Source organism: Poromitra crassiceps (assembly GCF_964638095.1).
Source record: "Poromitra crassiceps genome assembly, chromosome: 11".
NCBI lineage: Eukaryota > Metazoa > Chordata > Actinopteri > Beryciformes > Melamphaidae > Poromitra > Poromitra crassiceps.
The window spans coordinates 25,100,742-25,166,996 of NC_139643.1; the positions used below are offsets into that span (position 1 = coordinate 25,100,742).

General features: G+C 44.3%; 3 protein-coding genes and 1 pseudogene across 4 annotated transcripts; 3 read left to right on the forward strand and 1 right to left on the reverse strand.

Moving 5' to 3' along the window:
* Positions 1–1,755: 1,755 nt before the first annotated feature.
* On the forward strand, positions 1,756–5,134 carry LOC310785430 (zinc finger protein 629-like). The gene is made up of 4 exons (XM_083646495.1): positions 1,756–1,980; positions 2,507–2,619; positions 3,271–3,417; positions 3,943–5,134. Exons 1-4 carry the CDS (start codon positions 1,785–1,787, stop codon positions 4,576–4,578), a joined length of 1,092 nt encoding a protein of 363 aa, XP_083502621.1. The 5' UTR covers positions 1,756–1,784; the 3' UTR covers positions 4,579–5,134.
* A 1,534-nt stretch (positions 5,135–6,668) lies between these two features.
* Positions 6,669–53,597, forward strand: LOC310784917 (histone-lysine N-methyltransferase 2B-like; the record flags this gene model as incomplete). Its single annotated transcript, XM_083645945.1, has 37 exons — positions 6,669–6,971; positions 16,826–18,425; positions 18,945–19,111; positions 19,597–19,677; positions 21,441–21,597; positions 22,409–22,727; positions 25,328–25,392; positions 25,593–25,763; positions 27,572–27,684; positions 32,200–32,304; positions 33,252–33,365; positions 33,804–33,950; positions 34,663–34,755; positions 35,143–35,260; positions 35,582–35,698; positions 36,187–36,377; positions 36,989–37,093; positions 38,600–39,271; positions 39,516–39,589; positions 39,819–39,988; positions 40,255–40,340; positions 40,443–40,577; positions 40,827–40,985; positions 41,368–41,485; positions 42,211–42,289; positions 43,064–43,224; positions 43,534–43,692; positions 43,957–46,444; positions 47,107–47,298; positions 47,878–47,952; positions 48,425–48,561; positions 48,800–48,922; positions 49,161–49,413; positions 50,683–50,793; positions 50,956–51,039; positions 51,156–51,285; positions 51,484–53,597. The coding sequence occupies 37 exons, from the start codon at positions 6,669–6,671 to the stop codon at positions 51,757–51,759; spliced, it is 9,648 nt and encodes a 3,215-aa protein (XP_083502071.1). The 3' UTR covers positions 51,760–53,597.
* A 3,414-nt stretch (positions 53,598–57,011) lies between these two features.
* Positions 57,012–59,563, forward strand: LOC310784918 (trypsin-3-like; annotated as a pseudogene). Its single transcript has 4 exons — positions 57,012–57,015; positions 57,212–57,330; positions 58,592–58,742; positions 59,433–59,563. The product of its transcript is annotated as a trypsin-3-like (transcript).
* A 458-nt stretch (positions 59,564–60,021) lies between these two features.
* Positions 60,022–63,172, reverse strand: LOC310785240 (small ribosomal subunit protein eS19). The gene is made up of 6 exons (XM_083646249.1): positions 63,156–63,172; positions 62,842–62,912; positions 61,265–61,365; positions 60,549–60,732; positions 60,385–60,439; positions 60,022–60,156 (listed from the first exon to the last, which is right to left on the reverse strand). Exons 2-6 carry the CDS (start codon positions 62,910–62,912, stop codon positions 60,130–60,132), a joined length of 438 nt encoding a protein of 145 aa, XP_083502375.1. The 5' UTR covers positions 63,156–63,172; the 3' UTR covers positions 60,022–60,129.
* Positions 63,173–66,255: the final 3,083 nt, after the last annotated feature.

Below are 66,255 nucleotides of genomic sequence, written 5' to 3' on the forward strand. Positions count from 1 at the left end.
ATTTGATGAAAAATGTTGGGCCCATGAATGAATTGAGATGTGATTCTTGTGTAGAACATTAATATTCATCTGACGTGCAAAATATGTATTTATCTAGGCAGCTATATTTTCTGCAGCTCTGCAGTTCAGATTCTTTGTGATAATGGGCTTGAGTTTGAGGTCCAAATCATCTCAGATGCTTGTGTAATATATCAATCACTGACAAAAGAAAGTACTGCATGTATTGTATCAGCTTGTACCAGCATGCCTGCCCACAGTGATGAATTATAGTTTGAAATGTATTCACCATCTGTTGGTGCAGAATAACAAAGGGTTCATTTCATATACCACATGGGAAAGTTTTCTCTTACTGTGACCCAGTTTAGGCCTCAGTAGGAAAGGGGCATTTTTGGACTTGACATTTTCATTCCATGCTTGTCTCTGACACTTGCTGGATGGCACTTGCAGCAACCCATGCTAGGGGCTTGCCCACGGGTGGAGCGGGAATCGAACTGCCTACCTCCTACTTGCTACCACTCGGGACTCATGAATGAGGACTCATTCAGTCATTTGGTTACACTACTAGCATACAGGAATAGGCATTCACTATCTCGCCAGGCTTCCTTGAATGGGTTGATATACGGTAAGCCAAAATATTTTCATTCTTGAAATATTTAGTAACAGCATGAATAGAGGTTATGAAGACAGTGTTCTGTAATGGGTAGTCTGTTATGATCAACGTATACTATGCAAAGTTGATTGTTGATTGCTCAGTGCACAATGTTAAAAACTAATTAGGATGGTTAGTATGACTTGCAGATTCCTCTATAACTCAAATACAATATCATGTTAGTGTTTAAGAGTGCTTAAAAACAATCCAAATGTAAATAATCAATATATCTTAGAAAATCAAAGCCTGCCTCCTGTCAAATCAATGGACTTTTCATGTCAATGTTTTTGTAAGGATTTACAGATTAGAATTTGTGTCATCTATGATTAACTACTTTAAACTATTAGGTCTATAGTTCATGTTAAATTTAAAGTTTCACAAACAGATTGGGTTTTTTCAGCTTCGAAAACGGCGTATTCTGATCTGAACTGTGTTTTCTATTGTTTATACAGTACAAATTCAAAATATAGAATACTTTATATAAAAATAACAGTTATGGAAAAAAGTACCATAATCTCGCGTTAGTTGGACGATCGTGACACCCACGTCACGTGATGTGGGCAAAACACTCACCACCACCACGGCTTCATTTTAGTGGATGCCTCAAAAGGTAAGAAACGGTTGTGTTTTTGGATTGTTTATAAAGAATTCGGTTACAATTGCAGTTATTTTCCTGCACACGTCGTTATGCAGTAATAAATCTACATAGCTACAACACGGAAACAATCGCCACGTCACATAGCTTGTCTCTTTTTTTGCTGTTGATGTTGGAGCACAATGAAATCACGTTTGCGGTCCATCCTTGTGAACTGTTTTGTCTGTATTTCCTACTAGCTACTCAAAACTTTATTTTCCCCTTTAATAGGCGTTTATTTATTTTCTGCATGCATCAATGAATACAAGCCTAAATAACGTTAATTATGAGATGATTTATTCCCTGCGAAATATAATGACCCTGCCCTCGTACGCGTTAGTTACGTCTGACGTCAGTCACTGCAGTTTCTTCCAGCTTTGTATACGTTAATGCATGTACGTCATGTTGTAAACCTAGGCTATAACGTTACTCATCACCTGTATTATTTTCCAACGTTACAGCCCTGCTTGGTTGAGTGGTTTCTGATACAAACACAACAATATGGAACTGCTGAAGATAGAGCAAGTCATTGTTGGGAGTCATGTTGGGAGTGAAAAGATGTCCACCCCAGCAGAGATCAAGATTGAACCACCTGAACCTGTGGCTGTGAAGTCTGAAGCAGTCATACGTGAAGCAGTGAGGTCTAAACCAGTCATATGTGAACCAGTGACTGGGACTACCTCTTCTCTGCAGCCCTGTAAGCACTGACGTTAGATTCACAGTCAGAGATGTCATGCACTTGTTGTGTGTCTGTCAGGGATAGAACTTTGTCATTGTAGCTGACAAAGATTCACTGCACATCACACTAGTCGCTAGCAGACCTGGGGATCATGCGGCCCGGGGGGCCAGAACCGGCCCTCATGATGGTTCTGCCTGGCCCGGGAGGTCTAAGACAAACCACGCCATTTTACTTATGAAGCTAAAAAAAATTAGATGACCTAAATTGTCTGTTTGGAGTGATTTCCAATGTAATAAATGCTGAAGGAGTGGACAGTATGTTTTCTCTCATTTAATCTAGTGATAAAATTAGAGGTTACGGCATGACAATATTTTTTTGGCACCGGCAACAATCTGGCTTTCGTAATTATTTTTCCTGGCGAACCAGCTCTGCCCTAGAGTGATGTGCAGTGAGTCTAGGGAGACTGAGCTAGGTGCAGTGAAATTCTTTCGTATTTTAATCCAAATTAACTACGGTATGTCACCTTCTTCTCCTTGTGATGTAGATCAGCATAACCTGCAGTGTTTCCAGTGCTTCATCACCTTCACCGACCCCAAGGCCAAGGAGAGGCACATGAAGAAGAGCCATCGGGAGGAGTACAAGCAGCAGCTGCAGCTGGTATGGATGGACAACTAGACTGAGGGGGGAAAAAGACTTTGAGTTCACAATTGTGAGAAGTTTAATCTTATCTAAAGTCTCTCTCTTTACTCTCAGAATTCTGACTTTATTCTCTTCATTCTTAGAATTTATTGACAGGATAGCCCCTTGAGATGTTGCATCTCATTTTCGAGGGGGAAGAAGTCTGAGATTAATCTCAGAACTACATTTTTTCAAGTTGCCCTAATCCCCTCCCCCCAAACGCGCGCGCGTGTGTGTGTGCACACACACACACACACACACTGCAACAGATATGAAATCTATAATAATAATATTGTGTGTGTATTGCAACTGCAATATGGATTGTGATGCAATGTGGACAAAACCTTTTCTGCTTATTTTTTTAGCACATGAAAAAATCAAATTTGGGGGGTGACAAATTAAGATCCATGTGGTTAGGAGTTGATTGGTTTGAATATAACCAAGGGGATTCTTCAGTTGGTCAGTTAAAATACCTTTCACAATGGTAAAAAATAAGAAGAAATGCAGTTAAGCAAATCCTGTGATCACTATTAAGATTTTATAATTATGTTTAGTTAATTGTGCACCCAGGTCTGAAACCATTGTTATGCTGACCCCCCCCCCCCCCCCCCTTTCCATTCCCCCATTCAGCAAACTGATACAGTGTTCACTTGCTACGTGTGCCCCCGGAGCTTCTGGTCGTCTGAGGCGCTGACCCAGCACCAGCTGTCCCACAGCACAGAGGACAAGCCCTTCCGCTGCACCTACTGCCAGGAGTGCTTCCGCACGTTCGGAGAGGTGAGCATGCTACAACACCGCCTGCCTGTCATTTTATGCCGTACATGTACTATATTATTTCCGTATACAGTACATGTACTACATTATTTCCGTATACAGTACATGTGCTACATTATTTCCGTATACAGTACATGTACTATATTATTTCCGTATACAGTACATGTACTATATTTGGGGCGGCTGTGGCTCAGGAGGCAGAGCGTGTCGTCCACCAACCAGAAGGTCAGTGGTTCGATCCCCGGCTCCTCCAGTCCGCATGTCGAAGTGTCCTTGGGCAAGACACTGAACCCCGAATTGCTCCCGATGGCTGTGCCAGCACCCTGCGTGGCAGCTGGCCGGCCCTCGGTGTGTGAATGGGTGAATGTAGGCACATTGTAAAGCGCTTTGGATAAAAGCGCTGTATAAATGCACTCCATTTACCATTTCCATTGTATATGTTAAATGATGAAAAATAATTAAAACCCTCTTGTCTCCTGTTTTCTTTCTTTCTTCCTCATGATTGTTTTTTTGTTTGTCTTGACACAGCTGACGAGCCACCGGCGGGAGGAGTGCTCGGAACGCCAGTATCTCTGCAAAGATTGCCGCATCACGTTTCGCAGTGCCACGCGACTCCGCGCCCATCGCTACACCGTCCACCCGCTCGAGGAAGGCTTAATGACCTACCGCTGCGACAAGTGCAGGGGCAGGTTCCTAGCAGAGGAAGATCTCCTGCGCCACCAGGAGAGCTACCAGAACTGTGACGCTAAGCCCAAACGTGGCCGCCCACCCAAGAAAGCAGCCGGGGAGGATGACGACGACGACGACGACAAGGAATCGCCGGCAAACGGCCCGAAGCGAGGACGAGGACGTCCCCCCAAGGAGCCGGAACCGGAGCTCCAGATCCCTTGTCCCGAAGCAAACTGTGACCTCGTATTCCCTTCTGTCGCCGCCCTCCGCGTCCACAAGAAGGACCGCCACGGGCCTCGCCAGGCTCATTGCACAGAATGCGACGAGAGCTACGCGCGGCCCGAGCAGCTGAGAGCCCACGTGGCCAGAGCTCACAGCTCCGTACGACACAAGTGTCCCACCTGCGGGAAGAGCTTTGGTCGAGAGAGCAACCTAAAGGCCCACCAGAAGACCCACGACGAGGCAGAAGAGGCGGCTGACGATGACGAAAGATAATATGTGGCGAAAGGACTGCTGTTTTCTCATAGATCACTCAGTTAAGTAATTGTCAGAGTATTGATTCGAAGTATTGATGACTGTATTCTGCACAATGTACGTGGGCTTTTTTTAATGTAGGTTTACTGTTTTCTGGGCCGAAAGTTTTTGAAAAAAGGATAATAATGGATAATAGAGTTTGTTTGTCAAAGGCTATTTTTAAATTGTTTTCATTTAGAAAGACGTCAATAAGACTGTACTGATCTGTACATAATTATCATTTGAACTTCACATGACATGGCACTCTGCTTTCCATATTACCTCTATTATACCTTAAACAATTGTTTTTATATTCATTGTAGAGTTACTCGTTAATGTTCCCTCAAGTGTGGGAATATGTTTTACCTGTACTATCTGATTTTCAAAAATTAGGAAAATGGTCTAATAAATTTGACTGTCTTTGAGCATGGATTTGTTATGGTGATGGTCGTCAATCCAAAATAACTGGGCCAATGCATAGGATTCTGTACTATATTACTTCAATGCTGTAATCTGGAGATCTTCTCTCTCTTCAAAAGTAAACAACCCTTGCATTAAGCCTAACTTGTCATTTTACTGTGTCTTTGCAGTCAATCTGGGGAACAGTGTGACCCCGTAACCTAAAGGTCCCGGGTTAAGTTTATGTAACAGCCAATGTTGTGGTTCTCAATGTCAGTGCCTAGAGAGTTTCTGCTGGTTTCTGTACTACCAGGTTGAGGTGCAAATGTATGAATGAATAATCCCTGATTAGATAGCTAGAATGAAAGCCAGGATTGATAACCACTGAATAGAGGTTTAGATTCTCGGTGCGACCAGGCCCGCGGGCCACGGCTGGAATTTTCCTTCTATTCCTCGGGCCCGGGCCGGGCTCGTGGTCAGATATTTATATAATTGGGGTAATATTTGGTGTGATAATCAGAAGTGTTATAACATTGTTTTGTAACCTTAAAACCTTATGTATTCGTAAGACTGAACAGACAACAGGGTTAAAATGTCGGGCTCGGGCCCATAAATCTAGCCAATGGGTTGGGTCCAGACAGAAGTTAAGTTGCGACTACCTAAGTTAAGTTAAATAAAGTTATCCTTTATTTATCCTCATGGGGAAATTCATCCTCTGCAGAACGGGCTCGGGTCGGGCTTGTTTTGTGCGCACGATCGATCTACGATCTACCGCTGAACTACTGCCATGTGTCCTGTGGCAGTCACTCTGAATAGTAGACCAACAGCTAAATGCTGTATTGGAATTTGTGAGGAATCCTAATTTGACTAACTGTGAAGTGAACAGTAAAACCGAGCTGAGCACTGTGCAAGAAATCCAAATATAACATGCCTACATGTTATTATCAATTGTGTTTCTGGACAAAATCTTTATAGACTGACAGCTGTTTGATGAATATGCCTTGAAAAACGGAAAGAAGGCGAACAGATACTCTTGTCCGGTGGTTCTCAATGTGGGGTCCGGAGACCACCAGGGGTCCTTGAGGGCATCCCAGGCGGTCTCTAGCAAATTGATGAATCGTTAAACTTCATTATTTCATTCACAAGGACAATGATAGAATGTAGAAGAATGGCTATTTTGATCAAAGTTTGTTATCTCTCTATAGCCTTTGAGTTCTGGACAAAATCATATCTGACCATAGACTGTATGTCTGGGGGGGAATAATAATAATCTCAGATCCAAGAGAGACAACGTCATCAAAAGGGGGGGTGTGTCTCATGGTGTCTGTCTGTGGTCATAATCATGGATGTGGTCATAATGTGTCCATATGAAAAAGTAGAGAAACACTGCTCTGGTTGATGGTAGAATGGATCGGCCGGAGAGACCCAACCCCGCCTCTGACCATAACCTTAACCAATCTTCACTCCCCATACCTAAACCCAACCAATCATCACTCCTCGTGTCCCTCCGGCCGACCCCGCTTTTCGCTTTACTACCTCGATCTCCCATGATGCAATGGGGTTTCCTTCCCATCTCGCGCCTTTCCGTCAGAGCAGCATTCCATCTTGCCTCACAGCGCGAGCGCTACAGTCGGGGCTCAGCCAACGCACAGTCGTTGTTGTTGTAGTCAATAATGGCGGCATCGGGAGGAGGATTATCATCTCCCGCTAATGTCGCGGGCTCCTGCCACACGCACCCGGCCCGGTCTCGCTTCCCGGGCCGGCCAGGGGTTGCTCGTAACCGGTTGCGATCGGAGAAACGTCCTCAACGCGGAAGGTTGTGCTTAGACGTCGGAGAGGTGGCCACCGCAGGGCCGAGGCCCGTCAACATCGGCCTGGCGTTGAGCGAGGACCCGACTCTGCTGCGCCTCCTCGGGCTGACTGAGAAGCACAAGCACCAGAGACTTGCTGGATTCGACTCAAGCGGGAGTGAGGAGGTGAATTAAGCTAACCTTACCCTGTCAGCCAACAAGTCAACAATAACGTTACACCAACTGGGACGCAACAACCCAGCATATTTATATTCTTGCTCAAGGCAGTTGAGCTAAGTTATAACGTTAGCTCGCAAACATTCACCCAAAATAGGCATTGTAACATTACTACGTTAGCCTAAACTTGGTTTGCTCCACATAGCTTAGTCGATTAATAACCTTCCAGTCTATACATAACTGAGCTATAGTTAACTTATTAATGCCAGCCAGCCAGCCACACCAATGCTAACGTTACACCTTGCAGCAGCCATGCACAGTTAAAGTGACTGACTATCCAGCAGTCTGTTTGCATGAAAATAGGCGGAAACTTTGGTGGTAGTTCAACTATCATGGATGCAGCTTTGTTATCTACGCTGGTTTAATTGAACAGTTAGATAACTTTACACCATACTACTGTTTTGAAGGGTTCTTCTTGTGCTGGCCCCAAAGCGCTGCCTGCTTATCTTATATCGTATTAAAACGTCGCCATAACGTTACTACCCACGTTGCACCTGTCAGCTGACGTGAGCCAGTGTTTTGAACGTCAGATGGGATGTGGATGGGAAACAGAAACGTTATCCAGACGGAAAGATTAATTTGTATTGTACACTGAACAGTGTTGTTCGTTCCTTACATTGGGTACAATCCCTGTTTTAAACCTTTGTCCTCCTATTCATCATCTACAACTCCCTTTGGTGACCGAAGTGGATTTGAAGGTGACATTTACTTGGTCAGTCTTCAAAGAATAAGTGTTTGTATTATCCTAGTTAAAGCTCAATGTATGTTGTCAGGGATACGCTAGGCCCTTTTTTATATGGAATATGCTCCCATGGAAATGGCCTTTTGCATGTGCATAATACTTTTCTTACTGCGGTCACGACTCACAACAGTAGTTCTGTAAATGTTTGAATATGTGAGGCCTGCCCGGTGCATATCATTGCATCAGCAGCTACCATAGACATTACCAATCTGCAGTAAAGTCATTACGGCTTTTGTTGATTGGCATGTATGAGTGAGTCTGGATTGAAGTATGGAAAAATATTGTTCAGTAGTGAAATACACAACAACATAATTTACAACTTTCTGTAGACCCTTGTAGTGCCTTGGGATTTTGTGACAACCATACATGATTGCAATTGCAAATGTCGCCTAAAACTATGCAAAAAGTTGGTGTGTTGCTGCTTTGATGTAGTAATTTTGCAAAGTTTCAAATTAATTCCTAGAGTAATATAATTTGTCAAATTTTATTTGACATTAGTAAATAAAAAAACATTTAGAGTGATAAGAGTAATAGAGGCTATTTTGCACCTATAGTCTTAGGCTAGTGTGCCTTGAGATTTTTTTTTTTTTTTTTTTTAGATTTTGTCATGCCATTTGGTGTGCCTTGGGCACAACAATTTTGGAAACCACTGATGTAGGCTATCTCTATGTATCTCTTAATACAATATTTCTCTTTACACTCTTTACAAATTATATAGCCATGTACATTGCACTCTTCACAACATCCTGTGATATATCAGTCAATGTTTAAAACAGGAACTGCAGCACTGGCACAGCACACTATAGGCCATGTAAGATGGCTCAGAGTGAAAAGTTAGTAATTTGTCTGTCCAGTAACACACGATAACATAGTAAGTGTAACCCAGGTTATTACTTTTGTTGTGACACGTTACAGATGTCACTCAAAGGCCACACTTGCGTGCTTTACCGACGGCTCCTGAACGCGTCATGTGCAGGAGGCAGACTGGAGAGGATGCAACTGGGATAGTGTTTGTCTGCTCTCAACTCCGTTACTCGCTTTAATCTTCATCACAGCGGCCCATTACCCACTGTACACAACGCGCACTAGTTCTGCACAAGCACTCGCGGGTCTCTCCTCCTTTGACCGACTCATTAATCTCACCGCTGTTTAAATGCTTTTCAGATCGGCTAGCTAGTTACTTAGCTTAGCTGTTAGCTACTTAGCATAGCTCTCTCCCTCTCGGTAAGATGTTAATGTTTATGTTCGTTACGCAGTGTTTGTTTATTTGTTGTGTCGCGTGTAACGTTAATTAGACGAGGAATCCTGCAACTTCCTTTTAAAAGCACAACGGCTAGTTAAAGTGATGGTATCGAACTTTGGGAACTTCCAATACTGAACCGTTTTTAATAAAAAGTATCGAAATAGTATTGACATTTTAGTATGCCGTGCAACCCTACTTACTAGGGATGCACGATAATTATCGGACCGATAAATTGTCGGCCGATAGGGCCATTTTGATTATTTATTATTCCGATAATGACATTTTTGCCGATAATATGAGGCCCTGAGGCTTTGTTTTTGCCTCAGAAACAGAGCTTATTGTTGTCGCACGCTCATGACGTCACACCTGTGTTTAAACATGGCTGCCGCTAGTGGCTGTTTTTCATAGTTCCAGATTATCACAACACTATTGCAATTTGCAATCCATGTGCCGCACGGGTTCCGAGAGAAGGGGGGACGTCTGAGCGGGCATTACGTTAAACCAAATCGGGCGGATTTGTTTAGTGTTTATGTTAGCTGCTGTGGCCACTGGCTAGCGAGTGTTAGCTCAGCTAGCTGCACTCAGACTAGTCTCGCAGTGCCAGCTGTAGATGATATCTACGTCTGGAGCACAACTCTCAAAAGTGGTTAACGCCCACCCCCCATGACAAAAAAAAACATGCGTGACAGACACATGAATTGACCAACTACGTACCTCATCATGGGCGTTGCATTCAGAATGTGTGCATCAGCTAAATAGACTCTGGGTGAAAACATCAACTTCACCAGCGCGCCGACTAAAACTGCAAACTTTGGCTGCCTTCTTTGCTCCAAATCATTCCGTTCGGATAAACTACGATCCTGCAAGACAGCCTATCTACTGTTTGGTCGCTCCTTTTATCGCTTCTCTCTTCACCGCGCTTCACGGTGTTCCACTGAACGGACTGTAATATGGGAGGCACGCTGTATGAAGCGCTGTATGACGCGGTGTGTATAACGTAACTTCCGTCACAGCCCAGCCAACCAGATTACGCCGGAGGCATCTGCCTGGCGCCGGTGGAAGTCTCGTGTGATTCAGACCCTCCGTCACTGGAAGCTTGATGATGTCGACGGTGGGTCTGACTACGTGAGACTACACTCAAACTTACTCAGACAAACCGCTTGTTGTGATCAAAGAGGGCCCGCATTAAAGCACTTCATACTCACAGTCACAGAGCTGGCATAAACCATATAGAAACTAATAGAAACCCCTTTACCTGAAAGGAAACGTCCAGGGATTGTGTCTTTAAATCCAAAAACGTCCCGCTAACATTATTAACACATTGACTGCCAGCCGTTTTTTTCTTGCTGTAGGTAGCTTCTGCCAAGCCGTTTTTTTGAGGATTGTGGCTCATTTTACAAGCGCCGAGGATTATTTTCTGCTTGGAGTTTGTGAACATACAATATCTCAAAAGTACTAATAGAATGTGTACTTTCTCTGTCTAAAAGAGTTAGTTTGTAGAGTTAGTAGTTATGTAAGCATTATCAGTTGAATACAGCATGGTTTTAGCATCAGAACAAATATTCAGAGATAAACGGCTTTTTGTGAAATTCGATAGAGCTGTCACTTTAACCATTCATTTTTGGCTCTCTCTCTCTCTCTCTCTCCCTCCCCCTCTCGCTCTCTCTCTCTCTCTCTCTCTCCCTTCCCCTCGCTCTCCCTCCCTCTCTCTCTCTCTCTCTCTCTCTCTCTCCCTCCCTCTCGCTCTCCCTCCCTCTCTCTCTCTCTCCCTCCCTCTCGGGAGGGAGACGCACTAGGTTTAATCCTAGTGAGAGGGGGAGAGGGAGAGAGAGAGAGAGAGAGAGAGAGGGAGGGAGGGAGAGAGAGAGAGCGAGAGAGAGAGAGAGAGAGAGAGGGAGAGAGCGAGAGGCAGAGTTCAACTCCTCCCTCTTCTTGGGTGCAGCGGCCGTCACAGTCTCAGTGCTTTTGCTGCTCTCCTGTGCCTGTCTGCAGGCTGCTGTTTGAGGAAGTCGGCATGGACTCGCTCGCTTCTTGGGAGTTTTGGTTGAGAGAAGCTTTTGCGATTCTGGTCATATTTATGCTGCGTGTTTCAAAGTGTGTTCCACCTGTAATGTATTATGTAAATTTGCAATCCCGCATCGCCAGCAATCAGCGTGAAAACGAGAGCGTTTTCCCCCAACCATTTTCATGAGAATGTAATACTGTAAAATCGCCTCGCCATTTCCTTGGAATGGCTTGCTCCCTTTTTCTTTGATTTCGCTCGTCTGGGGGAGCACTGTCAACACTTAGTGGGTCGGTAAAATAGATTATACACATTCAATACCTCCAATAATTGTACAGGAGACGTAAAAGGGATTGATCAACGCCCCACCGTCAAAAAAAAAAAAACGATTTTTTTGACGTATCCATACGTCCTTGGCAGTGAAGCGCTGGATTTTTTTTGACGTATGCATACGTCGCTGGCAGTTAACGTGTTAAGCTAACCCGGACCTAGAGACCTAAACCCACTATTGAACTAATGTTAGCTATATGCAGCTGGACAGAGCTAACAGCATCAGTCAACATCACTGTCTTTTCTTTAATCTGGTGGCAGCATTTTTTAATAAAAAGTGGAGAACGACACAAATGATGGTTTTATAGTGGAACTTGCCACTGGAACTTGCCTGCTCCATTCACTGAGAAGTGAGAACTGGCCCCAAAGATCAGTAACATGACAATAGAGTCTAAATTACTATGCCTTTTGTCATTGTGTTTTATCTGCAGACTAGACGAAGCAGTCTTAGGCTTTCGGGTTCTATAAAAGCCTTTATTTTTTTATTATAATTGAGTGATACGCTTTACTTAGTTTGTTTTAGTAACTAAAACAATCCTTATATCAGAAGTGTTCTTTATTTTGTGTTCACAGGCTAGTGATGTCAGTTAGATTTGGTTAGGTCAGAGCTATGCTCACTGCATCTGCCTTTTGTTGTTTTGTTTTGCCTTTTATTTTTTAAAGTTACATACATACATACTTCAGCATGCGCTGGCACGCGTCATCAGTGATGTTGACTGGGGTCGTAAGGTGTTTCGCGTCTGTCACACATCATACTGTACACCCTCGCCCACTAGACCCAGCCGAGGCCGATTAAGACCCCGACCCGCATCCCAGAAGCAGCCGCACACGGATCAGCCCTCCTACTCTGTCTGCAACGTTGCTCGCGGAAGGGCCGATCACGCCCAATCCGCTGCAATAGAGCTAGTGCTGCGCCGCAGCATTGCGAGACCCTTCGGTGCATGGAGGCTCTAAGGCATTATGGGTTGTCTCCCAGCCGCTCACCTCCTTCGTCTCACCAGGCCCTCCCGGGGCACAGGCATCCAGTGGCAGAGTGGATGCCTCGAGAAGGCATGTGCATTGCACGTCATCCGGCTGCGCCGAGCACCTCGCTCTAGCCTGGAGGACCCCAGGCCGCGCCGATATTTACACAGATTTTCGGGAGGCTAATCCGTAGCGTTTGTGGATTTCTCCCTCACGAGAGAGCCAGTCTGGGGTGCTAAACCCATCCCGTACCGGATTGCCGTCTCTCCGACCGTCAACTGTCTCTCCAGCTTGTCACCAATCTATGGTTGTCACCTAGTCTATTCCTAAGTGTCACTGGTCAGAGAACCCAGGACTCTAAATAATTATATATACTGTATATATATATTTTTTATTATAATAATTATCAGAATATCGTATCGGTTATCAGCCAGGACAAGCAGATATTTATCGGTTATCGTATCGGTTGAAAAAATTCATATCGTGCATCCCTGCTACTTACCACTTCTCATTATGAGTGGTCAGCTTCTAGAGGACTTGTAGATGCCCTGTTCATTTGCTGAATGATTAGAGCAGGAATTATTATACGTAAAGCAACAATTCTACCACAACAAGAGATCTGTCCCATTCCATTCATATTTGTAATGTTTAATATGCATAGCAGCCAGTAGGCTGGGGATCATCATTCACAATTTGAGGCCCCTATTTACCCTCACAGGGATGATGATGATGATAATCATGATGACCTCAGTTTAATGCAGTTCAATCTATACACAGCAGGGGGCTTTGACATCAGTCCGATTGCACTGATGCAATCCTTTATAGTGGACTGTAACGGAGTCACAAGACTCATGCCTGGACGTGATCAGTACTGCACACTCATCTAGGCTGCGCTGGGATGCTGTGACACGGCTTTCGTGTGGGGAGTTTCATCATTCTTAATGTAGTCAGTCGAAGATGAATGTGAGTAATAAGAAAACCTGCTGAAGTGTACTTTTGAACTGTTGTAGTGTGCAATGTCTTTTGCATGTGGTGTAGGAGGCTGTGCTGCCTTAGGGAGCATTGGAGACTGTTGATTGTCATGCAGTGTTTCTCCAGTAACTTCATGTAGCAGTTGAGCTTATATATATATATAAGCTCGGAGGCATATATATATATATATATATATATATATATATATATATATATATATATATATATATATATATATATATATATATATATATAATATATTTTATTTCTGTGGTACATAGAGTGCTGGAATTTTCTACTCAAGTAGTATTATTATTTTGCTGTTCCTTTACCTCTTTACCATTGATTGATTGATTGATTGATTGATTGGGGACAGATACATAAACATAGATAGAGCATTTGCAGGAAACAGTCTTATGTGGAAGTGGAAGTACTTGGTGTAAAATGTACTTTAAAAGTCAAAAGCACCTTATTTAAAATGGAAAGTTGAATGTTGTGTTGTGATTTTAAAAATGAGATTTAAATCATCATCTTCGTCATCATAATTAAAATTGCCGAAATGGGTGGGCGGTGGTTAGTCACGATTTTGCGGGTTGTGTCTGTATGTGACATCATCACTGATGTCATAAATCGGGATTGTGATGTCATTAGTGATGTCACTTGAGCAATTGTGACGTCATCAGTGATGTCACTCCAGCAATTACAATTATGATGTCATCCGTGATGTCACTTGAGGAATTGTGATGTCATCAGTGATATCATAAATCCTTCCTGGCTGAGGCTATGGTGGAAGACGCAAGGCATCTGCCAGAAAGCCATAAGAAGAAGCCGCTGCTCGCGTACGATAATTTCCTTCCAAAAACGATAATTTTGACCCTCAAGTACGATATTTCGATATGTCGAGCTCGGGCTGAAACTGAGAAAACTAGTTGGTCCACCAAAAATGTTGGTCCAAAATGCCAGTCACATTCTGACTGACATCGCAGCTATTGCGAATTTGCGCTTGTTTAATTTGACATAGCCTATGGGTGCTGCACTCCTTCAGATTGAACACAGAGAATGTACAGTTGTATTCTACTAAATACCGACACTTGCAGCAAACAAGTAAGTTATTATTCATAGTTGAAATTCTCACTCAGCTTCATTTGGTGCAATGCAAGACCTCAGTGCTGTACTGATGCAACACTCCAGTAAGAGAGGAGCACAGTGCTGTATCATAGTTCAGAGAACAAGCATTGGGCAAAATTCATAACCGAATAATGAACTCAGACAGAAGTACGTGAGATATTATTTAATTTATTGAAAATCACAAAAAAAGCATAAGAAGATATTGTTTCTAGGTTTTGTCTTTGCTTTAGATGTGTGTGTGTGTGTGTGTGTGTGTGGGGGGGGGGGTTGTGTTGCAGAATGCTTCTTCCATAGGCTTGTGAAAGTTTGAAATGTAAGATTAACTGCACAAACTAACTTGTTTGTGCTTCAAAATGTAATTATGATAGCAAGAGTGTGAAAGCTTTGTGGCAATGTTTATTCTCACCCATAGAAACCTGAGCATCTGCTTAAGCCATTCATTATCATTGTTTGTAACCAGATATTGCCTGGCCAGTGGGCAGGCTTAGCAGTTCATGGTTTCATCATCTGCTAGTATCCCTCTACCACACCACCACCAGCAGCAGCAGCAGCACTCTCTCAATGGAATGCCGACTATTCTAGATGTGCTGGCTGTGGCTGATTATTATTGCGTCCATTCACATCTTATTTTTTATAAATTACACGTTTAGTAATCTTTGGAGAAACTTTAAAGCGCATGGTGCAGGTCGGAGACCACATTAATATGTGGGAGGCAGCGTTTCCGCATGCAGCTCCTTTATGGGTAATTGTGGCTCTTTTAAGTCCTACTTTAAATAAATAAAAATCTTTAAAAAAACAAAACAAAGGGAGGAAAGGGAGTTTTTGTGGACTATCCATCTCGTGCGCTCGATTCCTAGGCTCGCCCGTTGCACATCATCAGTGATGTCATAAGATGATTTTGGTCATTAATGATGTCACTGATGATGTAATAGACATTGTGCATCAGTTCCTATGACATCATCAGTGATGTCATAAGATGGTCAATAATGATGTCATAGACCGTGCCTATGACATCATCAGTGATGTCATAAGATGATTTTGGTCAATAATGATGTCACACATGATGACATCACTGATGATGTCATAGACATTGTGACATCAGTGGGACAAAAATTGAAACAGACAAAGGCCGTTTTCACACATGCGCTTTATACCGGGAAATGACCAGAAAGCGGTGTAATGCCTTCATGTGTGAAGGTTGTTTTCCGGTATAAGCGCGCCCCCGTCATCGCGGACATTTCACCACTTGTAACCTTGTGATAAGCGTGGTATGTCTGCTTCATGTGTGGGCGTGCCGATTTCCCCCCCTCCCCTCTCTGCTCGCTCTCTGGCCAGTCCTTCAGTCCTCCGCAGCAGCCCGACACACAGGACAGACACAGCGAAAATGGCAGCGGCTTGTTCTGAGAGTCTTGCAAGCCGCCCAACGCTTGTAGAGAAAGCAGATGCACGAAGCGAAATGTGGAAGTATTTTGCTTACGTTGCCGACAGCGAAGGCAAGCCCCTGGACACATCAAAGCCAGTCTGTAAAAAGTGCTTCAATGCGACGCAGGTGAACGGATAAACCAGGCTATTTCTCTCCGACAGGGTTCCCAACTTCCTCAAAGATTTCAGTTCAAAGACTGGTTAGCGAATGTGAAGGATACAACATACATGCCCTCTTAAGTCAAACGAGTGTGATTTATTGTGTGACAAGCGAACTTATTTCACCATCTGAGGTCTGCCGCCCCCCCCCCCCCCCAAAAAAAATACAGGTCCTTCCACGGCTATTTTCACACATGTGATCCCTCAGGTGTGAAGGGAAATTCCGGGAAATAGCCGTTATTGATTTACAGGCAATGTTCCTGTACACATGTGTGAAAACGGCTAAAGAGAGCCCACTTGCTCCCTTTTATGATTGGGGCTCTTGCAACAATTTTTTGGTGTCAATGTGGCTCCTGACTAGGGCAAGGTTGTGCGTACCACTGGTTTAAAGCAAAGATTCCCAGGCAGCTGACCTTGTGAGTCTAGCCTATTTTCACTTCTGAAAGCGAGTTGTCAATCAGCTGTGGTCCACTTTGAATCCATTGACTATAAAATGAAAGTTGGATTACTATCATGTAGCTTTAATATAACAATCCAGTAGGTGGCGGTAGTGCAACATTTAAGTCACTGTTTAGTGTACAAGATTTGAACTCTAATGTCTGTGCAACTTTCACTGCAGTTATATTCATTAAAGAAAGTTGATTTAACCAAACTCTCATTCTGATGCATCTCTTCAATAGAATATTTGAATTTGAAAAAATTATATTCGGTACAGCCCTAGTAAGGAGGTGAAAAGCTGCCCCCTATTAGTTTGGATCATGTGGCCAAATATTACACATTGCATCGTTAAATCTTGCATGATGATCGCTATAAAACTATACTTTGTCTCTGTGTTTCTGTAGGATGATTTTGCCGGATTTGGGACCAAAACAGTTCGTCCACGGAAAATTCCTGGCAGACCACCTCAGTCCTCATTACTCAGACAAGCAAAGCCTCCCCCAGCTCCAGACGTTTCTCCAGCAGGAAAGCCTTTGATTGGAAAAATTGTACCGAAGACGCCTAAACCGGCGTTGATTGGGAAAATTATACAGAGGGTCCCTAAAGATGACCAGGGTGTCAAAGAGAGTCCAGGAATGGTCAAACCAATGCCCAAGGTAGTCATTAAACCGCTTGGTGAGCAGGTAGCTCCCATTCCAGGGACCAGACATGCAGGTCAACAGGCATCGGGTACACAGAGCACTACAAAATCAGAGCGCTCTGTCAGGAAGAGAGGAAAAACGGTGGACTCGACTTTAGAAACTCGCACAGGCCAAGACCAAACAGCCACTACCTCAGCTGACCACACCAAGCAGGATAAGCTGGTGTGCACCGTGACATTGGTGAAGGGCAGAGAAAAGGTGTCCAGGGTCAGAGAGCCAGGTGAGGTGTCGGAGGACTTGGAAGCAGACCAAGCCCAGCCGCAGGGGTCTGTGGAAAGCATGAAGGGGTCTCGACGCAGGGGCAGGAAAGCTGCCCGTGGCACATCTCAAGCAGTCGCTCTGTCCCCCAAATACTTGACTAAGCGGCAGAGGATGAGGAGGGTCAAAGATATGGGTGGCTCTCCTGAAGCTGGAGCTGAAGCCCGGGCCCAGAGTGGACGGGATGCAGCGATGCCCCTAGACTCCCAGGCCGGAGAAGCGATCCCCCTAGAGTCCAAGGCCGGAGATTCCCCTAGCAAAACAGCACGGAGGAAAGCAATAAAGAGAAAGAGATTTTTATTTTGCCTTAAGAAAGGTGGCCCTAGAAATTGCAACCCTACTGGGGCTGTAAAAACTCGAGGCCACGCCAGGCCCAAGCGTGTTTTTTACACCTATGTAACAGAGTTCATTCCAGGTGCGCTGAAGCAGGAGAGAGAGGAGCCGTTGCAGGGTCAGAGCACCACTACTAGTGAGCCTAGCTCGTCTTCTGAACAGGTCCAAAACAGCTCCAACAACGCCTCTACGCCTGTGATGAGCGCACGATCCTCCCGGGTCATCAAGGCCCCCAAGAGGTTCCTGGACCTGGACTTTCCAAAGGGCCGTATTTCAGCAAATTGGCTGAAGAGTCGTGTAACTGAGGAGGGCACACAGGGGTCATCATTTCATGACGAGTCAAACTATGATGGCAGCCCCTTGCAGTCAGACGAGTCTGTATCTGTGGTTGGCAGCCCATCTGCTGTGAGGAAGATGTCCCTCAGTCCAGGCTCCGGCCACCTAGAGGTCTACAAGAACCTGAAAGTGCTGACTTCCAAACTGGCAGAGAAGAAGAAAGGCCAGTCCAGCACTCTGGGTGATTATATGGGTCGCGGCCCCAGCTTGACTCCTCCAATCAGGAAGAGGCGGAGGACCAAACTAATGATGGAGGAAGTGGACTCTCCCGGTGTGGTTAGGAAACTATCCGTGTCGGTGAACACCAATGTAGTAGCATCCTCCCATCTGCCACCAAGCATAAAAAAAGAAGGAGCAGACAATACAGGAGAAAATGGTAAGGACCTCATCTTTTCATACAATGCATCTTGACTTTGTTGCTGCTTTATTACTATTTAATGGTATTTTGCAAATGGTTGATTTTTTTTTGGTCTGTTATCTTTTGTTATGATGCTGCTTCTTTTGCGAGGTCTCTCTTGGGGGGAAAATATATTTATTTTAAATCTTAATGGGAATACCCAGTTAATAATAATAGGTTAAACAGAAACATTAGGGCTGGGAGTTTCAGTTTAAATTCACAGGGCTATAATTCTATTATAAAATGATCATGGTGCAGCTTTTTACACATTTTTTATCCACCAGGACACCCCGCAAACTTGAGAATCGTGTTGATAATGCACAGAAATGTAAAAGTATGGAAAAGAAGAATTGCTTCAGTTGTGTAGTTAGTTCTTAGTTGACGTTGCCACTGGTGGTTTTACATTGAGGGATTAGACTTGTGTTTCACAGGTCTGAAGGCGTTTCAGTGTTGTTAATCAGCTAACAAGAGTTGCTTGATTCGTGTCCTTTTGAGCAGATGGAGGCGAACCCGTAGCCGGGGGCAGCAGAGAGATGTTGGAGGTCAGCGGGCCCAGCCAGCGAATGGGCCTGAGCGGAGCCAATAAGAGGATGCTTCACCTGCTGAAGAAAGCTAAAGTGCAGCTCATCAAGATCGACCAGCAGAAACAGCTCAAGTTGTCACAAGTGAGAATGCATGATCGCCATGAATAGAGTGCCAAAGTCACGCCCTCTTCCGGGTCGTCCGGCATACGACCGAAAGGATTTCATCCGCCATTAATTTTTCCATATACTTTTTTTTTCCTTTTTCTCCTGATTCTGAATATAGCTAAATCGCTTGGTTTGACCAAGGATTATTCTAAAACGATTTTTCGAAATGTCTATGATTTATTTTTCTTTCTTTTTTGTGTGTGTGCCAGGTCTTGCAAAATTTATGAATTGGGGATTAGGCCTGGAAATGTATTAAACAATATTAAACAATGTTTTCCAGTTCCCAGTATGAAACTACGGTACACAATCCTGAAAAGCATTGTATATTACAACATTTGGGTTGTCCCTCATCTATTCTGAGTTTTCCTTGCGGGTTTGCAAATAAATTTGCTACCTTGTAAGATAGAGGCCTATTTAACATAATGATGTTGTTGTCTTTATTCCCCTGTCTGGACCAACAGTCGGGCTCCAGAGATTTAGAAGTGGCATCCAGTGGAAGGAGGAGGAGAGTTGGGGTCTCTCTCAAAGATACCACTCGTCAGGTAGTACATTTGCTTCAAAATGTGTCTTTCTTTGTTCATTCTGAGTTGGTGGATGTAGTATATTTTCACTGCTTTCTTTTTGCACTTGTGTCAGTCATTAGGTGCTCACCAGGGGCACACATCTAGATGTTTTGTTGCTGCGTGCACTGCCTAGGGAGGAGGTAGAGTAGGAGGTGCAGGGCCCTAAGAGCACTACATAAAGCCTAGGGAGGAGGTGCAGGGCCCTAAGAGCCCTGCATAAGGCCTAGGGAGGAGGTAGAGTAGGAGGTGCAGGGCCCTAAAAGCCCTACATAAGGCCTAGGGAGGAGGTAGAGTAGGAGGTGCAGGGCCCTAAAAGCCCTACATAAGGCCTAGGGAGGAGGTAGAGTAGGAGGTGCAGGGCCCTAAGAGCCCTACATAAGGCCTAGGGAGGAGGTAGAGTAGGAGGTGCAGGGCCCTAAAAGCCCTACATAAGGCCTAGGGAGGAGGTAGAGTAGGAGGTGCAGGGCCCTAAGAGCACTACATAAGGCCTAGGGAGGAGGTAGAGTAGGAGGTGCAGGGCCCTAAGAGCCCTACATAAGGCCTAGGGAGGAGGTGGAGTAGGAGGTGCAGGGCCCTAAGAGCCCTACATAAGGCCTAGGGAGGAGGTAGAGTAGGAGGTGCAGGGCCCAACGAGCCCTGCATAAGGCCTAGGGAGGAGGTAGAGTAGGAGGTGCAGGGCCCTAAGAGCCCTACATAAGGCCTAGGGAGGAGGTGGAGTAGGAGGTGCAGGGCCCTAAGAGCCCTACATAAGACCTAGGGAGGAGGTAGAGTAGGAGGTGCAGGGCCCTAAGAGCCCTACATAAGGCCTAGGGAGGAGGTGGAGTAGGAGGTGGAGTAGGAGGTGCAGGGCCCTAAGAGCACTACATAAGGCCTAGGGAGGAGGTAGAGTAGGAGGTGCAGGGCCCTAAGAGCACTACATAAGGCCTAGGGAGGAGGTGGAGTAGGAGGTGCAGGGCCCAACGAGCCCTGCATAAGGCCTAGGGAGGAGGTGGAGTAGGAGGTGCAGGGCCCTAAGAGCACTACATAAGGCCTAGGGAGGAGGTAGAGTAGGAGGTGCAGGGCCCTAAGAGCCCTACATAAGACCTAGGGAGGAGGTGGAGTAGGAGGTGCAGGGCCCTAAGAGCACTACATAAGACCTAGGGAGGAGGTGGAGTAGGAGGTGCAGGGCCCTAAGAGCACTACATAAGGCCTAGGGAGGAGGTAGAGTAGGAGGTGCAGGGCCCTAAGAGCCCTACATAAGACCTAGGGAGGAGGTGGAGTAGGAGGTGCAGGGCCCTAAGAGCCCTGCGTGAGGGAAATGCAGTGTGAACTCTGGGCAGTAACACAAACATGAGTGAGCTCTACATTTGTGCATTCACATACAAGGAAGGAAATGAGTGTCTAAGCAAACACATTCAAACCCATTAATTAAATACTTTGTTCATGGATTCTTGGTTACAACAACATTGTGCTATCAGAGCGTCAATTACTTTTTTAATGTTATACATGCCACCTGTTGAAAAAAAGATATCAGGCCATGCACAATTGATTTAATTGTTTAGAGTTCTCACTGGATGTGTACAACCGTTTAAAGCGTTTCATGGCCTATTGAATTGATGTGGATACTAAAAAGACTATGTACCACTAGGTATTGTCATTCAATACGCAGTCATAACCAAGCTACTTTTTGACAGTAATATAGTCACTCGGTGTCCAAATGTTTCGGTGCCTCAGAGTGTATTTCCCGTGTGTCTCGTGTGCAGGAGCAGCGGCTGGGCGGTCCAAGGATCAAGCATGTATGTCGAGCGGCAGCAGTGGCTCTGGGGCAGCCGCGCGCCACGGTGCCAGATGACATCCCCAGGCTCAGCGCCCTGCCACTGCATGAGAGAGAGGGCATCACCACCTCTGCTGCAGAAGAAGGTACAGTCCCTCTGCATGCATTTTGAGCTGCAACCAGTAGCTAGTGGAAGTCACCCAAAAATGTAAAAAAAACAAAAACAACGTAGTGTGCATGTGACACCGTGCGTGGCACCCCCTCAATAGCCCCCCGGCTAGCTGCGTGGCCTCGCCTGCCCTATTGGCGCGTGCGCAGGTCTGTGTATGTGTTGATCCTTGATCCATTATGATATCACTGATGACATCATCAGTGTGTGTGTGTGCCCCCCTATGACATCACTGATCAGTCTTGTCACTGTGTGTGTGTGTGTGTGTGTGTGTGTGACATCACTGATCACTCTTGTCACAATGCCTCCTTGTGTGTGCGTGCGCCCTTATGACATCACTGATGACATCACATCATTAGCTAATTAGCCTAATTAAAAAATCCGGCTCCGTCAGGTCACCCTCTGAAGGTTTCAATCCGATCGCACATCAAACGGCATAGCTGTGGCCGAACACAGAACTTGAAACAAACGAGCAAACAAAGTCCACATACCCACTTGTATATAGATACGGTGATAATACTGATAATAACTAATAATTTTGGTCACTATAATCATTGATTGATTTAATTTATTTGACAAATAAAAAACACAATTCACCAACCGCATACAGTATAAAATAATGAATCGTTAAAAGTCGTTCAACTTATTTCCATTGTGGACATTGTTATTGTTTCATCTCTATGCAGTGTAACGTACTGAATCGGTACATGAAGAGCACTTGGATATTGATGACATTTGGAACACCTGCTGCAGCTTTTTCTCACAACCTCTCTCCGTCTCGTTTGCAGATGTGGCAGATGACGATGACGATGACTACTCTGATCACGGCAGAGCTCAGTGGCTGTTCCCCCACGACTCCAACCAGAGGAAGAGGAGGAGGAGGAGAAGGAGGAGGAGCGCCACTCTCAGTCTTGTGCCCAGTGTGGACATATTAGAAACTTTGGAAGAACGCCAAAGGGATAGACTGTCTCAGTATAAACCCGGGGGTACCCGGTCTCGGCGCTGTGGTGCTTGCAAAGGCTGCAACGTGAGTGACTGTGGACAGTGTGAGAACTGCCGTGATAAGCCCAAGTTCGGAGGGCTCAACACCAGGCGGCAGTGTTGCATGTAAGTTGTCCATGCGTTAATCCCAGTAAAAATCCAGACTGCTGAATTATAAATTAACTTCCTTGTCAACTTGTTTAAGTTTCCTTTGTGCCATACATAGGCTTACATAGGGACATACATAGGGAAGTTCAGCTCAGAAGCCCGAGCTTGAAGCTAAACAACTAGGGCTAAGTTTCTACGCAGCACTAAAGGCTTTTCTTCTACTGAGAAACTACTGGGAGGGGCAAGGGGTTGCATTTGACAAATACATGCTGCCGTTTGATCCCAAACTGTTTTGAATGGGGGCCAGATTAGATCATGTGAAAATACAGGGGGGGCCAGCTGCTTCTCGCATCATATGGGTTATTTAAAAAAGAAATTGCATGCAATACAATTGTACTCTTAAGGATTTTGTTTACCATCTGAAAAGATTGTAGTTCCATCTGCGTAGTTCCTACTTGGTGCTTGTCTACAAACTATACAGTGTAGTGCTGTCATCATTAGGTGAATTGAAAAAACTTAAAGTGAACTTTAATTGATTAACCAATACTGTGTGGAGGGCCACATATACTGTAGTATATTTTGAGAGACAAGGAGGGCCGAGGGCCTCTTAAAATCGGTCCGCGGGCCGAAATTGGCCCCCGGGCCGGACTTTGGACATGCTTGCATTACACCAAGGGGGCACTACATTACTTTTTTGTCCATCCACGTGTGACACACATTATCTCAGACACCACTGATCAGATTTGGACACAATCTGGGGAAATTCCAGCATTTCAAAAATTGCCGTGATTGTGTGATGGAGCGTTTCACATCGCCTCTTTCCTGAAAATGCTGATAAAAGGAACCAAGGAGAAACGTTCCTCCTGAAGGAGGAGCGGGGACACAAAACACCAGTGCACAACTCGCGCTCAGGACCTTGGCCGTTTCTCAATAAGCGTTCTTGTGTGTTCTTGCGTTCTTGTGTCCCTGTGAAACGTCATCAGTCGCAGCCCAAGTACTGTTCCAATACAAAGTTCACATTTCGCCAAGAACGCTTAAAATTCCCGGATGTGTTCTCGACACGCCCACTTTACCGAGGATGCTCTGGTTGGTGACTTGTGTCAACTTGGCAAGGCAGATATCCCAGCATGCATTTCGGCATAAGCAGAGGCAGAACGCAGCAGAGAAGACACCATAAGCTCCGGAAAGTTTTTTACAATTTAAAGTTTTATTTCATCACTAAATTAATTTCTGATGACTTTTGATGCCTACAAGCAGGGTAGTAGGTTTCAATAAGTGCCACTTTACGAACATTTATGGGGAAAAATGGCAAAAAGTTCCAGAGCACAATTGGCTGCATCTACATCAGCTGAGCTTTTTATTTGTGTAGTACTGCAGGCGGCCTCTGCGCTGGTATTGCGCAATACCCTCAAGAACGCATCGTCTCAAACTGCCAACAGCGTCATGTGTGCTTGTGACCTAGCAAGTTCATTCTTCCAAGAACGACTAGCAAGAACGTTCTCCCCAAGAACCCAAGAACAAGAATGCATTCTTGGTATTGAGAAACGGCGCTTGCCCCCCTCAAGTACAAGTCACACCTTTCAATAAAATAAGTGATGACAATCTGTTGCTTGGTTGCTGAAGAAAGGAAGATGCTTTTTCATGCTGCCATCCCACAATTCCTTGCGGCTGTGGAGTCATCAACACATGACCTTTGTCATTGTTTTGAGAGAGGTTTCAGGAGACTGACCCCTAGCGGCTGGAAATTAGATACTGCACGTTTAAGTTGTTTACATCTATTAACCTTGCTGTGCCAGTGAAAAAATACTAGGGGCAACTAGGCTTGTCAAAAGTATCGATAGTATCGATAAAAGTCAATACTAAAAATTTGAAACGGATACAATACTTATTTGCAACAGGTATCGATAGTATCGATACGTATCAATACAAAAAATTTGAAACTGATACAATACTCATTTGCAACTGTATCAATATCAGCAGTGCTTTCTCTTAATGAAAAATCAAACATACCACTGATTTCTCCCTCCCTGTCATTGGTGGGTATCTTTTGCTTCAATAAATTCAAAGTATTCTGATAGGCTGATCACTAGAGCAGGTGTAATCTGCTGTTTAAGGTCAAAGTTTTTAGTGAATTTTATCAGGCCTAGATTATGGAGAAGCGTGCATCTGTCCGTCCATCTGTTTGTTTATTTTTTATGCCTCTTGATGTGTTGTTGTCATCCCGCCGCGTGGTATCGAAAATGGTATCGAGTATCGATATTTTCCTGGGTATCGGTATCGAAGTAGAAATTCTAGTATCGTGACATCCCTAGGGGCAACTAAGCAGAACTCTGGCAAGTGAGAAAAAAACTCCGTACTAAATCCTACAATTAGCAAGCTAACTAACCCTAAATGCCAATGATTTGTCCTGTGTGTATAACCAGCTGCCCAACACCAGGAGTGAATACTGTGCTATTTTCTCTAGGCTATGCATTTTGTGCATTATGAAACGTGGAAATACCTTGTATTTCTTTACAGTTAATGATTGCTTATCAATTCTTAGAATTCAGCACAGTCATAATAGCATGTAAGTTACCATAGTTATGTGTTTTAAAATTGTCTCTTTCTCCTACCACCAGATATACGAAGTGTGAGCGGATTGAGAAGCGGAAAGGAGAGCGCGTCGTCGGCAAAACAATCAAAAGTATGTCTCTGTGATTAGTTGGTGCTTAATATACTATCGCTTCTCTTTTTTTAATATACCTCAAAGCAAGTTACTTGTGCACTTTCACCAAACCGATTCATCCTAATATATTCTCTCTCTCTCTCTGTTAAAACAGGAGTAAAACCAAGATGACAATATTGTGTTCCTGTTTGTAAGTAATCCTGACTCTTGTTTCTCAGTCGAGGGCGCGGCCAGCGATGAGGACGGGAAGAAGCCTGGAGGCAGGAGAACACGACGGATCGTCAAGCCGCACTCCTACTACGCACGCCTCCTCAAGTCTGAATCTGAAGAAGATTATACCGCCGAGGAGGCCACAGTCAAGCCGGCTGCTGCTGCCCCGAGCAACCAAGGTAACCAAGGCTTCTGTTTTGCTTTCTTCCACTTTGACCCGCCCCACCCCTGTGTGTGTGTGTGCGTGTGTGTGTGTGTGTGTGTGTGTGTGTGTGTGTGTGTGTGTGTGTGTGTGTGTGTGTGTGTGTGTGTGTGTGTGTGTGTGTGTGTGTGTGTGTGTGTGTGTGTGTGTGTGTGTGTGCGTGCGTGCGTGCGTGCGTGCGTGTGTGCTCGGATAGGAGTGACATGAAACATTTGATCATATGTCTAGTTCATTTGCATTTCACCTCAAGACAAGACGGGACACTGCTTTCAAGTCTGACTGTACAGTACAGTAGTAAGGACTTTTAACATTTAGATTAATCAAAACAAAAACAGTCCAAGTCAAACACAACAGCATATAATCTTATCTAATATCTAACATATATGGCTCCAATGGTCATCCTCCACTTGCAGTCTGTCCTATAAAGCAGAAATGCAATTCAAAATGATCATTGTTTTTGCTGATTAAAAAAAACATTCTTATCATACATAAATTATTTTAGTTTAATAAATCAAAAAGTTCATTTCAGACACTGATGCCATTATACTAGTAGATGTTTTGTAGCCTATTTGTTTTAACAAGAAATTAAAACACGAAACACGTGTAAAAACAACCTTTTTGTCATTGTCATATATAATGCCATACCTCTGGTCCATGTTTCTTTGCTCTACAGTGCTGTTATGAAGGATCTGTTTATGCAAAGCCCTTTATTTAAAGTATATTGTAAGTGAGTTGGTGTGATTTTAATCTAATAGCCATGAAGGATTAAAGGCTTTTTAAAGTCGAGGTGAACCGGAACAACAACTAGCGCGAGCGTCGGAGACTGAAAACAAATTGAGAGGCGGACCATATACGGTGTCGATGATTTGATTTGACAATTCTGTCGACTGGCTTTGGCATTGGTCAATCATGGCGTGTTCCACCCCCAAATCGTGTGGGATTCATCGTGTTGTCGTGCTACGCGAGTGGGATCCGCGGAGTAAAGGGCAGCCACCTGCTTCGTGCGGAGCGAGCGGACAATCCGATGCATGGGTGCTGCCCGCCCGCCTGGAATCTCCGACGGGCGACCCCTGACAACCACGCTCTCAAGCGCGCGTGTTTTTTGTTCATGTTTCTAACAATTGGCCAAGTTAGTAGTTAGTTTATGGGATAGGAATTCTGCCAGATGACAGGCACTAGGCGCCATTTTCTACTTCATTTGGAAGAGAAAATTATCCTGAAATGAAGATTTGATTGACAGCTGCATGTCGTGATATGATTGGTTGAAATGGGGTAGAAATTTGATAGTACTAGGTGACGTCAGCAAACTGTACATTACTGTTATCAATGAAATCTTGAAAAATGAACTTTTGATGTGAAAAAGTGTGAAAAACTAAAGAAATTAGATTTTCGTGATTTCTTTTGCATACATTATTAAATAGGTGGACTGCATACCCAGGTATTTGAACTAAAAGAAAAGAAAAGTCATTTTTGGGTTCAGCTCGACTTTAAACTTTCACCCTCCTGAGTGCCTCAGATTTTTTGAAAAACCTACTCCTGGATCCCCAAACTGAAGAGCACCAGAGGGGGACACACCTTACTACACCCAAGCAGCACTCCATACATTTGTTTTTTCTGACTATATTCTAAGCCCAATGGTCAATTCAACTTCGAACCTTGTTTTGTTTAAATCACCACAATTGGAGGGAACAGCTTTTACACCAACCACCAGGGATATTCCTTTTTTGAAATACTCAAGTAGACTTCAGAAATCTGTTTATGACATCTGTTTTCCTTCTTCTGGAGATCTTGCCCCTCAAGATGGCGGATCAGTTCCAGGCGAGCGTCCCAGTGAGACAGCGAGGCACCGTCGGCCCGGGTCTAAAGGTAGCGGCCCGGGCAGACCTCGGGCTTTGAAGGTAATAACAGCCGTTACTTTTCCCTACACGCCTGCTCTCTACCACCTAATCAAGCCTGGGGTCAAGTAGTACTTTTGGAAAATTGTTGTTATTGTTTGTTTTTAGTCTACTTCCAGAGAGGTGGTGTTTGCCATATATAGAATAATGCATAAACTGTACCATAAAGTTTAATCAGCACAATGTATTTGCAATTAGGGCTGTCCCGATGCGTTGACGCCATCGACTACGTAATTGTGTCGATTTGCATAACGTGCATCGATGCATTGAAATTAAGTGAAGCAAAGATCATTAATACACTAGATAGCCCCGTGCCAATATCAGATAAAAACAACAACTTTTAAGTGGCTTCTGTGTGCTTTAGACTTGTGTACAACAGTGTTTTTATTTTGGGGGGAAATCCGACCGGGAGTCGTATTGTTCTCGTTAGCGCATCTGGCTAGGTAGTGAAGATGGCTGCGCCCGTAATAGCATGGATTGTTATTCCCAAGCGACAAGACAAGCTACAAAACCTCGTCCACCATCATCCAAGTGTGGGGATATTTTATGCCTAGACCCAACAATGTGCTGCTCTGTAACGTTAAACTCTGCAAATTGGAAATGACATAACCGTTACGTTGTGTACACCCGGAGTGCGTGTGGGCAGCAGACACCAAGTCAGTCCTGTTTAACATACTTTTTGGCCACGCATATTTGGATTCCCAACACGCAGAACGTGTTTGTTATGAGTAACGTTAGTCACTATGCAAACTAGTCACCTTTTATTGGGTGACAGTCACCTTTTTCATCCTAAAATAGGAAGATTTCGGAATGGTTTTATGTCTGCCCTGGTATCTGTCACCTTTTTCACTACCCATGACTTTGCATCCCTGCACTTAAATTAATGTACGTTGAATCATTTCAATTATTCTCCTTGCCCCACACTAATGAAAACATTTATTTGCCAGTGATTATCTTAACTGCATATCACCCCAGTTTAAACATTCATCTGTCAGCAATCCTTTTGAATTTGAGGTTCAGTATATAATCGTTAGATGAATCGACTAATCGAAAAAATTGATCGAAATAATCGAAAGTTAGATTAATCGAGAAGAAAATAGTCGTTTGGGACAGCTGGGCCCTATTTGTAATCCAGAGTTTATCATACTTTTCTGTGCTTGCCAACTTACTGAGACTGAATCGGAATAGTCACAATATAACAAACACCCACCCATCTGGTTCTCCATGTAGATTAAAGCAAATTTTAATAATTATTTACAAATATTCATTTGTCCAGGTCTGCAGCTCACTCTAACTTTAACATTTTCCAATTTCAATTTACTCTTCTGCGGATTCTTCATTCTAATCACATTGTTTCTCTTCTTAATTGGGCCACTAATCTTCTCATTCTGTCTTTAAGTTTAATCTCTTATCTTACTACCTAGCTTACCTTGCCATGCTTTTCAAATTAACTCTTGTGCAATTAACCTGTGTTCATGGTAAAATGCAGCCTGGTTCTTTGGAAGAAACACAACACACAAACTGTTCACAGCTTCTGTGTGTTTGGCAGTTCATGTTGTCTCTATCTCAAACCATTTTGGCTAACTTGTTCTGTTTGTTGTGAGGAACACATCCAGACCCCATTTAAACCAGATATTGAAATGTGATCTGTATCTAGACATCTTATCTGGATGTTAAGGCAGGGTGTATACACACACAGGACACATTGTGATCTGCGTCAGCCAGGTATAAATGCAATCTGTACAGCGTGTTGACATTTGTTGGAAAGTATTTCCCAGTGCCCACAGGGTAGAATCATCGCAACTCACTCTGAAGTCTGCAATCCACTCAGCTTCACTAAAAGACTGTTGCATGACCCCAGGTTACATCTGACGATGTGTCCCATCACATCCGCACGATGTATCTTTCATCTTATTCTTGTTTTATTGAAGGTGGCTTCATTAACTCATTGTTTCATTTCTTTATTGGCCTTCTGCCTCCATATAATCAAAAGACCATGATACACAGCCAAGGCTAGTCAGCTACTCTCCAAGCTCCGAGTACTATTATGACATGAAATTAAATTACGGTAGTCAAAGTTGTTCATCAAAACTGAAGAATACACATGCTTTCTAACTAAAAAATATTTTTTGATCAATTTAATGTTGTGGTAGAACAACATTGATGGCAGCTTCACCTCTGTGTGCCTGCTGTATCATACATTGTGTGCAATGTGGATATGCATCCACTTTTGAGATGAGGTTAAGCCAGCCTCTTTTTTCACCAACCATACAGTTTATTAAAACGTTGGCATGCTGGACAGAAAATTAAAGTTGTCACAAAAGACTTTTTAACAAATGAGTTTCTTGATCAACTTAACTTTTGTATAACTATATAACCATGTAGGACGGCACGGTGGCTCAGTGGTTAGCACTGTAGCCTCACAGCAAGAAGGTCCCGGGTTCGAACCCCGGTCCGTCCCAGGTCCTTTCTGTGTGGAGTTTGCATGTTCTCCCCGTGTTCGTGTGGCTTTCCTCCGGGTACTCCGGTTTCCTCCCACCATCAAAGACATGTATGTTAGGGTTAAGACTCCTGTCAGTGCCCCTGATCAAGGCACTGGCAAAAGAACTGGAGTTGGTCCCCGGGCGCTGCACTGTGGCTGCCCACTGCTCCTAGTTCTAGGAAGGTTCCTAGTAGAGGATGGGTCAAATGCAGAGGATGAATTTCCACATGGGGATAAATGAAGGATACTTAACTTAACTAACTTAACAATGTTAAGATTTGAGTGAAATTATTGCATAATCATTTTTGACAATACATTTTTCTGTGTTTAGTTAAACTTGCTGTGAATTGTTTTATATCAGTATTGGTTCCAGTGCTTCAATAAATCCAATACCTGTATACTTGATCTTTCTTATTAAAAATGGCCGTGGGCTAGTGGAAAACCTGTCATACAATTGTAAGAATACTGCATTTTGAAACTTTTTGATACCTTTCAGAATGCACACAAACTCGATTTGCAACTGTATAGTGATCCACGGAATTGGACAAACCCTTCTTCTCAAACTAGCACTAACAATGAAAATGAAACCATGCATCTTACCATGAACAATGAATAACACTATCGATGCTATTCCTAAAAAAAAATCGACATTTGGATCTATGATTTATGTAAATCTCCATATTGGCTATTAAGCAGATTATTACATGTTTCCCCTCCTCCTTTGTTCTCAGCTATCATAGATACACACAAGGCATTTGGGTATTTGCATTGTAGCGCTTACTCATCAGTGATCCTATCAGCCTCACTTAATGATGCTACAGAGAGATCATTACAGAGATGTTAATTTTTGGCATTTATAATCTGTTGACAACAGAGAAAGTCAAATTTGTAGCAGCAACATCATGACAAAGTAGGTGGTAGTTGGTTTACTGATAATATAAAATTAGCAAAAAGACTTTGCTAGCAGTCTGTGAACTAGATTAGTGTGTTAGTTTTTTGTTACACTTAGCCACGCCTCTCTGTGTGTATCTATACTGTTCACGAGTGGCTTTTCTAAAATCCTCCTTTGCCTCTTCCTGCTCCCTGTTGATAGTCCGCCTCTTTCTCTCTCACTTTTGGCTGTCGCCGGTCGCCGTCTCTGCATGTGACTAGTATTAGTGTAACTTTGGAAACCCTATCTTGCTGGTTGGCTTAGGCAGTCCCCTCCTCCACAGGAACAGGAGAAGACGGAAGGGAAGGAGCCAAGAGAAACTTCCCCAGAAAGCAGCCCATCCAGGAGCCCATTGCTACCACCACAGCTGCTGCTGCGGCAGCTACAAATACAGTTACACCGTCTGCCTGATTCTTTTGTGCAGTCGGCTCTGCATCAATTGCCCCAGCAGTTGCCCCAGTGTGTGGAGCAGTGTTCTCCACAGTCATCACATCCCCTACCGGGGTCACCTCCAAAATTGCCCCAGCCTTTACCACAGCCGGCTACGCCACAGTCACCACCTCCCCTACCAGGGTCACCTCCAAAATTGCCCCAACCTTTACCACAGCCGGCTACTCCATATTCATCACATTCCATAACACGCTCACCACCAGAGTCGCCCCAACCTGTAACACAGCCATCTATGAAGGTGTTTTTGCACCGTCTGCCCCGGTCTGTGGTGCAGGCAGCGTTGCAGTTGCAGGAGCCTGGTCCTTCATCTCCACAAGCTCCCCAGCCCATAATGCACACGGCTCAGCCGGTGCCCCGGTTGCTAGCGCAGCCGTCTCTGCAGTTGCCTTTGCAGCAGCCGCCCGGGCCTATCCTGCAGCACCCAGAGAGTTTGACTCCGAGACACACAGTTGAAACAGAGTTGAAGGTGCCCAAGGGTCTGCAGGCGCGCCCTCAGACCGTTGATCCAGACACAGAGGTACAGAAGGGCACACGAGATGAGCAGGAGACCCCCCCGCAGGATGGTCGATCTAAAGAAGAGGAGGGAACGCCTGTTAATGGCAGAGCGCTGGAAATCATTCCAGGAACTGACACTCAGTATCTCCTTCGTTCCCAGAATCCTTCAGAGTGTGCATCAGTGAACACCCTGCCGGGGTTAACTAACGGATTTCCCCAAAAGGGCCTGTTGCAGAACAAGCACAAGATCCGTGTGGACTTTAAGGTGGGTTTGCCCTGACACAAATGCGCTTAATTCTGCAAATTGAGCATGGCAGTATCACTGCCTGGGGGTTAGCTGTTCCATTCCCACTGGTGTCACCCCTGCTAAAAATGATGCAACTGAAAACATTAACAAATCTGATTCTGCCACATTAGCTGCCTATAAATTAGTAAATGTATCAGAAAAGCAAACCGACTTAAAGGAAGGTTTCAACCAACTTTGTATCGTTATGTCGGTAGTACTGTATATGCAGATGAACAGTGTTTGCCTTCTCTCCATGTTTCCTGAGCTGAGAAATCTCCTTTGTCTGCTTGCAGAAACTCCGCCCCCACCAGCTGGTCTGGGTCATTAATGCTCATTAAGGCTCTGTGGATGCACACATACAGAAGAAATAAAAATCAACAATCTGTAGTAACAGCCCCCCTCAAGCACAACATTTTGTTCACTTCCATCTCCAAATGACGCAAAATGTCATTTTTGCATCATTTGGAGACGGAACGGCCTGGAATGAACTGCAGAGCTCTCTGCGCAGTAAATATGAAGGGAAGGTAAATACTGTTCATCTGCTTAGACCACCGACATTGTAATCATACAATGCAGGTTGAAAATCGGCAACGCCTTCCTTGAAGCAGGATGTATGTTAAACCTGTTAAACCAACACCCGTGGACAGGTGTTGAAAATTAGCGTTCCACTATAAACACTTAACACTGTATCTGGTTGTTGTGCATACATGTATGTTACATCTCCAATGCTCTGTGATGTCCATATCAAATAAACTTAACCTAAGCCTAACTTATTACATGTCGATGACCGGCCTAGTTTCTACTGATTTAGTTCCTGAAGTTTGATCTAAGCTAACTAGCTCATGCAGTCTTATGCTAACCTAATGGTACCAGATCAACTCTGATCACTTTCCCCTTGCTCTTTTTTTGCCTTGTGTTTCTACCAGGAGGACTGTGCTGTCCAGAATGTATGGCTGTTGGGCGGTCTCAGCGTCCTCTCCTCTGTCCCGGCCACACCGCAGCCAGTCTGTCTGCTCTGTGCCAGCAAAGGACAGCATGAGGTAATGCACAGTTCCTGCACACTGAACAGGTCTGGAAAGTCTGGCAAAGTGGTGATAATATCCAGGTTTTGAAGAGTTTTTTTATAGAATTGCATTCAAAGTCTGGAAAGCTTTGGAAAATGTTGCAGTTTCATGTCAAATGATGTCCGTTCACTTACACTCATGTTTGTTGTGAGAAATAATCTGAAGCTATAGAGTCATCTGGCTCAGTTTCAATCCTATTGCCAGTATTTCCGTGAATGTAGTCATGAAATTAAGGTCTGGGATTTGACATGCCAAATGTGCAAGAAAATGATAAGGATATTAAACCCTGGTAACTACATATACAGCACATTTTGTTTTCAGTGTACAAATGTAAACATCCTATTTTGGTGCTCTGCTATGGTATGGTAACTATTTTTTGAGTAACCGATCTCCCCTCTCTCCGGCTCCCATCAGATGATCTACTGTCAGATCTGCTGTGAGCCCTTCCACACTTTCTGCCTCTTGCCAGAGGAGCGCCCTCAGCAGGACAACAAGGAGAACTGGTGTTGCAGGCGCTGCAAATTCTGTCACGTGTGTGGCCGCAAAAGCAAGAACTCAAAGGTATGCAACCCAGCTGAATCCCCATCACTAGGGCTGTAACAAAATATTATTTTCATTGTTGATTACTTTCTCGATTAATCGATTAGTTGTTTGGTCTATAAAATGAAAAAAATAGTGAAAAATGTTGATCAGTGTTTACCATAGTCCAAGATAATGCCCTCAAATGTCTTGTTTTGGCCACAACCCAAAGAGATACAGGTAACTGTCATAGAGAAGTAAAGAAGCCAGAACATATTCAGCTGCATTCATAGTTTTGACTTTTTCCTCTTAAAAAAATTACTCAAACTGATTATCAAAATAAAAATAGTAATAGTTGACAACTCATCGTTGCAGCTCTACTCATCACATCTAACATGCCTGCTGATTAAATGGGACAAACGTCGTTGACCTGATTTGAAGCCACAACATTGCATACACATAGTATGTGCCTAAGCTAACAGGTCTCACCAGCATCATATCTCTAATGTCTCCATGCACATAGTATGTGCCTAAGCTAACTGAGCCCCCAGGTCTCACCAGCATCATATCTCTAATGTCTCCATGCACATAGTATGTGCCTAAGCTAACTGAGCCCCCAGGTCTCACCAGCATCATATCTCTAATGTCTCCATGCACATAGTATGTGCCTAAGCTAACTGAGCCCCCAGGTCTCACCAGCATCATATCTCTAATGTCTCCATGTATCTTGTCTGTGCTGTCTCCCCATATCTAGCCTGTGTTGCAGTGCAGGAGATGCCAAAACTCCTACCACCCTTCGTGCTTGGGACCGACTTACCCGAAGCCTATGAACTCTAGCTTACCCTGGGTAAGTGAATGCACCGAAAATATTGTTTTCCAGCACAAAATGATGTATATCCAAAAAGTTTTGGAAGTGACATAGAACATTTTTCATTACATTGTTTTGTTTGTTTTTCTTTTCTTTCTATTTTTCAATTGGTCACGTATTTAACAAACTTGGCTGCTCGTTGATCTGTTGATAGTTAACCAAAGTAATTATTTCCTGATCAAACCAGGTTAATTCATATCAGCTATTTGTTATTAGATGTTAACATTTTGTTAAAGATTGTGACAATAATTTGAAATTGCACCATAGCCTGTGTCATGGAAAAGGGGTGGAGTCTTGTTTGGGGAAATATGTAGGAACATTGTGAGGTCAGAACTCCCTGGGATTCATATTTTAACTTGTGTGTAGGTGTGCATGACATGCATTCGGTGTAAAAGCTGTGGTGTGACACCCGGTAAGACGATTGACTTGGCCTGGAACCATGAAGAGGACCTGTGTCCTGAATGCACCTCTCTCCACAACAAAGGTAACAGCAGTCACATCAAATATCTGGACTCAATAGCAGGATTCTGAATGAAGGCTGTGTAACCGAAACTCTTCATTGTGACTGCTCAGTAAAGACATGGTTCATTGAGGTTGTTTTTCTTACTTTAATATATATATATTTTTTTTTTTGTTTAAATTTTTTATTGAGCATCCCCAGATTTCTATTGACCTTTGTTGAACCAAATGAGTCACTTGAAATCATATTCTTAGAATGATAGCCTGGACCAGCATGCTTCGCCGTATCGTAATACTTGACATGATGAGTAGACGGTCTAACTGACATTTGATCTGTTTGCCACAGGTGATTTCTGCCCTGTCTGCCACAAGTGCTATGGGGACAACAACAAGCATGACACGCAGATGCTTCAGTGTTCCACGTGCAGCCACTGGGTTCATTCCAAATGTGAAGGACTCTCAGGTGAGCAACTCAACTGAACCAAGTTTAGTGCAATAAATGCAGCCGCACTGGCACAAGTGCTCAAAATATTGACTATATGACCGGCATTGTTGCTGGTATTTAGCACTATGCAGTTATGAAATACAACTGCTACTTTAATGGCTTAACATTACTACAAGTGGCAATAGACTATATGTAAAAGCTTTAATTCAAAAATGCTCCAAATATCATAAATCCGATCTTGTCTGATGCACATTGCTCATTAATTTGAAAATATATACATGATTACATCCTCTAGAATGTTACACTTATGTAGGTATTACGTATTGAAATGGCTAATTGCTAACTTTCATTCTTTTATATAGTAGTTGGTTGCTTTCATCGCAGCACTTTTTGTAAGACTGTGTCCAGTTTTCCAAAGGATTGGCATCTCCTCTCGGAACCATCCCAGACGGCAACTCTACAAACATCTAATTTTGTTAATGCTAATGTTTTTTGTGTCATTCCAGATGATCTGTTTAGCCTGATATCTAGTCAACCAGATGGAGTGGTTTTCACCTGTTCACCCTGCAGCCAGCTTCAGCCTGAACCCAGCAGCTGGAAGGAGGAGCTGCACGGGAGGCTGATGTCTGGGCTGGCTGAGGTGGTGTCTGAGCTCCTGTCGTCCAGCTCCACTCAGCACCTCATCATCTGTAAAGAAGTAAGTCCTATTCCAAAACATTGCATATCAAATTGATCATTTTCATAATGTCCGTCTCCTGGATTGTGTTTTTCAAATCATCTCATCTCATCTTGAAACAAAACTTTTCATTTGCGAATCATTCTTAGGCTTGGTTTTGTCCTGCATGGAGTAAGTATTGCAGTATAGGTTGGGTTGGGCACTAAGGACAATAGAAGTAGGGAAAGTGTAGACAATCACAGTATTTGAAAGTTGAAACAATTGTCTTATTCCTGTAAAAACCCACTCAAGAGAGTATTTGTTTCATCATGAGAGTATAAGGAGTATTTGTTTTCTTAGTGTTGTTAGTACTATTCATTTCATTTCTAATGGGAGAATACTGTCTTCTTTGCTTTTAGCATATTCCCTGATTCCGGAGTATATGGTGCAGAGCAAAGAGTAGCTTGTTACAATTTTAAACGTGTTACAAAAATGTCTATTGCTCCAATTGTCTGTTAAAGGCATCTTATATACCTTTTGCTCCAGTGCTATATTATTATTGTTTGTATCATTAATTTTAGGTAGCTGAATTGGCACTGTTACTTATTTAAAATGGTATGTTTTTTGTTTTGTTTTTTTGCTTCTTCTTTCAGTGTAAGGAAATCAGTGGCACAGACTTTATCTTTGACCACCAGCGGCCAGTCTGCGATCTCCACGCCGTGGGCAAGAAATTTGAAGGGAGTCATTACACCTCAGTGGTGAGTATACCCTCGCACACTATTGATCATTGAGTAATAGGGGTGTCACGGTACATGGAAGTCACGGTTCGGTACATACCTCCGTTTTCGGCACGGTACGAGTTTGGTACAGCGGGAAAAAAGCAACAAAAAATCCTAAATGCCTAAGGTTAGGTTTGTTTTCATTTATTTTGAACCTGTGGCATTTATTTTGAAAAGACGGTACTAGTGCTCCACCTAGTGTCATAAATTGGTACAACAACATGGCCCTGTAGTGTTTAATATACTACCAGTAAACACTACCAGTGAACATAGACTCTTGCATTAGGTTATATTCTTATGTAGGGCTGGCTCTACGACTGCTTATTAGGATGCAGGCAACTAGTTGGTTAAACGTTTAAACATCCGCTACCCTCACTAGTCGGCACCAAAATACTAGTCAGTTAAACGAATTAAATGATCATAATAACAATGCGGGGGGGAACTGTTGCGTCTTTACCAGCCACTACAGTCCCCCTCCTGTAATGCCCGGATGTAAAGTAAACAAACCAGGCCAGGCGCAGGACTGCAGGCGTAGTCAAAGGAGCGATGGCATCTCATAAAACCAGTGCAGTTTGGCAGTATTTGATGCAGTGAATAAAAATATGGTTGTATGTCGGCTGTGTCAGATAAAACTGGCATATAACGTTAACCACTCGACCGACATTCAGCACAGGCAAGGAAGGACAGCAGGACCGATGCTATAGCATTGAACACGTTAGCCACACAAGCTAACACGTAACCACAAAAGGTAACATGGCAATGAATGACTGCGCAAGACGCTTCCACTCAACTTTGTTGAGGGCAAAGGCTTCCGAAAGTTAAATTGACTATATTTAGCCTGAGTACACGGTGCTAGGGTGAGTTGTCGGATGTTTTCTGATGTGCAATGTTCATAAACAGCGCAAGATGATTTGGATATTGACCATTATGACGAACGTGATTAACGGAGTGTGTATTGACGTATTCCTCGTATAGCTACACACACCGAACCATGACGCCCATACCGTGACGTCACAGGATGAATACACGTACGTGACACCCCTATTGAGTAATGTGCCTGTATGCTTCATTATAGAATAGGTAGTTTTAGCAAGGCAGTGTGATTCGTCAAAGACTCCAATTATGCTGATCACTCATTCATAGAATTGGTTGCTATGCCAACTCTTACGATAACCAGGGGAAGGCAGCTACTACAGTCTTGTCATCTCCGATTGCACAGAATTTGAAGAAACTTTTATATGAAGTACAGCATTGCTGGTATCAGTTGGAATACCCTAAATGCATTTTAACCTAATATTTCTTTACTTTCTGAACAAGAAAACAAAAATTAACCTATATTTTTAAATCACCAATATTTTTGTACAGATGTATTGTTTTTGTTTTTTTCAGACGCACAACTCTGATTTTACACATGTATTTTGAAATGGATCCTGTATGATCTAATTGGTTGAACCCCTTGCCCCTCTTGTCTTCTCACCCACACAGAAATCTTTCCATGAGGATGTTGTCTCCGTGATTAGGATGTGGCTGAAGGAGGAGGAGCCTCTCCCTGAGGATCAGAGACCCACCAATCAGGCCAGAGAGCACTACCTCAAAGTACGTTTTTACAAACAAGTCACCAATCAGGCCAGAGAACACTACCACAAAGTATGTTTTTACAAACACGTCACCAATCAGGCCAGAGAACACTACCACAAAGTATGTTTTTACAAACACGTCACCAATCGGGCTAGAGAACACTACCACAAAGTATGTTTTTACAAACAAGTCACCAATCAGGCCAGAGAGCACTACCACAAAGTATGTTTTTACAAACACGTCACCAATCAGGCCAGAGAGCACTACCACAAAGTATGTTTTTACAAACACGTCACCAATCAGGCCAGAGAACACTACCACAAAGTATGTTTTTACAAACACGTCACCAATCAGGCCAGAGAACACTACCACAAAGTATGTTTTTACAAACACGTCACCAATCAGGCCACAGAACACTACCACAAAGTATGTTTTTACAAACACGTCACCAATCAGGCCAGAGAACACTACCACAAAGTATGTTTTTACAAACACGTCACCAATCAGACCAGAGAACACTACCGCAAAGTATGTTTTTACAAACACGTCACCAATCAGGCCAGAGAACACTACCACAAAGTACGTACCGGTAAGTAAGTATTTACAAAAGCATTTTCATTGATTTCTAATGGCAATGCCTTTTCCTACCCTTTTCCTACTTTTCTGGGTACCTGATCACTTCTTAATTGATCAAGCATTGGGCCATTTAAAATGGAGCACTGAGTCACTTGACATGAGACACACACAAGAAGAATAAAGTTGACTCCAATATTTTTTACCTTCGTTTAGGAAACTTACCTTTGATCCAAATGTGTTTCCACAGTTGATGGAGCGGCTTTTCAGTTGGTTCCAAGGATACTCTCTGAAAATATGGGACCTGTCTGAAGAATACCCGAGGTAAACTTCACCCCTCAGCCATTCAGTAGCTAAAACAACCATGCCGTGCAAACCATATTCACCAAGTACAATACAGGCATTCATCTTGGTGTTATCCACACACACACACAATTTGACTTTGATTCAAAGGGAATAAAAATGCCAGTCATGAAAGAGGACAATAGTCTCAGATGTCTTCTCATCCCCTCTCCGCTGTGTCTGTCAATGTCCTTGTCGCTCGCTCTTTCAGTCGCATGCTCCCTGAGGCAGTCGTCCCCCCGTCCATGGAGCACAGCTATGCACAGTGGCTGGAGAGGACATGCCACCTTCCCAAGGAGTCCAGAGGTCCACAGGAGGGGAACAGCAACTCCCTTACCCCCTCAGTCACCACACACACGCCTGGTGCAGTGATTTCACATGGTGTGGCCCCTTCTCTTATCATACATGATTCGTTTTCAATTTGACATGTTTTGGACACACCCCTCTAATTAATTTCCAAAGGGGAAATGACTGTTTGTTTTCCTGCCTTTTTTCTTTCCTCTTGTCCCCGATCACATACATTATGATCGATGTTTGATTTGACCTCAATATTGGCCTTTACAAGTGCGGTGACGGATTGGCTATTTTGTATTAGGTTTCCGACCTCAAGGTCAAAATGAGCCTGATCATTCGCTCGTCTCCCACAGGTGTAAAGAGCAATCCTGAATCCAGCTTGACTAGAGATGTGAGGCAGTGTGCATTGTGCCTACGCTATGGAGACTGTGCTCCCAACGTGAGTCTCTCTTGTCTTCATGTGTCCCTCTGGGTGGGTGTGTGTGTGTGTCCCTCACTTTGGTTCTCATCAATTGATGCTAATGTCTTTTGGTCCCCATAGGACGAAGGCCGTCTGTTATACTTGGGGCAGAATGAGTGGGCCCATGTCAACTGCACTATTTGGTCTGCCGAGGTGTATGAGGACAATAGTGCTCTGCTGCAAGTGCACAGCGCCGTCTCAAGGGGGCGCTTTCTGGTAAGGAAGAACTAAAGTTACTAGCAGGCAATAAATGATTTGAAATGAGATGTTAAAGATCACGTGAAGGTTAATTTGTCTTTGTTCTAAATGTTGTAGTATTGCGATTGGCACATTCCACCAAGCTCGATAAGCCCTGTGTGAAAAGGGTTATCATTCTAACGCACATTGATTGACTTCTTTCACAAATTGATCGATCTCCCCTCCCCCCCCCCCCCCCCCCACATTTCTCCTGCTTCCCTTCCCCAGCGGTGTGACCGGTGTGCCCAGTCAGGGGCCACTGTGGGCTGTTGTCTGTCCAGCTGCCAGAGCAACTTCCACTTCATGTGTGCCCGCGTCATGAACTGTGTGTTCCAACAGGACAGGAAGGTGTACTGCTACAAGCACACAAACCTCGTCAGTGAGAAGGTGCGCCTCGGACACTTCTTTTTCTCTCTCTCTCTCTTTTTTAATACAGATCTGTTTTGTTTTCACCCTTTTTTTGTTTCACATTCATATAGTTGCAGGCATTCACACCTGGGAGCTCATGGGGAGCAATAAAGTACAATGACGTGCCTCGCTGAGGGACATTTTGATGTTTATGCCGTTGTCGAGGGAGGGAAGAGAGCATTACTCTTAATTGTGTGTGGGGGGAAAAAGTGTGCTTCAAAAGAAGCACACTTTTCTAATTAACACCAGGAAGTAACTCTACACCTCACACCTGCAGGAACTAACTCCACACCTCACACCTGCTGATTCTCTTTGTAGCATATTGATTTATGGTTCACACGGCCTTCGTCTCCATTGCCAGATGGTGTCTGGGAAGGAGTTTGAAGTTCCTCGGCGGGTCTACGTGGACTTTGAGGGAATCACGCTGAGAAGGAAGTTCCTCACAGGCCTTGAGCCAGAATTAATAAACATGACCATAGGTAAGTATGTCAGGTGTTCTCTGCTGGGGATTTGAGTCATTGGACTTCTACGTGTGCATGAATAAAGATCTAAAAGTGCGCCCTTCATTGAACAAGCTCATATCTTGGTGAACGCGTGAACTGAGTGCAGCTGTTTGCACCTAATGAACATGACAGCATTGAAAAGTCCAGCGAAAGTTAACAGCGCTTTTTCCGCTCTTTTCTGACCTTGCCCATTGTGTTCAACTTTACATGCATGCGGTAATGTCATTTCGCTGCACTGCTTCTCTCTGCTCCGTCTACCACGGGTTTTATTTTGATAGCCCTAAAGCGGGTTTTATTTTGATAGCCCTAACGCGGGAGAGCTGAGCTACTTTTACATTCTGGCCGACTTGACACCCGTGCACTAAATGTTGACGCCGATGTCTGTCTGAGGTTCGAGCCGCGACTTTGTTTAAAAACAGTGGCAAAAAAAAAGAGAGGGAAGAAATGAACGTGAACTGTTCATTTTTGGGGACCGCGAACTTAGGTTCAAAATTCTAAATTGTGAACTATGACCGTGAAGTCCTTCATTTGAATCGGTGTGAGCTGAACTTTGAGCTAGCTCTTGCGAAGTGTGAACTTGCACCACGCTGCCTACGTCTACGTGTATCTACGTCTCCATAGGATGATGAACCATTACTGCCATCAGTCAGCCCTCCTTTACCGTGCTGAAACTCACCATGGCGCTTGCCTCCATTTTCCAGGCTCTCTGCAGATCCAGAAACTTGGTGTGCTGTCAGAACTGTCGTCAAATGGAAGAATGCTGTATCCTGTTGGATATCAGTAAGTGATCATTCTCATTATAAACAGTACCCATAATCACTAGTGTAAATAATGTCCTCCTGGATGTTATTGCTACCATAACTGCAGTGTTTCCCCTAGAAAAATGTTCAGGCCGGCCTGGAGGGATTTCGAAACGTCCCCCGACCGCCGCAACGATGGGGGCCCTCGCTGGCGACGCTAAACTTTTAGCTAACCAGTTTGCATCTATGTTTGCAATGGCATCCCAAGTATCATCATACTATTATGGGATGCGATGCGAACAGTTGTATTATGGGATGTGCGTTTCCCAGGCGACGACACACGTTGACACGTTTTGGAACAGCGCTGCACGCTGGCACAATGCTCCTAAAAGCAAAATGCTTATTGTTTTGACTGATTTGGCATCTTCTATTACTGTCAACACCAGTAATAGTATGCCATAAAGGTTTACTGAGATTTGGGGGGGGGGTATATATATACCTGTGTGTGTGTGTGTGTCTGTGTGTGTCTGTGTGTATATATATATAGGTATAGGTATATACTGTACTTTTTTTTTTTTTTCAAAATTTCTTTCTGGCCTGGCGGGGGCGCCGTTGGCCTGGCGGGCCTGTAGAATGGTAGGGGAAACACTGATTAACTGTCTGGCTATTAGCAATAAAATATGAAAAGCTACATTGGACCATTTGTTTCCCCCCCCTCTCTTCCTCTACTCTATATTACATCTCATCTTCTCCTCTCTCTCCTCGTTATCTCTTTCATATAAACACACTTCTGCCTCCTGCCTTCATTTTGCAGGTGTTCTCGATTGTACTGGAGCACAGTGGACCCACGCAGGCGCTGCAAGTACACCTGCAAGGTGACAGAGGTGACCACTCCTCTCCCAGGTGAGGAGCAAGATCCAAGGTGGGACAAAGAAGACAACCACACCATAGTCCACAGTCCCAAAGACCACAGGGGTGAGCAAGAGCGAACGCATTCATTTATCTGTCTGTCTGTCCGTCCGTCTGTCTGTCTGTCTCTGTCTGTCTGTCTCTTACTTATTCATCACAATAATAAAAGTGAAAAGCTTGTGCTCAAACATTGGGAGCTCAGCTGATGTGCTACCTTAAATGGGTAGCAAGTCCATACAAATGCTCTGGGAGATTTGCTCTGTTTCCCAAAAATGGCTCCAGTACCTGTTGTAACTTAAAAATAGTTATTAAATACTTTAAGTCATGATATACTGTATGAACATTGTACGTTTGACGCATTTTATTTTTCACCAGAAACCTCTCCAGAACGTTTAAGCCACTCACCCATGGAGATGACATCAAGCACTCCGTCACCCAACTCCAAACAGCACAATACACCTAGACCCAAAAGCCCTGGTTACTCACAGGCCAGGAGACCACCTGGAGGAATGTCTCGACCGCTCCCGTCTCCAGGTAATGAAGAACCGTTTTCAGAGAAGCCAAACTGATTTTAGACCACACACATAGCATACCTACTGTATTTACATCATATTCAGCTGACCACATTGACTTACAGGCAGTTGTGGCACAGACTATTTTAAAATGCCTTTTTCAAGCATGTGGTAACGGTAAATGGTAGGGATGCTAAGGCTGCAATAACTATTCAATTTAATTGACCACAAATTGCAATATCGATTCGTTGCCTTTGTTTCACTCTTGGTCATTTGATGCTCTCAGGCTCTGCTCCTCCCAAAGTGCATCACATCCTGACGCTGAGGGACTTGGAGGACCCCCGCCGGCCTCGCAGGCTGTCGTCAAGGAGCCGCTGTAGCTCCTCTCCAACAGATAGCGACCCCTCTCTACCGATGACCCTCCGCTCCGGTGGCACCGTCCACTCCAGAGCTGCCCTCTTCAGCTCTCCTCCAAGATCATCTGACCTCATATCGACCTCGTCTCCTCCGTCGCGGCAAGGGCGAAGCCCAGGGTCCCCGATCTGTGGCTCCCCGCCCACGTCTCCCTCTAGCTTTTCGGCGAGGCTGTCGCCTCGGCAGGTCGCCATCGCCCACTCCCCCAGAGGCAGACAGTTCTTCAAAATGACGACACCAGTGTCTACTGATGTTCCCCAAGACTTCCTAGCCTCGTCGGAGGCAGAAGACGCAGCAGTGGCCACCACCAACGGAATCTCCCTGGTCCCCGATAGCCTGGAGGAGGAAGTAGCCCAGTTGATGGCCGAGGAGCTGCCCTACACCGTGTTTGACGCCGACACCGAGGTTGCAGTGGCCTCTATGTTGAACGCTAAGCTCGAGTTTGATGAGGCCCTGCTCAATGAGAATGTGGCACTTCACTGCGGCGCGCAAGGAGGGAGAGGGGAGGCGGAGGACGAGGGTGAGGCGCACCATGAGGAGATGCAAGTAGATCATCAGGAGCATCAGGAGCATGTCTCTGCTAATGAAGATTCCACTCATTATTTGAAGTTTTCCCGCACAGTGGTGGTCTGTGAAGCATCCAATGGCTCGGACCACTCGGGTCTGGCTCAGCCTCCAACACAGTCCATCTCACAGTTAGACGGGGCTGACGGCGGGTCAGACAGCGATGGAAGCGAGGCGGTCGATGACGGCGCTCAGGACGCAGGAGGAGAAAGTAGTGAGACTCAAATTCACAGCGACCAAAATACACCCACGAAAACACTGACAGTTGCTCTGAAGAGACTAGAATCCGTCTACGCAAAATCATCTGTTGAACAAGAAACGATATCGGTGTGCGAGCCAGAGTCTCAGGCAGAACCAACACCTGTTGTTGTCGACGAAGGAGGCTGCGTCTCAAACGACTTGTCGGTTCAAGAGGAGGTTCTGTCGGTCTCTGAGACGGTAGCCGCTCAAAAAGAGGTTATTTTGGATGCGACTACAGGCCGTTTTCTGTCGTGTGCCGATGGCTCTGTAGTGTACCCAGCTAACAATACAGGCCGTGGTAACGATGACAGTAGTACTTCATCAGCCGACTCAATTGTTGGATATAAAGATGATTCGGGTGATCCTGACTACTCGCCGGAGCCCAGCCCCAAAGGCAAAAAACCTCCCGTAACACCGGTGAAGAACATGATTGAATATGAGGATGATTCCGATGACTCTGACTACTCGCCGGAGCCCCGAGCCGAACCCTCCCCCATAGCACCTGTGAAAACCATTATAGTCCATCCTATACAGAGAAATACTCAACGAACGGCGACGAACAAGAAACGTGCGGCTCCGAAACCATGTCTTCCGCAGCAAAGGAAACAACACAGGGTGGCAATGCCCCCCCAATCTGCACAGACGGTCCACATCGCCTCCGCTTCGACTTCCCCCGCCACTTTTCGTATAGTACCACGGACACTAGTCACCTCCCCCATTGTGATCAACGGCTTAAGCCCGTTACCTCTACAAGCCGGAGCGACACGGGGCAGAACCATCGCCATCCGCCTGGACACCTCTAAGCCAGGAGGTCCGCAGCCGGTGGTGCTGCCCGATCAGGCCGGTGCCTCCTCCAACCCGCCTCCGTCCGCTTCCCCGCCGCCGCCCCCCCAGGTCCTGCTGGTCAACCGTCAAGGTCAGATCCTGATCAAAGACCCGCGATCGAACACTTACCAGTCGCTCAGTTTAAACTCGCCCGCCTACAACAAAATCAGCCAGATTGCCAAGATGCTCCACGGCGGTAACGCCTTGGCTCGCTCTGTCCCCCGTGTGATCATAAGGCAACGGCGCGGCCCCACTTGCACAATCGGCGCCCCTGCCGGCAACCACCCGGCGACCACTTCCGATGGCAGAGTCCTCGTCAGAGTGGTGCCTGTGAGCGGCGGTGGGACCACAGCTGCCGTCACGCTCACCAATACCTCTGAGCCAAGCTCGCCCGGCAGCAACCGACAACTCAGCACCACCGCCGCCCAGGCCATTCTAGAGAGAGCCATGGCTAGCCACCGAGAGATCGCCAGGCCTCCTCCTCCTCAGCCCATCGTCCTGAAAGTGGAGAGCCCGTCGTGGCACTTCCCGGTGACACAGCACCAGGAGCCTCCTCCTCTCACCGTCCTCAGTCAGCCTGATGCCAGCCCAATGTCTGCCTCCTCACGCTCCTCCCAGGTGCGCATGAAGAGAGTGTCGTCTGCGTCTGAAAGGCCTGGCAAGAAGACGTGCAAGGTGGAGTTCCTGGAGGAGGATTCCAAAAGCGAGCTGGACGCCCTCAATGAAGCCAGGTAAACATTTCTGATGTTTCTAGTTTCTGTCCACTGCAGTGTAGAAAGGATGAAGCATGTTGTTAGACTTTCTCTCTCTCTCTCTCTCTCTCTCTCTCTCTTATGAATATAACTAGTGAACCGAAATGAGAACCAAAAGAAAACATTCTTAAATCACTTTTTTTTTTAAAGAGAAAACTGGTATTTTTCCCCCTTCAGTTTTGATGACTAATCAACATTAATTTCCAACTCAACTCATTCTTGGCTCTTGTGTTACATCAATGTATACATTTAGGAAAAAAGCTCAAATAATATTCAGAGATCAATTTAATGGAGACAATTATTTGTATAATGGAACTGGATAATTATGGTTGATTTCAAACATTGATCAATATAGGGATGGGAATCTTTGGGAACCTTTTGACTTGATTTGAGTATTACCTAAATTACAAACAGTCCTTAATATGTAATTGCATTAAAGAAAATCTACTTAAACCATGCCTGATTTACAACATAATATCTGAAGGCATAAATTCCATTATTACAAAGTGAACACCATGTACATGCCTACAATAAAAATAAAGTTTTAGCTATATGTTTTTAACAACCAGATAATGTTATATATGATTTTAAATTCTTTGCGTTTTAGTCTTGGTCTAAGGTATATTGCTTCCTTTCCACAGAGCGAGTGGTGTGAGAATTAAGGCTCCAACAATGAAGGAGATGCTTGATCTTGACCAGCAACAGGTGTCTGAAGCTGAGCGATCAATGATCAATACTCTGCATCAATACGCCGCATCGCCATACGCCGCACCTCCAGAACCAGGTCCAATCAAACCAATCAGGTCAAAAGCAGGTCCAATCAAACCAATCAGGTTAGTCTATTTGTTCTGTTAATTTTCTGGTAAATTATTTCTTGTATATGCATGATGTGATGTGATGCATGATGTAGCTGTGGCCAAACTGACTATACAAACATGCTCTGCCCGAAAGTAGCATGCCATAGAGAGAAATAGTTACTGCCCCTAGACAGTTGGATGCCTGACACTATCAGTGGATATTAAAGCAACACACCGGACATTTTGGGAGATTGGCCTATTTGCCATCTTCCCCATAGTAAAATGAGAAGATGGATGCCCTTGTCTTCTCTGTGTGTGTGTAGTAGAGAAATAGCAGGCTACAGAATCCACCGGCCACCATCATGCAGCACCTGGCTACACTGAAGATTTCAGCTAAAAACAGGGTGTAAATGATGTATTTTCAAGTCACATGCATGTGTGTGTATAATGCGTATGTGTGCATGCATTGGTGCACTGTGAGAAATGAAGACAGGGTTTGTCCATCCTGTACCTTTAATGAAGAGATCCAAATGATGTATTTATTGAGTTGCATGCATACCAATATTGCTTGTCCAAACAGGCATGGTTTGATGTATCGTCTCTCTTAAAAAATAGGCCTGGCAGGAAGAGATGCAAGGTGGACTTCTTGAAGGATCCCTCAAGCATGCTGGATAGCCTAAATGAAGCCAGGTATGAAAACATTTCTGATGGTGTTTTTAGTTTATTTCCACTTTATATATATATATATACACACATATATATATGTATATGTATATATATATATATAGGCATATTTGTATCGATGAACTAGAATTGTTAGTATCAGCCAGTCTTGTTAGTAAAATGTTATCTCAAGATTAATTATCCCAATTAGAACATTGCTAGAAATAATGACAACTGTTTAACCCATTGATACCTGATGCAGCATTTGCGTGTATATCCCTCATTTGTGTGTGTATCCCTTTAAGACGCGGTTCGCGGTCTTAAAGGGATACACACACAAATGCTGCATCAGGTATCAATGGGTTAATGAATTGACCTCACAGGGGATGTAGAATTTGTGGCATTTCACTGGCCTTTTGAAATTAAGCTCTCTTGCATTGTCTTGACATTTGTGCGTCAGAATCACATTTATTGCTGTTTGTCTGTGCTGGCTGCCTAGGCCTTCCCAGGTAGAGGATCCACCTGCCTGCACTCAAAGTAACAGCGACACTCAAAGTAACAGCGACACTCAGGGTAAAACGCATACGTGGCTCAGCGCTCGCCATGGAGACCTCTCTGAATGGGGCCCTTGCTCAGGTGCGTGACCAAATATTACATGGGAAAATCAAAATCTACTCTTTTCCCCCCAACATTTGTACGTTTGTCCAATCAGAATCCTTGTTATAACTGTCCAAAGAAATTGCAAAGCACCCTCTCAATTGAGTTCTTTGTTTATATAGTTGTTGAATAACAGAAATTAAAACTGTTTTTGTGGATAAGTAGGCTTAGGAATAAGTAACTTTTTGTCATTTAAAAACCCTATTTAATTCTCCAGGTTTTAGCTCAGAAGAGGATACCCCAGCACCTAAAGACAACCGGACATACATGAACCAGCCCCACCTGCGCTTTGAAATCACCAGTGAAGATGGCTTTAGCGTTAAGGCTGACAGCATAGAGGGTAAGAGCTACGTGCTTTGATTTGGGGGTTTTTACTAGCCTGCTACTATCTAATTATATTATCAGAAAGTGTATGTCTTTTGGTGGCAGTTGTTGCATAAATAAAGTCAATGAAGGTTTACTGTCAAAACAAACACTTGTCAACTTGACACTTGCAATCCACAACTAAGCCGGGGAAAGGCTTTGTGTTCAGTCGGACCAGGCTCTCTCACACCCTTCCCGTCTCTGTGCTCCCTCAGTCGCATGGCGCGCGGTGGTCGACGGTGTCCTGGAGGCACGGACAACCTTCCGTCTGAAGCAGCTGCCTCTGTCCTTGATGAGCGGGCCGCGCGTGCTGGGCGTCGTCCACGACGCCGTCATCTTCCTGCTGGAGCAGCTGGAGGGCGCCGCCACCTGCAAGCCCCACCGCTTCCGCTTCCACCGCTGTGAAGTCACCGAGGAGGAGCTGCCCCTCAACCCCAGTGGCTGCGCTCGCGCTGAGCTCTACACACGGTACGTACACACACACACACACACAACCTCCTCACCTGTATCCACCTGTCAAAGTGCGACTAATGGATCTTTGCTTTTGTTTCAAGAAGACTTTCATGGATTTTGAAGGATTGCGAATACAGATTTGGATGTAATTTTTAAATTTGGGTTTGATTCTTTTCAGCCATTAGTCGTGTTTCCATTACTCTCAGAAATGCGCAAAATCTATATATCGCAATAGAAATTGGGTAATGGAAACACGTGAATTTCGAAAAACCTCCCAAATATCGCAAAAAGTTTTTTCGCTCTCATGAGGTGGTTTTTCAGACGTGTCGATATAGAAGTTTATCGCAAAAGTGTAATGGAAACACGTTTTTCGCATTTGCACGTCATGTGACCCATATTATCCCTTGGAAAAGGAGCGGAAAATAAGTTTGGTAAGTAAGGTTCGATAGCCGTGTCAAAACCTCCGCAGCAAGTGGAAAACTTTGAAGCAACGCTACCTAGCAGAAAGACGAGTGTTATGCAAAAGCGTAGCCGGGCAAATTAGATAATGTTTAATGGCAGAAATCGGTCCATGGTGACAGCAGGCTGCCTGTGTGCGCGCATTTGGCACAGCGGCGAGATGAGAGGATGAAAAGCACACACTGGTGCGGTGGTGCTGTCTGAAGTGAATACAGTGACTGTGAGTAGGCTAATACATTGCACACGTTTCAGGTGCAATTATAGAACCAAATCAGCCTTTTCCCCCCTCCATCTCTAAATCGGACCAGTTGTAGGCTATTAGGCTACCTTTTTTCCTCTGCCTGTCGCGCTGACTGCATTCACGCAGCCAGCAACATTTTGCGACTCATTTTCTTTTGAATTGATAATCAGGCTCGTTTATATGCGTTGTAACTGCATGTTGTGATTTGCATTGAGCATGCAGGGGACGGGATTTGGGGCAGATCCCCGTGCGTAATCACTGTGGCAGCTGCTGCAACGGGGAATTTCGTTCAGGTGTGTGCGCCGTCACTCAAACTTAACTTCAATGGAAACGCCTACAAGTCGCAATTGTACATTGTCGAAATTGTCGAAATATCGCAATTCTTTTGCGAAAAACTGTAATGGAAACACAGCTTCTGATGCTTGTGATTGTACGATTGCTGTCATTATAGAAACAAATAATGCTTTCTTTCTTTCTTGACCTCACTGTCTATAGTGTTTTTGCATCAACATTCTGTGGCATATACACTTCAAATGAATTGGATTTGATGTTTTGACAAACCTTCTTTGTTGTTCACCATATAGGAAGTCAACCTTTGATATGTTCAACTTCCTGGCGTCACAGCACAGAGAACTCCCAGAGGTGACGGCCCCCTGTGATGAAGAGGATGATGACTTCCTCCCCAAATCTATCAGGTATTATTGATTGATAGTTGTGCTGCTTTGTTGATCCTAACCTTGGACTTTTAACTCGGTGCCATTCCACATGTAAGGACATTAACTGAAAAGTTGCTCCAAAGGAAGTGTGTCAGCAGTTGTCCATGATGTCACCACATTTGTCATGTCCCACTCCCACAGGCGAGCCACCAGCACTGAGCTTCCCATGGCAATGAGATATAGACACCTCGAGAAAACCTCTAAAGAAGCAGTGGGAGTGTACAGGTAATCGATAGCAAAACGACAAAGAAACATGAGTGTTTATAAACGCTTATTTATTTATCTTTTATTTTTTGTATGTTCAAACTAATTTACTCCATTCGCTACTCTAATCATCACAGATCTGCAATTCATGGGCGTGGCCTGTTTTGCAAGAGGACCATAGAGGCTACGGAGATGGTCATAGAGTACGCTGGTAACGTCATTCGGGCTGTGCTGACGGATAAGCGGGAAACATATTACGACAGCAAGGTCAGTAAACACATATAATACTGTTATCATGGTACTTGGTGGCTTTTTGTGAAAATGTGTTTGTGTGTATCGGGGGGGGGGGTGATGCAAAGAAAATAAATCCAAATGACATTGTGTAACATGGCGATTTAATTACTTGGAAAAAACATTCTACACAAGCTGGACTTCTTACCCTGTTGTTTACGTGTCGTCCACCAGGGCATCGGCTGCTACATGTTCCGCATCGACGACTTCGACGTGGTGGACGCGACGATGCACGGCAACGCGGCCCGTTTCATCAACCACTCGTGCGAGCCCAACTGCTACTCTCGCGTCATCAACGTGGACGGCCACAAGCACATTGTGATCTTCGCCCTGAGGAAGATCTACCCGGGCGAAGAGCTGACCTATGACTACAAGTTCCCCATCGAGGACGCGAACAACAAGCTAGGCTGCAACTGCGGGGCGAGGCGCTGCCGGCGCTTCCTCAACTAGTACAACCAACACGGACACACGCTACCAACAGCCGTCCTGTTTGAAGTACTCGCCGATACATGCGAAGAACTAATCTATCGGATGTCTTCACTTTGTAGGAAGCTTATTACCGTATATAGACTGGTGCGGGGACAGCACACATTTTCTGACTTCTGTCCTCGAGTTCCTCTGAACTGTGGTTTTCAGTCACAGAAACCAAATCAGAGCCATATTGGGATGAATGAAGGCTTATGTGGTTTAATTGCTTAGACTACTGGATTGTGGGTCTATGAGGAAGCATATGTTGTTAAATTCTGTTAAATTAAACAGTTTTTTTTTTTTTTTCACTTACCAACTGGCACACCACATTCTTTACTTCCTGTGTTTTTGAATCTGTCCTAAACGGCCTCTGCTGGAACTGGGGCCAAGCACCAGCCGCTTTATAGGGGTGGCAAATTCTTACCTGCGACTAAATGTTGCAAGCTGAAGTCCCCTAACTGCAGTTCATTCTCAGAGGGATCTATTCTTATGCTAGCGGACATGTGTCTCTGTAAATACAAGCTTAATGGAGAAGGAAGAGAAACCTTTATTTAGCACCTTACTCTGCCATGACCTCTGCTAGCATCGCCGCACGTAGCAGACGAGACAAAACATCTGACTCAAGGCACCCTTGTGTACATTTTAGCGCTGCTATATTTTAACTGGATACCACACGTCTGGTGAGCAGGGGGTTGGATATTTTGTTTGTTACTTTTATGAAGGTGCCGGTGACATTTACCCAAAAAGGTAGTTTTTATATATCACTTGATACATCGTCATCACCCCACCCCAAAACCTTTCTCCCCACTCGGTCTCTTGAAATGTCATGATTTTATTTGTAAGCGCAGAGGTGCTGTGACCAAATTGTTTTTATCCTGCTATTACATTCGTTTTGTTTGTTTCCATACTGTTTATTTGTGCCGTTTGTGTATTTTATGGTCGTTGAGGGATAGTTCTTTGGTGAAGGGTAAAAAAAAAATGAAAATGGTGACGGACTCGGTCCAATGCTTTTGTATTTTTGTATATTTGAACAATAAATGAATATTCAACATGCTTATCAAAATAAAGGTGTTGTGAGCTGTTAGCTTGCTTTCAATTAGCTCGTGAAGACCCACTAAGTTAAGAGTGTCAACTGAAGCTTTTCGCTGAGGAATTCCCAAGTTAATCTGTTGTTGCTTTCTTTTGTTGTTTCTGCTCCCTCTCGCATCTGTCTTTTCTCTCACAGGTTTACTACCTCACGGGCGTTAACAAAGCCAGATGATATTTGAGAAGTTTACTTTCATTACACAATACATTGTTGTTGAGTATTTTTTTTTCCTGAAGTTCACCGCTCGATATATATACATATTAAAAAAAAAGCAAATCACAATATCCTTCAAAGTGTTACTATTCTGTTAGCAAAGGTGTGAAGACGGCCAATAACATCCGTACTATTCAACAGTGAATTACTTTAATGCCTGCGATTACTTTACAATGTTTTTTGGTTTGTTTTTTTCCTGATGTGAGATGCTGGTTGTGAAACAAAAGCCTTTACGTTGTGCTGCGTTTGCTCCTGTGTGCAGCCTCACCCAGCTGGTGGATGTACAGTAAGTAGCAGAGAAGCTGAGCGTTGTTAATGTATACTGAAGTTTGGCATGACCGTCTTGAGTCCTGAATGCAGTGGATGTAATTTCTTAACTTGCATTAGTACTTAATTTAATTTTAAATGCATAGCTTTGTTGCTTTATGGGCTCACGTTGGATTATTGCCTGTACATAGTTGTGTACAGAATTTCTAAACCTGTTAAACATTTTCTACACGTTTCTTTTTTATTTATCTTTTTTTTTTGCCCAATAAACATTTGACATGTTCAAAAATACACTTACTGTTTTTCCTACTGTTTTATAGTTAAGCCAGTAAATCCTAGTAATTGCAGTAAATACCCTTAATTTACTAAGACAAACTATAAGGATATTTACTGTGATTGGGCAATCAGTGTTAACAGTTTACATCCTTTATGGGAACTAAACTAATTGTTAGTATTTTCTATCTATAGACGGTTTTAACTTGACAACAAAAATATTCTAAATTGAACCCCCGCTCACTTCCTGTTGCAGTGTTTGCTATGGACATAAAAGAAAAAAAAACATTCAAGTGCAGGACTGACCATTCCGTGAAAACAGTCTATACTATAATTCCGGGATCGTCTGTCTCTCTCTCTTGTCTCTGTCTGTCCTTCGCGTATCTCGAGAACCGTTGGTCGGATCGACTTGAAACTCAGGGGGGTGCGCTGATGGCGACCCGACGGAGGGCGGTGCCCTGTGCGCTTAGGGGGACTCAAGGAGGTGCAGGGAGCTGAATTATGTGCAATTTGGCATAGTGCCACCTACTGGCAAGACAAAAAGCGCTTTATCTCCATAGCTATTCATCTGATCGACTTCAAACTTAAAACTCGGGGAGTGCGCTTAGGGGGACTCAACGGAGTGCAGGGAGCTGAATTCCGTGTAATTTGGCATAGCGCCACCTACTGACAACACAAAAAGCGGTTTATCTCCATAGCCATTCATCTGATCGACTTCAAACTTGGTAAGTGTGCTGCTGGGGACCTGACATAGAGCAGTGCCGAATTTTGTGCAATTCGACACAGCGGCACCTACTGGCAACACAAAAGTTGGTTTATCTTGAGACCGTTCATCCGATTGACTTCAAACTTGGGGAGTGTGCTCCTGGGAAGTCGAAGTAGTGTGGCGCTGAATTTATTGCAATTTGACATAGTGCCACCTGCTGGCAACACAAAAAGCAGTTTATCTCGAGAAACATTTGTCAACATTGTCAAACATTTGTCCGCTGCTCGGACCCCGATGGAGTGCGGTGCCGCATTTCATGCAATTTAGACTTATTCCAGGACTGTCTGTATGTCTGTCCTTCGCGCATCTCGAGAACCGTTTGTCGGATCGACTTCAAACTTGGCTTAGCCTTAGGGGGACCTGACAGAGTGCAGCGTGTGTGTGGGGGGGAAGCGCCCACGGGGTGGTGCATGGGGGAACGGGCACTGCACTAGTCTTTCTTAATGTTATGAATATACTGTAACTTCAGTTTTATGAATAATATGAGTGAGATGACTCGCTTCAGGGGGACAGACTCCTCTGTGCCCCTACAGAAGCACTATTTGATTTACACCAGTTTTTCTCTAACTTTTTTGGCTTCAGTACCTCCTTTCCCTGATTTCTGAACCAGGGACCCCCTTTACCCAACTACAACATTTTGCTTAGAAAACTGCAAGAGAAAACTATGGCATATGATGCGATGAATGAATGATAACCCACCTTTTGAAGAATATAACATTACAAAATAAGAAATGAGTTTAAGTTAGAGCCTCCTGGACAGATTTATTTCCATCATTTATTCTTACATTTTTCCACTTTCTCTCAAGCACCCCCTTTAGTACCTCCGTTTGGGAACCACTGATTTACACCAATATCGGAGAAAATGACATTTTATGGGCGCTAGCCCCATCCTATAGGGCAGGCCAAGGGTTTTCAAAGTGTGAGACTGTGGGCCTCCCCCAAGACAAAGCTTGGAAAAAGGAGTCCCACTCAATTCCTGGATGCCTATGCTTATGTTATTTGACCCCCCATAGACACTCAACATGATATTGCTGTTTGACATACTTCAGACTACACCACCAAATAGGGGGAAAAAGTTCTGTCTGAAGACTGAAGGCATTTATTTGTTTCTGACTGGTGAATGTGTGAAAAACTGTAAAATTCCCCCCAAACTACTGTATCTCTGAACTATCTCTAACCAAATCACAGACATTTAGGCTATTCTATGAGATCTCCTTTCAATAACTAATGTAATGTTTTTTCACTTCCATTCACTGAGCCTCCCCTGAAACTGCTTGGAGCTCCCCCGGGGATTCCCGCCTCCCATTTTGAAAGCCTCTGCTATAGCCTATATACTGTACAAAGGTGAAAGTATTCCACTGCACATCGCTCCAGAGCCTTTCCTGCTTACAGATTGATGTCTTTAGAGGAGCAATATCATCATGTATCATTTTGAGCAGTTACAGTCCATCAACGCAGTCATTGTAACTCTGTGTTACATCTGCATTTTCCCCAGTGTCGTCACCTCCACCAAGGAGGTGATGTTTTCGGTTCCGTTTGTCCGATTTTCACTAAACTTGGTGGAAGGGTGTAGCATGGGCCAAGGAAGAACCTATTCAGTTTTGGACTGGATCCGACTCATGAACAAACCTCACAAACAAGCAAGTGCCCTTGGCAGAGGTCTAGATGCTCTCCCAAATCCCCTTCTAGTTGATGCTGTTTTGGAACAGGCTCACCAGGTTGCCTATGGATTGGTGATAAACCTCCTGGATACTTCTGCCGCAGCCCACTGAGTGGAGACCGGTGACACCTAGCTGCAGACTGAACCACTATCAGGCAAATCCAGTCACACTGTAGTAGACATTGTACTTGGTAAAGGCACCTGATCCAATGATCACGAAACTATATCTTAGTATCTAGCCTTTTGTATGTGTGTGTCTAAGACAACTACCGCAATGTGGAATTATTAATAGGCTACCACATTGCAGTTATACTTTAGCAGCCTCTCTCATTTGAACTAAATTAAGGCTGACTACTGTATATCACTGTCAATTTTTCCAAGACTAATGAAACAGCTAAAAAAAATGCAATCTCCTGCACTCCACCATGCTCTGAAGTTTGACACTGTGTGTGTGTGTGTGTGTGTGTGTGTGTGTGTGTGTGTGTGTGTGTGTGTGTGTGTGTGTGTGTGTGTGTGTGTGTGTGTGTGTGTGTGTGTGTGTGTGTGTGTGTGTGGGGGCGGTGGGGGTGGACTGGGATATGGTGTGTGTGTTACTTTCCATTACCGCCTCATGAATTTGTGCCTGATTTCCTATAATATTTTGCATTTGGAAAGACTTAATTTCCTCGGTTGCATTTATGCATAAAGAGGCTTGATTGGAAATTCAAATTGCATAATTGCCGATTACATATTTGCCAACGCTCAAGAAGCCTGTTCAGTCAGAAGTGCCTGTCTGAGTGGCCTGGGGGTTTCACCCCCTCAGTTTCCACATCGGCCAAGGTCTCGGCTGTTCCTTCCAGCCATATGGCTCTCTCCCATAACTGGACTTGGTCTTGAGAGACCTTGGCAGGGTCAGGAAGGTCAAAGGTCAAAGGCAGGCCTGGTATATATCGAGATGAGTCAACGTTCCTGGCTTTGCTCGGAGCAGCATGTGTAAGAGCACTGAACTGATTATTGACTTTTTTGTTGTGAATTTATAACCTTGCAGATTTACCCTAATTTTACAGTCGTAAAAAAAGAAACCACTTTTGTGAACATTTTATTTATTGTTTTCTTGCTCATTATTTTTAGTCAAGACTGATTAGGTTTTCCGTTATGTCAGACTAAACTCCTCATGGCGCTGTTTCAGTCTCTGTCCCTGAGGCAACTGATAAGATTGTCGGAGGGTACGAGTGTCCCAGACACTCTGTCCCCTACCAGGTGTCTCTGATGCTGGCTACCACTGGGTTGATCCCTCATCTCCAGCCAGTAGGTGGTGTCTGCTGCCCTCTGCTAAATAGCCTATAGACCATCACCTTTACATAGCCGCTTTAGTTGTTTTTTGTATTGTTCTGTTTAGTTCTGTCCTGGTGCTGCCTCTGTCGTTTTTCTGTCTCTCTGTGGGGACTACGGATGTAATTTAGCATTCTTGCTAACTCCGGCTTATTTACGTTGCCTTGTGTAATGTTCATGAATATGCACTGTCCCGTCCAAATAAACAAATAAACAAATAAAGTAAGTAAAGTACCGGTAAGTAAAGTCTAAACGTCTTGTGATTTCCCTGTACGCTTTATTGAGTAATTTGGTCTAAGTGGATATTAATTAGACATCTATTAAATGTTATTACGCTGTATCAATCATACCATAGTGATTTCATCACTCCCAATAAAAAGGGGTTTTGTTAGGATGTAGTGGGAATACACCCACATGCAATAAACCTACACACGGATTTCTGTATTATTAAATCCTGGAACTAACATTTGCATGATTAAGAAATAACTGGGGAGGTGGGTTAAAATATTCCCGCTGCTTAGACTCCTATAGGTATTATCACTACATATCTACACACTCACAAAAGTAAGACTATGCAAGTAGGCTACACGTGCATACAAAATAAGCTCATTATGTTGTACTGATTCTTGTAAGAATACATACTTGAGCATAATGGTAATTTATGTATCAATTTATTCATATATATTATAGCACCGGGAATGTTCACAGACTGTTACCGAAGAGAATCATAAAAAGACGTCTCCCCCTCCAGTCGTATCCAGGTGCGTCTGAGTGAGCGCCACATCGCCGTGTACGGGGGGGGGCTGCATGGACCGACTCCGCCAAGCCCATCGAGCAGCATGGCCACCAATCACAGTAAGTGGAGTTGTTGGTTGAGTCAGAGAACTTTACAGCTGAGAGAGAGAGAGGGGGAGAGAAGGTGGGAAGAGGTTCTGAGCGTGGCCGTAGGTTTCTACACATAGCCTCCCACAAAATGAAGATCTTTGAAAAAGGGCATTTCTGAATCACTGGATGGATGAGCAAGAAACAAGTGCCTGCATGAGTGTAGCGTGCTATACACACATTCTCACGCCCAGTTGGCACTTATCTCAAGCTGTGTGAAGAGAGGCAACTTTTAGCAAAACACAGCTACCGCTCTTCTAAATTAGGCTATGGCTATATATATTGCATAGTATTTATTTACATGGTGGGTTCCTGTGTCTCACCTTTTGATTTCTTCCCCCCTCCAGTCCCCCAGGCAACTACCCCGACAGGCTGCAGTGCCTGAGGCAGCCCATCATCGACGACACGATCTGCCGCGAGCGCCTTCCCCCCCGTGATTCACCGAGAACATGGTTTGCTCCGGGCCGGCTTCATGCATGGAGGTGCCAGCCGCTGCCAACTGCCAAGTGAGTCGGACTGAACCATAGAGAAAACAGGAGGAGTCAGGTGGAACACTAGTGCGTATATCTACTAAAACAGTGCAAAGAATCTCAGGTCTTTTATCAGCCTGTAGGGACTACTGTACTTGTAGATGCTACTGTACAGTCGGGTCTACCTTCTGAACATATTCTCCTCTTTCACCTCATACTAAACTCTCATTTTCATTACGCTTTCACACAACATATTCTAGCCTAAAGGTCGGAGAAACAGGTCTGACTCCCCAGGATAGCTGGGGGGGGAGTTGTTGAATGAGTAACACTCTCCGGTCCCTCAGCAACAACCACCACCAAAGAGAGCACTTAGGCCGCGCGCGCCCACACGCACACACACACAGTCTCCAGTGGCTCCCAGCCAAACACTAGTGGTACCGGGGGCAGCTCCCAGGTGTGGGTGTGTGTGCAGCTGTCCGCGTGTGCGCTCAGAAAGCAGAGTAGTGCTTGAATTTTTCCTCAATATGATCATTTACGCAGCAAAGTTGCCGCAAAATCCAATTCGATCATCTACGCTTTTGTGGGAATCTACGATGTAAGTGTGAGGTTTCTATCATATATTGTTCGGAAGAATGTGTCTACACACACACACAGACGACATGATGACCAAATATGATCCCATATATCATGTATCCGAAGCCAATGTTCTTCTGCTACTCGACACAGGGAGACTCCGGTGGCCCTCTGGTGTGTAGCGGTCAGCTGCAGGGAGTGGTGTCCTGGAGGAACACCCCAGTGTCTACGCCCGCGTCTGCCGCTACAACAGCTGCATCAGGAGTGTCATGCACAGCAACTAAACACACACACACACACACACACACACACACACACACACACACACACTTACAAATCCATACACGTGTGCAAGGCTGCATTACGCCAGCGTACTCAGACACACATCACATCACAGTATATTTGCAACTCCCTATGTGTGTTACTGTGCGTACCGCATCTCATAAATAACATGTTCGTTTATCTGTTACCAAGACTTCAGAGAAGGTATTCGTTCAAATTAATAAAATGACTGATATTGTATTTTTGTTCTCTTATTTTATTTTATTTTATTTTTGGTATTTAGTTGCATAATTGTTGGCAAAACAATAACTGCATGCTCTTGGTTTGTGACCTCTCATCGTTCTTGTGTCAGGCTTGTCACAAAGCTGCTGCTTTCTTGCACATGCAGAACATGTACAAAGTATGTAGCTTTTATCGACTTGTCCTCAATATTAGTTTGAATCTGTATGGAATGCCTTTTACAATCGGTTCTGGTGGAAATGGGAGTGATAAGAGGGTTGACAAAGATATAAGCAGTAAGGCATAACTGTATGATGCATGCGTTCTTCATGGTCCCTCCTTGTAAACTTCACTGTTTCTTGTTTGCTGAGGCAACCTAGAGAGAGAGAGAGAGAGGGGGGGGGGGGGAGAGAGAGAGAGCGAGAGAGAGGGGGGGGGGGGAGAGAGAGAGCGAGAGAGAGAGAGAGAGAGAGGGGGGGGGAGAGAGAGAGAGAGAGAGAGAGAGAGAGAGAGAGAGAGAGAGAGAGATGGGACAATCATACAGACAGTTGCATCAAACTGGAAAGCGTGCTTACTGGGATCTTGTTTGGACCCAAAAACCCACCTGACCAGCAATCCTGTCCAGGTCCCTTTGGCCCTGAGGTGTAAGTCTCCGTCCGCTGTCAAATACACATTCACAAATCAATCCATCATCACATCAGCCGTCCTCCACACCACTGTGTTCAACCCCAACGCCCCACCCTGTTTCTAACCCAACCCCTCTTTTACCCGTTGGGGTCCTTCTCCACCATCTTGAGGGCCTCCAGAGCCTGCAGGACCTTGCGCGCCACGTTCCTTGATCCCACGCTGAAGTGGGCGGGGCACACGCCGTTCTTCTGACGCCCTCCGTAGATCCTGATCATGGAGCCCACGCCCACTCCTCCTCGCAGGTACAGGTGGCGGGCTGTGGACGCTGGTGTGGAGCCATACATACATACATACATACATACAGCACGTGTGTTGCAATACATCCTGGTTTTGTCTTATAGATTATTCACCCAGCAGGCGTGTATGGCTAACCAATACGCAAACATTCCAACTTATCAATATGTTCACCACAGTTTCCCCCACACTATTGTGGGGTTGACATGCCTGAGTAGATAACATACACAGTAGCAAAGAGGACTGTGTGCATGTGCTTTTATTGTATATATTGTGTGCGTTTTGGAAAATCAACTTGTGGTAATACCTGTCTGATATTACACAATTATGTGTGTCTAATTGTATATCGTGATTGAGAATCACATGATCTTGGCACAAAGGAAAAGATGCCAAAAGTGCAGTTAATTGAGTTGGTTCCTAAAATCATCTAGACTAATAATCATGATCACAATAAATAGCAAAATAAACATAATTTATCATGTCAGCCATCATTTTGGAGCCCTACTGACATCTACTGCTGAATCGATGTATAGGGAACGCTGGTTGCCTCCAGTCTGACTCACCCACTCTGGTGTAAAACCAGTTGTCATCGCAGGGGGCCAGCTCCTTGTGCTTGGCGAGCTTCACAGTGTCCACCCACTCTGGGACCTTCAGTTTGCCAGACCTGGAAAAGCAATGGTCAGGAGATGTGACCAATCAATTTAATTCAACCAATGGATCTCAAAGTGGGGTCCGTGGCGACCCCCAAAGGGGTCCTCGAGGGGGTTCCAGGAAAAGGCGAATAATTTATTTTCACTAGAATTCTAACCATAAGTGACACAATGACAGAATGTATGACTATTTTGGTCATGGTTTTCATACACTTTCTGTAATATCTAAAAGTGTGATGACCCTCCCACTCTCCTGGCCCCGTCTTGCAGGAGCCTCGTGTTGGGGTTGTTAGGCTGATTGGGTGCACCTGGGCCACAGCAACAATTGTATGGGCATTGGAAGACCTTCAAACCATTCAGTCTCTCTCCCTCACCAATGCACCTTTTGTTCCGTTTGCTTAAAGTAGTTTCTGTTGTCAAATTAAGTTCCTTTAGTTTTAGTTAGTTAATAAATAATTGTTCTAACTTTCACTTTGGTGTATGTTACAAACCGGCACAAGGAAGTAACAAATGAGAGGAGTCATACATCAAAGTAAAGGGTAAAACAATGATTTATTAACTAAAACTAAGGGAAAATAACTATAGACAACACAAACTACATTAAACAAATGAACAGAAGAAAAAGTGCATCGGTGTGGAGGGAGGGAGGGAGGGAGACTGAATGGTCTGAACTCTGAAGGTCATGCACCCAATTAGCTCCTGCAAGACAAGGCAGGAGAGTAGGAGGCTCATCATAAAAGCTCAAATCTTATCAGTTGGGGGAGTCTGCCCTGGGACAAAATCTTATCAAATGGGCATCCGTGGTCTAATTTGGGTCTAATTTGGGTCCTTGACGTGGAAAGAGTTCATGAGGAATTCATGTACTAGCCTACTTTATTTTGAACCTTGTTCATGTATTCAAATAAGTGCCCCGTGACTGTTGAAAAAATGAAAAATGACCATGATAATCCTCTGGGTGTATCTGTGGCAACCAATAGTGAGTTTATAGTGACCTAATTGTGCCCCCCCCCCCTATAAGGATTATCTGTGGTAATGTAATATATTATTATTATTATTATTATTAATAATAATAATCATCATAATAATCATAATAATCATAATCATAATCATATTTAATTATTTAACCTATAGCTGCCTGCATGATATAGTTCAGTAAAGTGTTATAAGCTAATTAATAAATCCTATCCTCACTGGTTACAGGATTACTTCTTTATCAGGTTCCCTGGTGTCTCACTAAAATAGAATAAAATAAAATAAAATAAAATAAAATAAAATAAAAACGATGTCCACTCTCCTAAGACAAGGTCACCACATAATAATGTCGATGTGTGATGGTGTGTGAGCCCGCATACCTGGACAGACAGTGTCTCAGCAGCACCTGACCACCTGACCTGTGCTGTGATTGACAGGCCAGCAGCAGACAGTGCAAGTCATGCAGGGGGGCAGCTGGCCCCGAGCCGAGCCGAGCCGAGCCGAGCGGACCAACTTACTTTTTGAGGAAAGCCGACAACGCCCTGACAAACTCCTGCTGGTTGACGTCTTTCACCGTGACACTGGGCATCTACAACAACACACACATGTGAAACGCGGGTGAGCTGAAGAAACAATTCAAAACCGCGACTGAGTGGTTTTATAAATATGCCAACATGCACCGAGACTGACCGCAGCGACAGCGTTATATCAGCTTGGGATATCTTGACATGTTTTTGCTAGCTATGCTAGCTACACAACGTGAACAAGTCGTGTTAGCTCTGGCAGATATATGTACCCCTTATTATTAATAATAACAGCAAATTTCCGGTACCCTGCTCGTCGCCAGCAAACCCGACAGCCAAGCGATGTGTTGGTGCAGTTAGTTTGCTCCCAGTTTGGGCGATGATAATGCGGTGAAACAGCACACAGGAGGATGCTGAGGACGGAGGGAGACTGCCCTCAGCAGAGAGGATGTAACGTTTAATACTGTAACCCGACTTTACCGTTACTTTGATTTCCTACGTTACCAGAGGCCTTGAAACCCCCCCCCCCCAAAGTCAAATGCTAAAATGTTGGATTTTTATTTGAACCGCAACATAGGTTCGTATTTGTTAAACTGCTGAGATATTGTTGAAAAATGAACAGTTATATTGGATGTGAGCGATTCTCTTTATATAACAGCAGAGGGCGCTGTACTGGCAGAGTCCCCCCCCCCCCCCCCCCCATTTCACATCTCTGCATCTATTTCAGACCCAAGTCTTTTCAAGAAGTGTGGTGCAGTGTCTCCAGGAGAAGGTTGGTAGCCCAGGCAGTGTCTGTCTGCACATAGACTACATGTTGGTGCAAAAGAAATATAATACTATGACACAAAGAGAAAAGGTGCAAATGTGACCTTCACCTGGGATAGATAGATAGATAGATAGATAGATAGATAGATAGATAGATAGATAGACAGACAGACAGACAGACAGACAGACAGACAGACAGACAGGCAGACAGGCAGACAGACAGACAGAGAGAGAATACTTTATTTATCCCCGAGGGGAAATTCTGGCGTTACAGGCCTGTCTTTCATGTGTAGAATAGAGTTGCATATTGCTTCATCGGATTTGCTTTGTAAATCATTTTTGTCAAAAGTAGCTCATTATTGCCTATTAAATATTATTATTTTTGGTCTAAAATAGATTTTTAACAAGACACGGCGGACCCCCTGTTGAAGAAGACCGCTGATTTAGAGGGGAAAGCAAGCTGTCCTTGGGAAACAAAGCAACATGTTGTGAATATAATAGAAGCTGTAGATGTGGTTTTGTATGAGAGTGGAAGGTTCGACAGCAGTTATTCAGCCAGCTATTCAGCAGCATGTCTCCACTCTCCCTCTCAACCGCCCTTGACTTGCCTTGTCCTCCCTCCTCTCACCTCTCCTCTTGTTTAGCTACTTCTCAATAGCAAAATGCTAATAATAATAATATATCTCATATCCACACTCCCACTGCCTTCTACTGTAACAAACAACAAACAAACAAACACATACACACAATATTTTGCCTTATTCTCAATTGATTTCATGTTTATGTATGTGGTAAAAAGCAGTGCACTCAACCTGTGAACTGACTTAAACACCATGGGCGCTTTTCACGGTGGCCATTTTGTGTCCAAAAGGCATGATAAACACAGGTGCAAGCAACACACTAATGAGGGTTTCCAACTTCCATGATTGGACACAAAATGGCCACTGTGAAAAGGGCCTATTGCCAGGGCATTTCAGGGTTCATCCTGGCTCAGATCGACCCTTCTCACGGGGGCCATTTTGTGTCGAAAAGGCAGGGTTAACACCAATCAAAACACTAATGAGGGTTTCCAACTTCCATGATTGGAATTTGGAAACCCTCATTAGTGTTTTGCTCGCACCTGTGTTCATTCTGCCTTTTTGACACAAAATGGCCCCCGTGAAAAGGGTTGATTGGGCGTTTGGGGGGTGATACGCACAACAGTAAGCATGATCAGACCCATCATGCTTCCTGTCAGGCGTAGCCTATATGTGACTTTTGGGTTAGTGGCAGGGTTATCCTGGACACAGTATGTCAGTCATTGTCAGAAATTATGGAGCAATGTGTTTTCACACAGCACCCCAAGTTTCAGACAGTCATTTCAACATACAAATGTGAGACTTTAACATTGAAAATTCTCTCAAATGATACAGTAAAAAGGCTTGATTTTGCAGTACTGCAGCATGCAATCAGGGTCGTCCTGAACTCAAATATATCAGGCCTCTGCAGCCTTTTGGGGGGGGGGGGGGTGTGATGTGGAAATTCCATGTAAACAACACATAATGATAACAGTCTCTCAAGTTCACTGCAACGCCATTGTAAAGTCAGTGTTGTTGTTTGGTGTTGGGAGCACACATAAAAAGCACACATCTGGGACTCCAAGCAGGTCAAAGACAAACACTCAAGATTCTTTACAAATAGGATATATATATATAGACACTTGAAAGTGACTGACTCCAAGTCTGTGCTCCAAGTTCATCATGTGGAGTCTCAGAGGGCTTCCTTTGAGGGAGTCTGTAACAAAGTGTCATCTTTCTACTCATCAGTCTGGGCTGTTTACATGTGTTCTGTGAACACTCATGTTCTTCAGTTGGTGGTAGCTCAGTTGGCGTCACATTTTGGGGTTCAGAATAGGCCTACAACCCCCCAACCACCCCCACCCCACCAACATCCAGTTTTCATGGATGTGGATTTTGACGTTTCCTAGTGATCTCGGTGTCAATTAGTCTAGAAAAAATAGGCCATCCACACATAAATGTTTATTAAAATAATGCATTATATTGATATTTTATTGGGATTGGATGACTTATTGTGGTTTGATTCTGCACGACTGAAGTGATTTTTGGCCAAGGTGAAATTCTTGTATGTCTGTACAGTATAGCATTTTTTGTACCTAGTCAACCACTGCAGTTATTACAGGCTAATTATACAAGCCTAAAACAAACTTATGGCAGGAATTCATGCTGTATAATATTGTCTTCAAAGCATGATTACATGTTCAGTCGTGTGTAGTTAGTTATTAGTGTAGCTCGACATGAGAAACCCCTGGAAACAGAGAATCACTACTACTGCTTTTCTGACCGTTTCCTTTCTTCTTGCCGTGAAATAGTTTCAGATTTCCTCTGTAGCACGGAGGCTAACGTTACATGTGGCTCGCCGTCGTTAGTGTGTGAAACAGCACATTGAAAGCAACAGTAGATGAATGTGTGTTTACATACGTGCAGCCGTGTGCACGCACGCACACACACACACACACACACACACACACACACACACACACACACACACACACACACACACACACGCAGCAAACCCTCTGCTCTCTGTATCTGTAGCCCTTCTAAGCTTCTTCCCCTCCCCCCTCTCAACATCTCTCTCCCCTTT

Coding starts and splice junctions, on each gene's coding strand:
- LOC310785240 (XM_083646249.1), bottom strand. CDS start 62,912: ATGCCCAGTGTCACGGTGAAAGACGTCAACCAGCAGGAGTTTGTCAGG. Junction 61,366..62,841: donor TTGTCGGCTTTCCTCAAAAA/GTAAGTTGGTCC, acceptor TTGCTTTTCCAG/GTCTGGCAAACTGAAGGTCC. Junction 60,157..60,384: donor TGGACAGGATTGCTGGTCAG/GTGGGTTTTTGG, acceptor CTCTCTCTCTAG/GTTGCCTCAGCAAACAAGAA.
- LOC310785430 (XM_083646495.1), top strand. CDS start 1,785: ATGGAACTGCTGAAGATAGAGCAAGTCATTGTTGGGAGTCATGTTGGG. Junction 2,620..3,270: donor ACAAGCAGCAGCTGCAGCTG/GTATGGATGGAC, acceptor TCCCCCATTCAG/CAAACTGATACAGTGTTCAC. Junction 3,418..3,942: donor GCTTCCGCACGTTCGGAGAG/GTGAGCATGCTA, acceptor GTCTTGACACAG/CTGACGAGCCACCGGCGGGA.